The 72089-nt window shown below is 36.3% G+C and overlaps 1 protein-coding gene and 2 long non-coding RNA genes across 3 annotated transcripts; 2 read left to right on the top strand and 1 right to left on the bottom strand.

The window, feature by feature from the left end:
* The first annotated feature begins 36448 nt into the window (after positions 1-36448).
* LOC149151223 (uncharacterized) lies at positions 36449-37242 on the top strand. Its single transcript, XR_016262373.1, has 3 exons — positions 36449-36569; positions 36685-36743; positions 36862-37242. It is a non-coding gene; the product is annotated as an uncharacterized LOC149151223 (long non-coding RNA).
* Positions 37243-44045: 6803 nt separating this feature from the next.
* Positions 44046-44433, top strand: LOC149151222 (uncharacterized). Its single transcript, XR_016262369.1, has 3 exons — positions 44046-44111; positions 44227-44285; positions 44404-44433. It is a non-coding gene; the product is annotated as an uncharacterized LOC149151222 (long non-coding RNA).
* Positions 44434-58329: 13896 nt separating this feature from the next.
* On the bottom strand, positions 58330-61242 carry LOC149151221 (expansin-B3-like). The gene is made up of 5 exons (XM_089438274.1): positions 60889-61242; positions 60500-60612; positions 59718-59911; positions 59495-59624; positions 58330-59148 (listed from the first exon to the last, which is right to left on the bottom strand). Exons 1-5 carry the CDS (start codon positions 61058-61060, stop codon positions 58951-58953), a joined length of 807 nt encoding a protein of 268 aa, XP_089294400.1. The 5' UTR covers positions 61061-61242; the 3' UTR covers positions 58330-58950.
* Between the last annotated feature and the right edge of the window lie 10847 nt (positions 61243-72089).

Raw genomic sequence — 72089 nt, 5'->3', positions numbered from 1 at the left:
GCCTCCATGGAAAGGCTTTTCCATATTTGATGTGGAAAACTTTGGCAGAATTATTCCAAAGCAAGAGAGACCAGAGGAAGTTGGCACTCAAGGATAAATTCAGAAACATTAGGTGTGAGAATGGAGACAGTATGCCCCAGTATCTCACGAAGTTCACCCAATGCTAGGATGAGCTGGGAAGTGTGGGGGTAACTGTTGAGGATGAGGATATGGTGAGTCTAGCACTCATTGGCCTTCCTAAGAGTTGGCATAGCTACCAGGACTCGGTGAATGGAAGGGAGAAATTGCCAGGATGGGAGAGACTTTGGTCGGATCTTATGCAAGAGGAGATTAGACGGCGCACCAGAGATAGTTCTTCATCTATGCATGATGAGGAGAACTATGCCTTAGCAAGTAAGGCGAAGAAGGGGAAGGGGAAGGTTTCTCTTTCCGAATCCAATTCTTCCAATGATGGGAAGAAGGTTGACAAGTCGAAGGTGCGATTCTTTCGTTGTCATGATTTGGGCCATTATGCTACTAATTTCCCAAAGAAGAAGTCCAAGAAGGGATCCGGGGAAGGATCTGAAGGTGAGGTAACCTCACTTGCTTCACAGTTTGAGTTGGACTTCACACTCTTCGCATGCATGGTTTCATCTATGGTGGGAAGTGGTTGGTTTCTTGACAGTGGAGCTTCTTTCCACATGACTGGTGACAAAAGTTTGTTCAGTACTTTGGAGGAGAAAGATCTCCAGATACTCATAGGGATGGGTAATGATGAGAAGTATAGTGTCTTAGGTGTAGGAACGGTTATTTTTCAGAGGGGGCATGGAGCTCGCCTTACCTTGACCGATGTCAAGTATGTACCAGGACTGAAGAGAAACTTGGTGTCGATCACGATGCTGGAAGACAGAGGCTATGATGTAGTCTTCAATAAGGGAAAGGTTTTCCTTAGACACATCATCACTAGACAGGTGAAGCAGATTGGTTCACGAGTCAAGAACCTGTATGCTCTTGAGGTTCAAGATGCATGCAAAGCCTTGAGCAGCGAGGCAACTGATGGAGACTTGGTGGTTGAGAGGGAGCGTATATTACCTCTCAACATGCAGAACCAGAAGAAGTCTCAGACGATTGTGGAGGAGCCACGATTGGTGCAGCAGCTTCAGGAGGTTGTGGAGCAGCCACAATAAGGGAAGCTAAGAGGAGATCGAGTAGAGGCATCTACTCATGTAGAGACCTCCAGTAGGGGGAAAATTCGAGCCAGGTGGGCTGAGGGATCGCATGCATCCATACCTCCAGGTAGGAGGTGGGGTGATGTGGATTGATCGTCCCAAGGAGGAGGGGCAGGATCCTTGAGGTACCCAACCTCTTGGATGAGACCTTGCTACAGGAGCCCTGATGTGGAGTAGCAGGAACTGACTGATTGGGTAGAGATAGATGTGGATGGAGCGGCAAAGAGAGCGACAGTGTAGGGAATCCCAGGATAGCGCATAACATTCAGGCTGCAGCAATGCGAGAGGCACAAGTGTTTTGCACAGTGCTAGGTGGCACAGAGAGGTGTGCAATGGTGCGAGATGCATGGAGATGTTTCAGTAGCGCAGATGTTAGATAAGGAGCACTTGTCAGCAGCAGGTAGAGCTTCAGCATCAGAGTATGTTCCTAGCCCAACAGAGTGGTCAGTTGGGAGTGTTTTTTTTCCAAGTGTTGTTGGAGCAAAGTGGACCAGGCAGATGTGTTGCATGTAGAACATTCCAGAGTTACAGGATCAGGTTTGAGAGGAAGCCTTTATTGTTGAGAGGGAGTGTTGAAAAGTGTGCAACAAGAAATGCGTGTTGAGAATGCAACAAGATGATGGAGCTTAGTGGAAAGGAGTCGCCTTCACTAAGTGGTCCCGCAGGCAAGTTTTGGCGCAAAGTCTATTTTTAGACTATGTCTATTTTTAGACATATGGATCATGGTCTATGAGTTACAGTTTGCTGTTTATGGATGATTGGTCATGTTGGGAAAAATAGATGGACTTCTAGTTTTGAATCACAGCAGGAGTGATCAAAGTCTATTTTTAGACTGCTAGTCAAAAATAGAAAAGTCAAATATTATTGTCTCATAATAATATTTAGGCTATAAACTTTATCTTATCCTCCTGGAGCACTTCAGTTTGAGCTACAGATGTGGCACATGCAGCTATTAGAAGGAAATACACTTTCTTTATGAGTCAGTTGAGCTATTTCATGCAGGACATCAGTTAGAACTCATGTGGTTGAGTTCTATGGAGTTGGATGAGCAATTAATGGAGTTGTGTTCAGTTTGACTTAGTTGAACTAGTTGTATTTAGTCTAACTGATCAATAGACTAAGTGATGAGTTGTGTGAATTAGTTATTAATTAATTCACTAATTATTAACTCATAATGCAACTGAAGAACACATCAGTTAACTCAGTGCATGTACAGTTCAGTGGAGACAGGTGTTAGAGGATGAGATTGCTATCAGTTGTGACTATAGTTGTGCATGAGACTTTGCACAAGCAATGTATTGAGTATGCCCATGAGAATGCCCAGTAATATAGCTTGTGCTCACGTGATTTCCAGTTTGAGTGATTTTCTAAGGTAAATAGAACTTGGAACGAGTTTGGATTCAATCATTCTCTTGCATGATTGTGCAGTGGAGGCAGGCAAAGCAGCGGGGGATATTTGGAGATCAAATCTAAGCTAGTTTTGTGTGTAACAGGTGGAGATAGTGTTGGATACTTGTGAGGAGTATTGTACTATGTAATGTTACATGTTCTCAATCATTAATATACAGATAGTGTGGGGTTTTCAGCTGTAAGCTTTCCCCGGGTTACATACTGTGTTAATGTGTGCATGCTATTGATGTTTCATTGTTTTTGATGATGCTAAATTGATGATCAACGTAGAGGAGGTTATGTATTATGCATGTATTCCGCAATAGTGTATAATCGGGATAATCTCTGTGAATAAGTGTTTATTATTCAAAATTTCTACAGGTATAATTCAACCTAGCCAAAGTTCTTTCTCTGCTCCACTAGTATTGGTACACAAGAAGGATGGATCATGGCTTATGTGTCTGAATTATAGGGAGCTCAACAATCTCACTATTAAAGATAAATTTCCCATTCATGTCATATATGAATTTTTGGATGAATTACATGGAGAAATTTACTTCACCAAGCTAGATCTTTGTTCAGGATATCATCAAATTAGAATGAATATTGAAGACATTCTAAAAACAACATTCAGAACTCATGAAGGTTTTTATGAATTTTTTGTCATGCCTTTTGGCCTTACTAATGTACCTTCTGCATTTCAAGGTTTGATGAATTCCATTTTCAAACCCACCCTTAGAAAATTTGTGTCAGTATTTTTTTATGATATACTAATCCTCAACGACTATTAGAAGGATCATGTTCAACATGTTGATAGGGTACTCAAACTATTGAAGGAGAAAATTTTGTATGCCAAAACCTCCAAATGTTTCTTTGGGGTAGAAGAGCAGGAATATTTGGGTCATATTACATCTTATGAGGGTGTTAAGGTAGATCCTAAAAAAATAAAGCCATCAAGGAATTGAATGTTAGGAGACCAGCTCACAAAGAGATAGAAAAGATAGATCAACGCCTTAGAATTCAGACTCTTCGAGGGGGAAACCTCCTTTACATTACACAAATGAAAAATTCTTAAATGATACAAATGACTAAACCTCCCTTCTATATATAGGAGTCTAAGGGGTCACACTATAATCAAGCCGACATAACAGTAATAACATAAGGGCACAATAATAACAATAGTGGGTTTCTATGGGGCACACTAATAACAATATGGGGACAATAGGGGCACAATAATAATAATAAGGGATACAATGACAATAGTAATGGGGGAATCACTATTATTATAGGGACCTAACATGCCCCTCTCCTTCCGAAAAGCGTTGTCCTCAATGCTTGAGTAGTTCTGGATGCTTCTGTATAAAATTCTCATCCTCCCATGTGGAATATTTAGCGGATAAGTTCTTCCACTTGATGAGATACTCTGAAATTGATCGATTTCATAGCTGTCGAGTTCTTGTTTCTGTGGCTGCTTCCGGTTCCAATATGATTTTTCCTTCCTCATCAAGTTCTGGCAATATTATTTGAACTGGGAGCTTGTCACCTATAACCTTCTTTAAACATGAAACATGGAAAACTGGGTGCACTCGGGAAGCTACAGGAAGCTCTAATTTGTATGCCATAGTACCAATCTTTTGCAACACCTTGTACGGACCATAATACTTTGGTGATAATTTATTATCCTTCCTAGCTTGCTTGAGGGACATTTGTTTATATGGTTGTAGCCATAGGAATACCCAGTCACCTACATCAAAACTTCTTTCACTGCGATGTTGATCTGCCTGTTGTTTCATTCTATTATGTGCCAACGTGAGGTTATCCTTTAAGAGTTGGAGAACATGTTGTTGATGCTCGATGTGATGTTCCACTACTTGAAACTTAGAATTTTCTCTTAAATATAATGTGATGGATGGTGGGTGATATCCATAAAGTGCCATAAATGGGGTCATTTTTGTTGTAGTATGGAAGGAAGTGTTATACCACCATTCAGCCAGAGGCAATCATTTGACCCATTGTGTCTGTTTATCAGATACAAAGCAACGAAGATATCCTTCCAAACATTTGTGTATTATCTCAGTTTGCCCATCAAATTGAGGATGATAAGATGAGCTATGAGCAAACTGAGTATCGAGACAAGAAAATAATTGTGTCCAAAAATTTCCAGTGAAAATGGGATCTCTGTCGCTTACAATAACCCTTGGGTTTCCATGTAGCTTTTGAATTGTTTACATAAATGCAGTAGAAACTGTACTGGCTTTAAATGGATGCGATAATGCACAAAAGTGTGCATACTTGGTAAGTCTGTCAACGACCACCATGATGACACTCTCTCCTTTGGACTTGGGTAAACCTGTGATAAAATCCATTGAAACCTCCTGAGTGCCCCCCAAAGGGAGAAGTGTGCAATTCCATAAGAATATTTTGTTTGAGTTGGGAATTCTTACATAGGTATAAGCGATCTTTGTACCATAATGAATCATTTTTCCAACTAAATGTATCAGATGTACTGGGATCTTGTTGTAACTTTTGAATGAGTGCCCACACTTCTTCATCATTCTTTCATTCATCCCTTGCTTCATTTATCCAATCTGGTTGGATAATAGAAATGGCGCACAACAATGCTTCCACATCCTCATCCTTTCTTGAGAGTGCATCTACCACAACATTTTGTTTCCCTTTTTTGTAGACAATTTCAAAGGCATAACCCAACATCTTTGTGCCCCATTTTTGTTGCTCTTCAGAGGATAATCTTTGTTCTAAAAATTATTTAAGACTATCATGATCCGTTTTTACCTTGAAGTGTCTTCCCATTAGATAGGGTCGCCATTTTTTAAGTGCATGTAGTATTGCCAACATTTCCTTCTCATAAATAGCTTTGTGTAAATACTTTCCTTTGATTGGACGAATTTTGAAAGCAATGGGTCTTTCATCTTTCATTAAAACAACAACAATTCTATTTCTTGAAGCATCACATTCCACAATAAAGGTTTTTTTGAAGTTCGATGTAGCTAAGACCGGTGCTTGGCACATTGCCTCTTTAAGATGTTCGAAGGCGTTTGTTGCTTCTGGAGTCCATGAAAATGCATCTTTTGTCAATAATGTTGTTAGAGGCACTGCTATTCTCCCATAATTCTTAATAAACTTGCGATAATACCTTTTCAACCCGAGAAATCCTTGCAGATGCTTTATGGATGTGGGGATTTTCCATTCCTTAATGGCTTTAATTTTGCTAGGGTCTACCTTAACACCTTCATGAGATAGAATATGACCCAAATATTCCACCTCTTGTACTCCAAAGAAACATTTGGAGCTTTTTGCATATAACTATTTCTTCTCCAATAGCTTGAGCACCCTGTCAACATGTTCAACATGATCCTTCCAAGACTTGTTGTAGATTAATATATCATCAAAAAATACTAACACAAATTTTCTAAGGAAGGGTTTGAAAATGGAATTTATCAAACCTTGAAATGTAGAAGGTGCATTGGTAAGGCCAAAAGGCATGACCAGAAATTCATAATGACCCTCATGAGTTCTAAATGTTGTTTTCGGAATGTCTTCAGTCTTCATTCTGATTTTATGATATCTCGAATGAAGATCCAACTTGGTGAAGTAAATTGATCCATGCAATTCATCCAATAATTCATCAATGACAGGAATGGGAAATTTATCTTTAATAGTGAGCTTGTTGAGCTCCCTATAATCCGGACACATGTGCCATGATCCATCCTTCTTGTGCACCAATGCTATTAGAGCCGAGAAAGAACTTTGACCAGGTTGAATTATACCAGCCTCTGGCATTTCTGCAACGATATGTTCAATTTCACTCTTTTGAGCATAAGGATATCTGTATGGCCTGATGTTTGGAGTAACACTTCCTGGAATCAAATTAATAGCATGATCATGATCACAAATAGGTGGGAGGCCTTTGGGAGACTCAAATACCTTGGAATGAGTGTCCAAGGCTTTTTGGAGATCTGGAGAAATAGATGATTTCGATGTGTGAACCTCTAGCGAACATAATTGTGAAATCATGCCTCGTTGTTCCTTTATTTGTCATACCATTATAGCCGATTATCTTTCTCGGTTTCCCTGCAATACCCCTTAATTCAACTTCCTTTCCTTCCACACAAAATTTCATGAAAATTTCTTGAAAATTAGAAGTTATTGTACCCAAGGATTGTAGCCATTGGACTCCTAGTACAACATTAGCACCACCCATTGGAATGGAAAGCATTGGGCTATTCAATACATATTCTCCCATGGATAGCTTGATATTATGTCACTTTCCAGAGCAATTTATGGTTCCTCCACTTGCAACCATCACTTGACACTCTGGTGCTAGATATAGGAAGAAATTCAATTCCTTGGCTATCTTACAATGAATAAAATTATGGGTACTTCCCAAATAAATCAACATTATTACCTTTTTCTTCTTTATATGTCCTTCTACCTTGATAGTTTGAGGAGTGGTAATTCCATCCAATGCATTACAAGATATGGTCAGATTCATTTCTTCTTTATCTAGGGTTTTTTCCTGGAGTATATCCTCTTCTTTTGACATTTCTTGTTCCTTTTCTTCCTCCTCTTCACAATCTATGTAGAATAATTTCTTCTTTGCACACTTATGACCTTTAGTGTATTTTCTATCACAACTATAACAAAGCCCTTTTGCTCTTCTTTCTTCCAATTGTTGTGGTGTCAACCTTGTAGGTTGTGGAAGGCTAGGGGAAACAACACTTCCGTCTTTATAGTTGTGAGTGGTAGGCTTATTGGTTGCCATAATTTTGCTTTCCATTTTTCTTGCTAACCTGAATGCCTTCTCCAATGAATCAGGTTCCCAAAGGTGAACCTCATGTTGGATATTATCCTTTAAAGTCCCTATGAACACACCAATCCTATGCTCCTCTGGAATATCTTTTACCCTTATGTTCAATTTTTGGAAGTCCTCAATGTGCTCCATCATTGAACCCTTTTGTTTGAGATTTATCAATTGGCTAAAAAAGGTGTTACTTTTTATATCCTCATAATGTGCTATCATTTCTTCCGTAAAAATTGCCCAAGTGACAATTTGTTTACGAGAGAAAAGCCATCGATACCATACAAACTGATTTCGTTCCAAATATAAAGTTGCAATATGTACCTTTTGTATGTTTTGCACATTATGGAGATCGAAAAATTGCTCCATTTGTAGTATCCATGTTCCTGGATCCTTGCCATCAAACTTCCTCAAATCGATTTTTGGAACATGGTGGGTCTTCAATCCAACATTAGAGTCTATGAAATCATGATTAACATTTCTTTTATTCTCATCATGAGTTTCCTTTACTACCTTTTCACCATTAGTAACCATTTCTTGTAGAAACTTATTCAAATTTATCTTCAATTCTTCCATCTTAGCATCCATGCCATTCATTTTAGTGTCCATGCCATTCATCTTAGCTTCCACGCCATCCATATTAACTTGCATGCCATTCATATTAGCTTCCATGCCATCCATCTTAGCTTCCATGCCATCCATATTAACTTGCATTCCATTCATATTAGCTTCCACGCCATTCATCTTGGCTTTAGTTACCTTTTGTGAGGGTGAAATTTGTTGTACTTGGTCTTGTAATTTTGATATATCATGTTTCATTTCTTCTTCTTCTTCACGAGTCATGCTAGAGCTTTCAGTTTGCTTACTAGGTGTTTCCATTTTCTTTCTTCGTGGCATCAATTAATGCTAATAATTCTTCACTATTCCCTTTGAATTCCTTCAAACTAATTTTTCAAACCAATCTTATGCAAAATTTAAAAAAAAAACTACACACCTTTTTTTTCACTTTGTAAGAGCTTGATATTGGATCTATTGTATCTCTATAACTGTGGATCTCGAATATCTAAAATCGCATCCTACAGTAGCCCTTTGAGTCCTCTTTCTAACCCCGCAAGTCACTTGTTTGGAATGTAATTCAGGAGTCTGTAAAAACTCTAACTTCCGCAGATCATATCTCCAAAAATATAGCGAGACAAGATCTAAAATTCAGACTTGACATTCAGAACGATTTCTGCTCAAATGGGTTTTTTTTAGCTTCTGAGATATCACAGAAAAAATGTTATAGCAAAAATGCCACGATGGCCTGTTTGGAGCAATGAAACTGTAGAATCCAAAAGCTCTGATACCAAATGTTAGGAAACCAGCTCACAAAGAGATAGAAAAGATAGATCAATGCCTTAGAATTCAGCCTTTTCGAGGAGGAAACCTCCTTTACATTACACAAATGAACAATTCTTGGACGATACAAATGACTAAACCTCCCTTCTATATATAGGATTCTAAGGGGTCACAATATAATCAAGCCGACATAATAGTAATAACATAACAATAACAATAGTGGGTTTCTATGGGGCACACTAATAACAATATGGGGACAATAGGGGCACAATAATAACAATAAGGGATACAATGACAATAGTAATGGGGGAATCACTAGTATTATAGGGACCTAACATTGAAAATCCCCACAACCCTAACGTACCTTCAAGGATTTCTCGTGTTGATAGGTTATTATCGAAATTTTGTTAAGAATTATGGGAAAATAGCAACACCTCTAATCACATTACTGAATAAAGATTCATCTTTTTGGACTCTAGATTCAACTAAGTCCTTTGAACATCTTAAAGAGGAAATGTGCCAACCTCTTGTTTTAGCTACTCCAGACTTCACAAAAAACTTTATGGTGGAATGTGATGCCACAAGAAATGGAATTAGCGTTGTTTTAATGCAAGAAGGAATACCCATTGATTTTGAAAGTCATCCAATCAAAGGAAAATGTTTACATAAACATATTTATGAGAAAGAAATGTTGGAAATACTAAATGACATTAATCAATGGCACCCTTACCTAATGGGAAGACACTTCAAGTGAAAAATAGATCATGATAGTCTTAAATAATTTTTGGAATAAATATTATCTTCAGAAGAGAAACAAAAATGTGTCATTAAAATGTTGGGTTATGACTTTGAAATCATCTACAAAAAAGGGAAGAAAATTGTTGTTACAGATGCACTCTCAAGAAGGGATGAGGATATGGAAGCATTTCTCTATGCCATTTCTATTATCCAAACTGAATGGATAGCTAAAGAAAGGGAGGAATGGAAGAATGATGAAGAGGTGTGAACACTCATTCAAAAGTTGCAGAAATATACCAATATATTTGATACAATTATCTAGAAAAATGATTGATTATGGTACAACGATCGCTTATGTATATGTAAGAATTCCCAACTCAAACAAAATATTCTTTTGGAATTGCACACCTTTCTTTTAGGAGGGAACTCGGGATTTTTAAAAACTTACCACATGGTCAGGAGGGATTTTTTTTGGGATGGCCTTAAATCTGATATTTAGAAGTTTGTGGCAGAATGTTTGGTTTGCCATAAAAATAAAGTTGAGACAATTAAGACCCCAGGTCTATTACAACCTTTAGCCATTCCAAGTCAACGTTGGGAGGAGGTCTCAATGGACTTTACATAGGTTTACTGAAGTCTGAAGGAAAGAGTGTCATCATGGTGCTCGTTTATATACTTACCAAGTGTGCACACGTTTTTGTGTTATCTCGTCCTTTTAAAGTTGATACAATTGCTACTGCATTGATGGAAATAATTCAAAAGCCACATGGAAACCCAAATATTATTGTAAGTGATAGAGATTCCATTTTCACTGGAAATTTTTGGAGAATTATTTTCTTTTCTTGGTACTCAATTAACTCATAGATCATCTTATCATCCTCAATCTGATGGGAAAATTGATATAGTGAACACATGTTAGGAAGGATATCTTTGTTGCTTTGTATCTAATAAAAAATCACAATGGATTAAGTGGTTTCCTCTAGATGAATGGTGGTGTAACACTTCCTTCCATACTACAGCAAAAATGACCCCATTTATGGTTAAGAGAAAATTCTAAGGTTCAAGCATTATAATATCACATTAAGCATTAACAAAAAGTTCTCCAACTCTTAAAGGATAACCTCACTCTAGCACATAATCGAATGAAACAACAAACATATCAACATCACAGTGGAAGAAGTTTTGACGTAAGCAACTGGGTATTTTTACGACTACAACCATAGAAACAAATGTCTCTCAAGCAAGATAAGAAGGATAATAAATTATCACCCAAGTACTAAGGTCCTTACAAGGTGTTGCAAAATATTGGTACTATGGGATACAAATTGGAGTTCCTTGCATCTTTTCGAGTACACCCAGTTTTCCATGTTTCATAGTTAAAGAAGGTTATTGGTGACAAACTCCCGGTTCAAATAATATTTCCGGAACTTGAAAATGAAGGAAAAATCGTATTGGAGCCTAAAGTAGCCATGAAAAAAAGAAATTGACAACTATTGAGCAATTTCAGAGTATCTCATTAAGTGGAAGAGCTTACCCACTAAAGATTCTACATGAAAGGATGAGAATTTTATACAAAAACATCCAGAACTAATCAAGCGTTGAGGACAACACTTTTTTTAACGAGAGGGGCATGTTAGGTCCCTATAATACTAGTGTACCTCCCTTATTGTTATTGTTAGTGTAGTCCCCTTATTGTTATTGTTGTGCCTGTGTAGCCCCCATATTTTTATTGTTCTGCCCCATAAAATCCCACTATTGTTATTATTGTGCCCTTACATTATTATTTTTATGTAGGCTCTAAATATATTTTGACCCCGTAAAATCCTATATATACCAAGGAGGTCTTGTCATTTGAATCATCCAATAATTTTTCATTTATGTGATGTAAAGGAGGTTTCCCCCTCGAAGAGGCCAATTTTCAAGTCGTTGATCTATCTTTCCTTTTGTTTTGTGATCTAGTTGCATAACATATGTTCATATATTATAATGATTCTCACAATCCCACTTGAAAGATAACGATCTTCACACTAGGTTAACTATGGTGGTTTGAGGTTACATTCATGACCTTTTAGCCTTAGAAGCTACCAAAAACATCCAAAAGTTGGGTGCAGTGGTTTAAGGCATCATGTTCAACCCTATAATCCTATAATATTTTTACTTCACCGAAGGATTATGTTCACCACCTTGACCATATCAAGGCCTTGAGACTCATTCACGATGCTAAAAACATTTTAAAAGCGCTAACATCCTTTCTTAGAGGCCAACAATACACTCCATATGTTACGAGTTGTGCTTTAATGGATTGTTCATGGTTCTAGATGCCTCAAATATTTCATTGGGACCTAGGGAATTGCATTTCTTGCTAGATTATTTTTGGGACCCTGGGATAGGTACCTATTACTCAAAACCACCTAATGGAACTAAGATCTCCAATTGTAGAGCATAAAACATTCAAAAGGTCATGCGTGAATTCAAGGCATCCTTCTTGGACCTAGATGAATATAATATTTCTTTAGGGCCTAAGGTTCATGTTTCCTTCACTAAGCATGTATAGGGCTCCAAGACCCATACCTAGTGCTCAAAATGATAATCTTACCTATAGACCTAATTAGAGGGAAAAAATGCCATTGGGAGGTCATTTGTGATGGTTTAGGGTGGCATTCATGGTCTTAGAAGCCTAGAAAATCCCTTTAACTAATAACTCTTTATTTTGTTACCCTGATCATATACAAGCTCTAAAGCCCCATACTTAATATTTGAAACCTCATAATGATGACTATCCCCATATAAAGACTAAAGATACCCTAGAAATATCCTTTGTGATGATTCAACATGTCATTATTGGGGATAGATGACTAGAAGCTTTATTTTATACCTAATGCCTAAGTTTCCTCTCTCAATCACATATAAAGACCTAATACCCATACCTAGTGCTTAAAATATCCAAATGATGCCCATAACCTAAAGGTCAAATATCTCATTGATAGCTCGACTATGGTGGTTTGAGGTGTCATTCATGAACTATAAGCCTTGGAAAATACCTAAAACATACAAAGTTTAGTTGTAATGGTTTGAGGCATTGTATTTTTCACATGATTCCTACAAGCATTGTACTTTATATAAGATTTAGATTCCCACCTTTTATCATGAGACCCATAACTAATGCTCAAAACCTTGTGAGGGAATTAACATCCTTTCTTAGTGGCCAAGGACACACTATAAAGCTCATGTGTGGTGCTTTGAGGCATTTCTTATGGCTCTAAATTCCCCAAATATTTTCTTTAGGACCTAAGGCATGACCTTCTTCCCTAGATTGTTCCCAAGGCCCTGGGACACATACTTACTACTCAAAACCACCTAGTGGAAATGACATCCTTAATCATAGGCTAAGATAATTTCAATTGGCCATGTGTGGTTGTTAAAGGCATTATTCGTGGCCCTAGATGGTTAAAATATTCCTTTAGGGGCCGAGGTTCATGGTTTCACCCCTAACCTTATTTAAGGCCCCAAGACACATACTTAGTCATGTGTGGTGCTTCAAGACATCATTCTAAACCATATCAACCTACAAGATTCCTCTTAGGCCTAACTCTTAGGTTTTTTCACCTAACCATATATAGAGTCTAGACACTCATGCTTAATGTTCAAAATATTAGAAGCTAATTATCCCCATCTAAAAACCAAGGATACAAGGAAACATCCTTTATGGTGGTTTAAAATTTCATTGTTGGCCCTATATGCTTAGAGCTTCATTTTGGACCTAAGGTATAAAATTCCTCTCTTGATCATGCCTAAGTACACAAGACCCATACCCCATGCTCAAAATATCTTAATAATGCCCATATCCTCAGATGAAGGAAAAATATCCCCTCAAGAGTCCATATATGGTGGTTCAATGATCATTAAGTCATAGAAGCTACCTAAAACCTTGAGAAGTTGGGTGTGGTGGTTTGAGGCATGTTGTAGATCCTTAGAAGCTTTGTACTTTATCTAATACTTTTCTTTCCTTTGGAAAATAAAGGCCTTAAGACCCATAATCAATTCTAAAAACTTTGTGGGAGCATTAACATCCCTTCCTAAAGGCCAAGGATACCTTCCATAGATAATGTGTGGTGCGTCAATGCATTGTTCATGGATATGGATGCCTCAAATATTTCTTTAGGCCCTAAATGCCTCAAATATTTCTTTATGACTACAAGGCTTGACTTTCTTCCCTATATCCTTCTACTCAAAAACACCTGGTAGCACTAACATCCCTAATATAGGCCAAGGATACTTTTGAGAGGCTATGTGTGGTTGTTCAAGGAATCCTCTTGGTCCTATATGGATAGAATTTTCCTTTAGGGAATAAGGTTCATGTTTCTCAAAACCCATGCTGACATTATAAGACTTGGATACCTAAAAACTTTCCCTATGGCTTAAGTCTAAGGTTTCCTCCTCCAATTGTGTTCAAGGTATTATACACAAATCTAGTGCTAAAAACCTTTCAATAGAGTCAAAATCTCGTATTGAAGGCCTAAGGATCATGAATTGTGGTTCAAGTCCTTATTTATGTCCCTTTAACCTTAGAGGCTAACTTTAGGGCTTAAGGCCTATGTTCCCTCCCCTAACCATGGTTAAGGAAATGAGAGTCATACTAGAGCTCAAATCCTTCTAGTGGTTACCATATCCCAACTAAGAGGGAAATAATACTATGAAGATATTACATGTGGTGGTTCAAGGCATTATTCTTGAAGTTGGATGCCTATAAGCTCACTTTACTTCCTAAGGCTTTATTTTCCTCCCTTGACCATGTCTAATTCCCCAATACATATACTTGATGCTTAAAACCTTTTAATGGTGTCCATATTTCAATTGATGCCCATATTTCAACTCAATAGATAAATACATCATATAGAGTTCACCTAGGGTGGTATGAGGACTCATACATGGCTATTGAGCAATAGAGGCTACTTTTTAGGCCTAATGAGCAAGTTCCAACACTTGACCTTGATCCAAATCTTTTTGAGGAACCCTTGACCAATAACTTATGCTTGAAAAGTGTAATGGTACACATAACTCCCCTTGGAACCCAAATATGTAATTTTTTAAAATAATATTTTTTAACTAATTTTAATATATATTTGTCTTGATATATATTAGAATTTTAAAACACATAAATTAATCTAATAAAAATATTGTTTTTTCATTAAAATCTCTCACTCACCCAAGGCCGTGTAAATTCCAGGCCGTGTAAATTCCAACATATAATAACTTTCATTTTAAAAAATAATAATATTTTAAATTTTGAAAAGAAACACTCCACAAGAACAATGTGTTCTCTACACTTTCACAATTATTTTAAAGCAAATTCTATCATTTAGATATTAAACACCCATAACAAAAAAAAGATATGCATTATATTTTGCATAAAAATAATACTAGTCTTATAAAAACTCCAATTTCACAGGTATACACAAATCCTATAAATAAAATTATAAAACTAATCTAAATTACTACATTTCATTCTTTTATACCATTTCCAAATTAAAATTCCTACATTTCATCTTTTTACATTATCCAAATTCTTTTAAGTAAATTTAACCCCTCTCAAAATATTAAAACACATCAAAACTACATCTATTACCATATTTTTATTTTAGTAAATACCAAGTAAATAAACCTTTTATGACTCTTCTAAATAATATTTGTATTACTCTATAAAATATTATTTAAAAGATTCCTAAAATATATTTAAAATTATTAATATATGAAAGGCCTTATTATGAAAACAAAGCACTTACACATATTATCTTTCCCACCAAACTTATCTTACTAATTTCATTTTCTTCCACAAAACTTGTCTGGCTAATTTCATCATAACTTCTCCCACAAATTTCGCAACAAACTTGTCTTATTAGCTCTATTATTCTAAGAGTAATTCATGGGCCTTGACTATTGCATTACTACATATAAAGATATTCAAAAGTAATCCAGTTACATTTCAGAGTGAAAATGATAACACGACACCATTTTGTGTCGATTAATGGCCGAAATAATACCACTGACATCAATTTTTATCACTACTTGTCATATTTTTTGCACACTATAAATCATGTATTTTTAATAATTACAAATTATTAGTTAAACTTTATTTTTAATAAATGTTTGGACAGCACTACAGTGATTTATTTGGAATCCAATTACTTTCAATCTAATTAGTTAACGGATATTTAATTACTTTCCTAAAATTTAATTAAAGAATTTTTTAAAAAATGTGATTAGATAAAAAAAAATTATCATTTTGGAGTGCCAAATCTCAATCATTTCAAAACAAAAAATCTTTGTTTGAAGTAAGTGATTTCAAAAAGGCTCTTTATTATTGTCTTTCATGTGAATATCTGGTAACACATGTAACAATAAATATAGTAAGGCCTACCATTGATTTCAAGTTAAAACTTATATGGACCTGTGGCATGCCCAGGTAGAGGTGAGAAGGTGGTTGGGCCATGATGAAGTCTCAACAAAAACCTTTCATCAATTTTAATTATGTTTGAATATTTTTGAAAAATAGTATTTATAAAGTTAATTAATTTATTTAGTTTTTCATATTTTAATTTTATATAATAAAATAAATTTTACTTATGGATAGTTGGAAATGAAATTTATATTGATAAAGCATTTTGTAACACTTTAAATAATTATAAATGTAACAATTAAGATATATAAATTTTGAACTTCTATTTAAAAGAAAAACAAAAAATTTACTTTAATTAGATGAATATGTAAGCATCAAATTCAGTAACATCTAGCTTTGCAGGCACTAATTTATAGGAGACATTAATCTCTTTTTTTTTCATTATTGATAGGTTACCTTGTGCTCAGCATCGATCAGTATCATGAGCCTTTGACTCGGTGGTTTCCCTTGTGTTCGACATTAGCTTTCATTATCAGACATTGGGATTTGTGTCGTGCCTTGATTTCCATTTGACCCTATTGGTGGATTCCTCGCCTCTGTGTCAGCTTTCATTATTGGTTGGTTCAGAGGGTTTCTATCGTGCGCTAGCCACATATTGTGTACATCGGAAACGTGCTTCGGTGGGTTACTACATCTTTGTTCATCCGATTCCTTCCACATTATTAGCCTACAGGTTACACTCACACTAGATTGATGAAGGAGGTCTTAATGTCTTCCTTCTAGAGGATCTTTTCCCATCGACTTCAACTCATTGCTCTGGGAAAGGGATCTAGAGTCCATTTGCTAGTACCTTAGGGTTTGTAGTCATCAATGGCAAATTCCTTCGCTATCGACAGTGGGAAAACATCATTGTCTCCTGATTGATAGATTCTTTCAAGTGTTCAACTATAGCTCATTTATTCGCACTTGTTAGATTGTACTGGGTACCTTGACTCTCATCATCATTATCAATGAGTAGTCTCGCATTTGTTAACGGTATACATTAATGACTGATAATCAAATGATTTCTCACATGGTCGACTTCAGATCATTCATTCCCATTGTGTAGAAATGTACCACGGTGGTCGGTGAAGACCTCGGGTTTGCATCAACATGTCCTGGTTCACTTGTCAGTTGCTCATGTTTCTGCTAGTTGACACCATCCACATTATATGTTGCAGTTCCTTACAGCGACATCTTATATGCTGGCACCCGAGTTGCGGTGTAGTACCATTTATTCCATCATGTTCACTTGGTACTATTTGGATCAGTTTCTTGGCTTCAGTGATCAGCTTCATACTTCAGCATCATTGATCAGCTCTTTATATGTGATATTCAGACATGTACTTTCTTGATTATGATTAGATGATCCATTATGTATTTCCAGTTCCTTTATACTTGTATGCATATTGGATCCGCTTTTGTACTTGACATGCGGACATGCTTTACTATTTCTGAGCATGGGTATGCCCGCCTCAAACAGCAGTTTCTTTCTGATCTCTTTCGATGGCTTGGTAGGTTGAATTTTGGTGAACTCCTCCTCGGTCTCGACATGATTCCTTCCATAAAATTAATACATTTCAGCCATCATGTACCCTTTCTGACCTCATATATTATGGGGCATCTGTTATAGCACCATTTACCACTCTTGGTATATCTGATGCTCTGATTATGGCCTAGGGCAACCCTTCCTTCCAGACTTGGTCCAAAATCTAAAAACAATGTTTTATTCCCTATACGCTACTTTTCCCTGTGATAAAAGCGTGTACACATGGGTCAGCATATATCCAACCTGCGTACATATGTTAAAACACTTTAAAAAAATAAATTTCTTTAATTTCGGGCGGAGTTCACGAGTTTTACTTGTTACTCACCTCCTATTGCCCATGGCCCAACTGTTTCCCAACTGAAAAAACTAATTTGGAAAGGTATAAATAAACCTCCATGGGAAGGCCTTAAGGGAGAAAGGATGAGATATTGATACTATAGTGAGATTATCCCTGATCAAGTCTAAAGAATCCCTATGCCTCCTGCACTCCCCAAAGCTTCAAGAAACCCTTGTTTCCTTGATTATAGATATCCCCCATCTTGCTTGAGATATCCTTGTATTGGTGATGGAGGAAGATTGTTGAAGGCCGGGAAAGGACAAATCCGGAGGATGGTTCCGCTTGGAGCCGGAGAAGGACTCAAGTCATATTTCTCCACCTTATTTATAGCTTACTTCAATAAAAGGAATGTTGTTCTGTTTCCGATATGAAATGTGTTTATGCATCAAAATTATGTTGTAATTCATTTATGAATCTTATATTGATGTATAATTAGTCATTCATTTATATGATTTAAAGTTAACATCATGTATATGCTTTATGTTTCTACTGTCATGTATGTTCCATTTGAATAATTTTCAGGTTTCAAGAACATCGGGAGAAGCTGAGGGTTTTCACCCTGCGGGATCTACCCAAATGAAGGACATCCGGGTAAGGACACTCCTACACGATTTAGTAGAATAAGTATTTTTGATGATTGTTTGAGCATTTCTTGTTGAGGTTTGCCCTCTGCTCTATTGGGGTTCTCAACCCAAAGCCCTAGGGTGGTTTCACCCATAACAACTAGGGACACCAATCTCCACTTGTTTGCACGCACCAACCAACAAGATACACCAATCTCCCTAGCCTTTTCGGGGACCAACATGAAGGAGACACTACTATGTAGATTTTTACTTTAGATTCAACAACTTATGTGATATGCTAAAACACAAGACAAGAATCTATTCTACTCTTCAGCAGAAACCAAAATTTAAGATGAAAATAATAAGCAGAAAGAGGAAGAATATCAATCACATATAACACAATATTTCTTTGGGGAAAGCAATTGTTAAAAACCCCAACTATATATATTGCATTAACCAGAAGATCTGGGAAGAAAATACAATGTTTGTTCGTCCTGAACAATTCATGCACTAGTATAATCTAACTCTTTGCCTCACAAGCCAGCTCAAGCCAACATTTAGCCAATTCTGCTGCCTGCCAAGCCCCTACTTCCTTGCGCAATTCCTAGAGGAATCATCCCATATTTAATTGGGAAATCCACTCTCCATAACTGCGCAATCCAAATATAGGTCCTCAACTGATTGCATGCACCATCTGTACAACTCGGAAAATTATACAAATGATAGTACATTGTCCCTGAACTCTAATGTCAACTGGGTCTTCCTCTGAACTGACATGCATGAGTTATTTATGAGTGAATCTTTAGTTAACTGGTGTGGTACTGGTGATGCACTGGTTCACTACTCCACTACTAGATCTCTACTAGTTCCTCCAACAGTTAGAATTAGCTTAACTGACTATAACTTAGTTAGACTGAGTTATCTAATTACAACTCCAAAGAACTAGACATGGGCCCCTAAAATTTAGGAATCACTCTACATGACTCTAGATAGACTTCCAACTCGAATTTCCTAAGTCAATTAAGTCAATTCAACTTAATTAACTATTACAAGTTGCTATGAGAATAGAATTTCGATTTAATTCACAATTTAATTCAAGGACGAATTAAATTTGAATTTCTTGTTGCTATTTTTAACACTCCCTCTCGACAAGAAAGTGATAATAAGCTACCTCGATCCTATCTCTGTGAAACTTGAATTTTCATCTTGACAATGCCTTTGTCAAAATATCTGCATCCTGCTCCTCTGTGGGAATGTATTCCAAGAACATAATTCTCTTCTGCACACAATCTCGAAGATGATGATACCGAATATCAATATGCTTGGACCAATCATGAAAAAATGGATTTTCTGAGAGTTTGATACAACTCTGATTTTCACATTAAATCACAGTTGGATCCATCTGCTGACCAAACAAACCAACCCGATTCTTCCTCATCCAAATGGCCTCACAAGTTTCTTGACTAGAATCCATGTACTCTTCCTCTATTGAACTGAGTGCAACCGATCTCTATTTCCTGCTATACCAAGAAATAGTTGCCGACCCAATACTGAAGATCCCTCCTGATGTGCTCTTCCTGTCGGATGGACTCCCTGCCCAATCTGCATCGATGAAGCCTTGAAGTTTCACTCCCTCTGTCTGTCTATACCATAAACCATATTGAATAGTGCCTTTGAGGTATCTCAACACATGCTTGGTTTCCTTCCAATACAGCTTGGTTGGCTTAACCATCGCTTGACTAAGTTGGCTAACTACATAACACATGTCCAGTCATGTGTTCACCAAATACATGAGTGAACCCACAAGATGCCTTTAAATAGTAGCTTCCACTACTTCACCAGATGTAGTATCCTCCTTCCTCAAGTTACCTGCTAGAGGAGTCTCCATGTGGAGCTTTTTCAATATCTCATTGGCATACTTGCCCTGAGAGACAAAAAATTCCTCATCACCTTGTCATACTCCCATGCCCAGAAAGTAGTGCATGATCCCCAAGTCCTTCATTTCGAACTCTCTTACAAGATCCTCTTTGCAAGACTTGATCAGCTTATCATCACCTACCATAATCAAATCGTCGACATATAAAACAATGATAAAAAAATTACCTTCAACTACAATATGGTAAAGGTTCGCATCCACTTCACTTTTGGTGAAGCCCAACCCGATGAAGTAGCTATCGATCGTGGTGTACCAAGCACGTGGTGCTTGCTTCATCCCACACAACGCTCGTTTGAGTCGGAACACATGCGAGTCTTGGTCGAAGGTCTCAAAACCTTCAGGTTTCTCAATATACACCACTTCCTCAATCATGCCATTAAAGAATGTTGTCTTTACATCCATCTGATGTATCTTCCATCCCGTCTGCGTTGACAGTGCCAAAATGGATCTAATTGATGAGTATCTTGCAACAAGAGAAAAGGTCTCATCGTAATCAATCTCCTCCACCTGAGAAAAACCTCGGACCAAAAACATGGCCTTATGTTTCTCCATGCTACCATTTGCTACTTGCTTTACCTTGTAAAGCCATCAAGAACTCACCACTAACTTGTCTGTCGGTCTTGGGACCACATCCCAAACACTATTCCTAAAAATGGAGTCATACTCCTCAACCATGGCATCAACCCAAACTATTTGTTGCACTACCTCCTCAAAAGAAGATCGATTTGTCTCAACACATCCGCTCATGAGAGCCATGTATCTAGTGTACCTCTATGGTGAACTCCTCTGCCTGTGTTGTGATTTGGGTGCTCCCACATTCTCTCTCGCATCATGCAATAACATGTCAACCTCTCTAGTGTGAATTCTCCCATCTCTAGAAGATTATGCTTGAGTGGGTGTCTCCACTTCCCAATCCTCTACATGTGGCTACTCCACATCAATATTAGGTTCCTCCTTAGGAGCTAACAGCTCCTCAACCGCATGTAGTTGAAGCTCCCTCCCATAGGAACATCTCATGGCCTTCTCTTCATCAAATTGTACATCCATGCGAACCATTGTCATCTTGTTGGTCGACAGGTACACCAGATAGTTGTGAGGTGTATTAGTGTACCCCATAAATATCCCCAACTATGTTGTTGGCTCAAACTTCTTTCGTGCATATTTGGTTACATGGTAGTAGACCGATGAACCAAAAATCCTGAAGTGACCCACATTTTGTCTCTTCCCTAAGAAATTCTCCTCTGGTGTACTCATCCCAAGAATTCGATGAGGGCTTTTGTTCTGCAAATAAAAAAATGGGTTACATGCCTAGGCCCACAAGTGTAGTGGTAGGCACTGATCATGCAACATCACCCATGCTACCCCTACTATTCTTCTATTCTTCCTTTCATCCACCCCATTCTGTTGTGGGTTATGAGCTTCTGTCAACTCTCGTCAAATGCCTTCTGCCACACAAAAGTTTTTAAACTCATCCAACACATACTCTCCATTGTTATCACTCCTGAGAGATTTAACCTTCCTGCCAATAACTTTCTCGACCAATGCTTTAAATTCACAAAACTTTGCAAAAGTTTGATCTTTCTTATGCAAGAAGAAGATCTATCATTTTACGAGAAAAATCATTAACAAATATAAAATAATACATGTGCTTGGCTATGGATGCTCTCGATAATGGTCCACACACATATGAATGGACTCGATGAAGGATCGCATGTGTTTGACTTTCTTTGTCATGAAATGAAGCTTTGGTGTATCTTCCCAAAGTACACCCTTTGCATGTGTCAACTTTCTCTAATGTACATTTGGGAAGACCGGTAGAAATTTGTTGCATGATTTTCAAAGCGTCATGATGCAAGTGACCCAACCATCTATGCCACAACTCACCGATTTCTTGGCTCTGCACCTTCTCTGCTTTCATGCTCAAGGCATCACAATCTTCTACCTCCAACTTGTAGATATTATTCACCCAAACCCCTATCCTCTTTACCTGTCCTGTGGCTATGTGACAAAGGAATGCCTTTCCCTTACTAAAGATCACATCATAGCCTCTATCCTCCAAAATGGCAACAAATACCAAGTTCTTCTTCAAACCAGAAACATACATAACATCTCACAAAGTGAGGGGAGCACCTGATTCCCTTTGAAAGGTAAATGTACCAAGCCCGGTAGCACTATACCTCTCGTCATCACCAATCTCGATATGCATCTGGAGATTCTTATCCTCCACGTTAATGAAGAGCTCTTTGTTACCAGTCATGTGGAAAGAAGCTCCATTGTCTAGGTACCATACACTACCCATGATATATGACACCATACATGCAATGACGGTAAATTCCACTTAAAATTGTGAGGCAAGTGCCTCACCTCCTATTGCTCCTCCTGAGGGCTTCTTACTGACCTTCTTGAGCGGACACTTTGTGGCCAAATGTCTGAGATCATGACAATGAAAGCAGTTGACTTTCAACATGTCCTTCTTCTTGCCTCCATGACAAGAATCTGATTTGGAATGGGATACCTTCCCCTTCCCTTTCTTTGCCTTACCTGCTAAGGCACTATTTCCCTTATCATAAGTATTTGATGAGGATTCGTCTTTGGTATTCCTCTGAATCTCTTCCTATACCAAATCCAACCATAGTCATTCCCAATGTGGTAGCTTCTCCCTCCAATTGACAAAGTCTTGATAGTTGTGCTAACTCTTGGGAAGTCTTAGAAGAGTTAGGCTCACCATATCGTCCTCGGAAACAGTAATCCTGACACTTCCAAGCTCATCCCGACAATGGGTGAACTTGGTCAAGTACTTCAGAATAGAGTCACCCTTCTCCATCTTGATCTTTCTGAGTTTGTCCTTCCAATTTCCTATGGTCACTGCTATTTTGAAATAGGTCCATCAATGCCTTCCACATTGAGTATGGAGTATCCTTTCCATGGAGACTCGAGACAATGTGGTCTCGAACTCCCTCCAAGATAATCCTTCTCGCTTTTGCCACACACTTTCTCCATTCAACCAGATCTTTAGCATTTGATGTTGGAGGCTTAGGAATGTCATGATCTATGAATTCCTTGAGGCCATTGTCTTCCAGCACTGCCTCCATCATATCCTTCCAAGCTATGTAATTCGAGCTGCCCTCCAAGGCATACTCAAGTTACAACCCGTAGAAATACATATTGCTTCTCTAAATTATGAACTTGCAAAGTTGATTTTCCCCTACACACCAAACTCAAAATCTCCTCTTCTATATTGTCTTCAGCTCTGATACCATGTAGATTTTTACTGTAGATTTTTACTGTAGATTCAACAGCTTATGTGATATGCTAAAACAAAAGACAAGAATCTACTCTACTCTTCAACGGAAACCAAAATTGATCGATGAAAAAAATAAGCAGAAAGAGGAAGAATATCAATCGCACATAGCACAATATTTATACTGGGAAAGAAACTGCTAAAAACCTCGACTATCTATATTGCATTAATCAGAAGATCTGACTAGAAAATACAATGCTTGTTCATCCTGAACAATTCCTGCACTAGTACAATCTAACTCTTTGCCTCACAAGCCAGCTCAAGCCAACACTTAGACAATTTTGTTGTCTGCTAAGCCCCTACTTCCTTGCGCAATTCCTAGAGGAATCAACCCATAGTTAATTTGGAAATCCACTCTCCATAACTACGTAATCCAAACATAGGTCTTCAACTGATTGCATGCACCATCTGTACAACTCGGAAAATTATACAACTGATAGTACAGTATCCCTGAAGTCTAATCTCAACTGAGTCTTCTTCTAAACTGACATGCATGAGTTATTTATGAGTGAATCTTCAATTAACTGGTGTGGTACCGGTGATGCACTAGTGCACTACTCTACTACTCGACTTCTACTAGTTCCTCCAACAATTAGAACTAGTTTAACTGACTATAACTCAATTAGAATAAGTTATCTAATTACAACTCCAAAGAAATCAACCTGAGCCCCTACAATTTAGGGATCACTCTACATGACTCTAGATAGACTTCCAACTCAGATTTCCTAAGTTAATTTAACTTAATTAACTATTACAAGTTGCTATGAGAATAGAATTTCGATTTAATTCACAATGTAATTCAAGGACAAATTAAATTGTAATTTATTGTTGCTATTTTTAACATAATCCCCTATTTCATTTAGGAGCCAACTTGCACTGCCATTCAAATTCATTTTTCATACATTTTCAGATTCAGGTCCACAAGCACTTCAATTTAATTTCACTTAGGCAACAACATTTTAATTTCAAATTTGCTCTCTTTCTATGATATTTCTATACTTTAGCGAATCAGGGCACTTCATTCTTATCACTTCTTGCAGTGTATCTTCCTCTATTTATTTTTCACGAACTACTACAACTCAACCTGTCCACTATAGTCTTATGCACACATTACATAAGAACACACATCACTTATTGTATATTCATTGTTTTTTCTTTTTTAAAGAACAAATATATTTTTTCATTAAAACATGCTAGTATATAGGTAGACCCTGGTACATATTGAACCCATGAATCTTCTTCATTCTTCCAAAAACCCCACTTATGTTTGTTACATTTTACACATGTTCTAGAGACATCTATTCTAAACAACTTGTCCTTACACAATTTCCACTAAACATTTAGAATCACTATATACTTGCGAAACATATAAAATTATTCTAGATATGGACCTTGCTACATATTCCTTATTGCAAAGTTAAATTGGTATTTATCGGTTTCAAGCTTAGAGGAGATGAGGCCTACTCCATGTTGGTGCTCATGCTAACTCTATTTTCGTCCCCCACTTCAAGATTGTCTTGCATCTGCGTTATTCCTTCTGATACAATGTTTTGTTCCTCATATTCCAGACCATCTGTTTTCATAACCATCTTATCCATTCAAAGAGTCAGCATATAAATTGTCAATTGAAGCCTTTCCATCTTGGTTTCTAGAAGCCCCAATTTCTGAGTAATGAAGTCATGATGCACACATGTCTCTGATAGGATCATTTCCATTAATCTGATGGATAGAGATGTTGTGAAATCTAACACACCCTCTTGCTACTCCATTGTGTTATTCACCTCATTGGTATTTCCATTACTATCCATGATGAACACTCAACATGAATTCTTCCCTCTATTCTAAGAGGATTTGTTGCAATCCTTTGATTTTGGCTCCAAAGGGTCATTGTTTGGATCTATATATTTTTATGAGCCCACTCTCTTCCATTTATGACTTCTAACTACTCCTTTAATGTTGCGGAAATCCCCATATTGTGTTCGGACAAGGAAATCTAGTGCCATCATGGGAAGGGAGATTTCTAATACTAACTAAATTAACGATGAGAAGCACAAGTTTGTTGCAAGCATCTCAAATAGAGTAAAACTTAACTCACACGCTCTTCTTTCCTCCTGGAGTTTATATTTAGGCTTCCACCCTTCCATCCTCTCTCATTGCATGATGACCATCAATTTTATGAATATACGATTGTGTCTTTCAGTGATGAGAACCCACCTTTGTTACACAAAGAGGTTTAATAATAATGTAACCAGAATGGTAATTGCATTGTTCGGGTGAAATGATTGATGTTGCCACCATTTTCTATGTTGATATGTGATTAGCTCTACGATACCATGAAATCGAAATTTAGTTTTCATGGAATTGGTTTGGTTAAATAATCCCCATCATCAACTTTCATTACTACGTGTTCCAAGAGAACAATTTGATTGGCTAAAGAGTCTGCCACTATCTTAAGATTTATCTTAATATGAAATAACTCTACCTTCTCAAATTTTATTAAAAGATGCTTAATTTGATGTAGGAATGGGGTCAAATTTTGTCAATAAGTTCCTTCTACTTTGCTCACCTGATTTACTATAATCATTGAGTCACTGAGGACCATCAAATGACAAATTCCTTTGGTGAGAACCAATTCGAATCCTTTCCACAACGCTAAATATTAATCCTAGTTGTTAGGTGAGTCCCCTAAATCCATGGTAAATTGGATCTCCCTTTCTTCATCGAGGCAAAATATAATCCCTCCCACTTCCGCCACCGCTAGGTTTCCTTTCAATGCTCCATCAAAGAATAGTGAAGAGTGTCCCTTATTTGCCCTCTAAGTCTGAAATTCTTTAGGATCCATCTAAATTAAGTGACTTGACAATATAATTCCTACTTGACTCAGTTGTGATTCTTTATATGTAAAGGATTTTGTTCCTATTCCTTAGGGGTTGTTTAGATCTAGTTGATTCCTAGATTGGTATGTGGTTGAGATATTCTCTCAACCAATTGATTATGTGTCCAAGACAGTTTCCCTATCTTGAGACAACACTTCGTGTATATATGTAATCTAATCAATGTAATTTTGATGTGCATTATTCAATTTTAAATTGGTATCGGAGTAGGTTTGGGCCTGACTCCCTCACGAGAGGGCCTAGGTAAATCCTGTGAAGAATAAAGGTAAGATTGTTGGTGGATGAAGTTGCCTTATTCATTGAGGGTTGTTGAAGCCCATATCTTATAAAGAGGGTCGAAGGTATACAATGTTGGGAATTTCTGATGATTCCAAACAAAAAACTGAACAGAGAATAATGCTATGTTTTAATCACAGGATCTTAACACAGGGAAGCTAAAATTGTTTTCTAGGAAGAACAGAGTTTTTCTCTTGCACAAAGAAACTTGTATTCATTAAAACAACTGCTGTTACAAAACATTCTTCCTCCAACAGAGGGATTCTCCAAGACTGCTTCAGATGCAGTTAAAAAAAAAATTCTCTGTTTCACCTTGCAAATCTTCACGCTGTTGTGTAAAAAAAAATTCCTTACATATGCCCTGTTGTGTTCCTCACATTACATTTCAACTACAAAAGAAACATTCACACTATCGCTACTGCGCATTCCCATTACATATGTTCAACAATAAAAAACATTACATTACATTCGCTGCTGCGAATTTTCTTTCGTTTTCACTCAACGAAGAAGTTTCTTTACGATGATGCATTTTTACTTACATTACATATGCGATGAACACAAAAACATGACAATACATATTTTTACTTGTGCCATAAAACCAAAAAACTACACCCATGGATAAAAAACTAATAAAATTAAAAACTTACCTACATTTACCAACCCATAGTAAATTTCATTAAATGTTTTACTGGCGGTCAAAATGAAACTTTTACTCCACGTCAATTTCATGTTGCAGGCCTGTACGCAAACTTTGATTTCAATCGACGGTGGTCAGCCTTGCTTTCAATCGAACGGCTGACGGTAATATCGCAAGGACTTATTTACTGAAGTTTACGCTCCGGGAAAAAACACTTTTGCAAAACTGCCAGCCATGTGTGAAACGATGGATGTTATCGCTGCCCCTTCTGAGAATACCATTTCTTGGTGAAAAGCAGTGCGACAAGAGACGGGCGGTTTTCCAGAATTAATAACGCGGCAGTTAGAATTATAATTTCAACACTCCCCTCTAATTTCAAGTGCTAGGTTATCAGTCATACCCAGACATTTCCTCAAAAATTCAAAATTTTTATGTCCCAATGGTTTGGTCAAAATATCAGCAACCTGCTCCTGAGTCCTACAGTGTTGTAAAACAATTTCTCCATTGTTTACCAATTCCCTGATGTAATGAAACTTTGTGTCAATGTGTTTCGTTCTCTTATGAAACACAAAATTCTTGGATAATGCAATAGCTGAGCTATTGTCACAAAAAATCACAGTTCCTTTTGTTTGCTCTTGGCATAAACTTCTTAACGTCCTTCTCATCCAAACTGCTTGACATGCTGCTGTTGTAGCTGCCACATATTCTACCTCTGTTGTAGACAATGCTACAATAGGCTATTTTTTAGAAACCCATGAAATAGCTCCTAAACCCATGTGAAAAACATAACCGGATGTGATTTTCCGATCATCTACACTTCCAGCCCAATCACTATCAGTGTATCCAATTAAATCTGAACATTCTAAAGTAGTATATAAAATGCCAAACCTTTTAGTACCTTTAACATACCTCAGAATTCTTTTTGCTGCCTGCCAATGTGCTTCTTTTGGCCTCTCCATGAATCTGGAAATTAAACTAACAGCAAACGTTATATCCAGCCTAGTTGCAGTCAAATACATGAGGCTGCCAACTATGTTGTTGTACAAACTAGGATCAAAATCCTTGCTGCTGTCCTCTTTGCTGAGTTTTAATCCCATCACTGTGGGAGTGATTGCTGCTTTGCTCTCCTGCATATTAAATCTTTCCAACACTTTATTAACATATTTCGCTTGTGAGATAAAAATCCCATTTCCATTTTGTTCTACTTCTATTCCTAAAAAGTATCTCAACAAACCCATGTCAGTCATTTCAAATTCTTCTTTCATGATTGTTTTGAAATTTTCAATAAAATAATCATCATTACCTGTGAAAATAACATCATCAACATACAACACAACAATTAGTATTTTACTATCCTTTTTTTTGATGTAGAGGGTGGATTCTCCCTCAAACTTTTCAAATCCATTTTCTAGTAGATAGGAATCTATCCTACTGTACCACGCTCTTGATGCTTGCTTCAGCCCATAAAGAGCTTTCTTCAATCTGCACACTTTGTGCTCTTGGCATTTCTTTTCATAGCTTGGAGGTTGTTCAATGTAAACCTCTTCCATTAACACTCCATTTAGGAACGCTGACTTCACATCCATTTGGTAAACTTTCCACTTGTTTTGTACTGCTATAGACAGCACTGCTCTCACGGTTTCCATTCTAACAACCGGTGCGAAAGTTTCCTCATAGTCTCTCCCATGTTGCTGCTTATATCTTTTGACAACAAGTCTTGCCTTGTGTCTTTCTATTTTGCCTTCAGCGTTACTCTTGGTCTTGTAGACCCATTTAACTCCAATGAATTCCTTTCCTTTTGGTAGTTCAACTAAATCCCATGTCTTGTTTCTTTCTATGGCATTGATCTCCTCATCCATAGCTTCTATCCATTTCCTATCCTTAATTGCTTCTTCGAAATGAACAGGGTCATCAACATGACAATATAAAGCAAACAAAGAGTTCATATCTTCATTTTCTACCTCTTATTCATAAATGTCATTTAAATTTCTGAACTTCTTACCTCTTTCATTTGGTGTACAAGTGCTTGAAGAAGCACTTGAATTTCCTCCTTTTGATGTGCTTGGAGAAGCACTTTAATTTCTCCTCAAGGGTGTCCCTTGTTGTTCTTGTGTTGGTGCTGCTATTTGGGGATGTATTTCAGCCATCTCCTCATCATCTTCATCATATGACAAAGAGTTTTTAACATTCACTGTTTTCTCTATGCTTCCATCCCAAGCTTCCTCCTCAATGAACTGAACATCTCTACTCACAATGAGCTTCTTGGTGGATGGGTTATACAACCTGTAAGATTTGGATTCCTCACTGTATCCAATGAAAATACATTTCTCCCCTTTGTTGTCCAACTTCTTCCTTAGTTGATTTGGAATGTGTGCATAAGCCACACATCCAAAAACTTTCATGTGGGTGACTCCTTGCTTTGTCCCACTCCATGCTTCCTCCAGCACTCTATTCATGACTGCTTTTGTTGCGCTTCTATTCAAAATGTATGCTACACAATGTACAGCTTCAGCCCAATAATCATTTGGAAAATGCTTTGCCTTTAACATACTCCTCGCCATATCCATGATTGTCCTATTCTTCCTTTCGGCAACTCCATTTTGTTGCGATTGTACCTAGTGGTAAACTGCTTATGGATTCCATTTTCTCTACAAGAACGTAGAAATTCTTTGGAGACATACTCACCTCCTCTATCAGTTCTTAGAACTTTGATATGCAGCTCGCTTTGGTTTTCAACAAGTGCTTTGAAATTGCAAAATCTTTCAAACACTTCACTTTTGTTCTTCAGGAAATAAACCCAAGTTTTTCTAGTAAAATCATCAATAAATGTTAGTATGTAGTGGCTGCCTGCAAGTGATGGAGTTTGCATCGGTCCACATAAATCTGAGTGGACAATCTCTAAGGGTGCTTTTGCCCTTATGCTTTTCCCAGATGGAAAACTTTCTCTGTGTTGTTTCCCCAAGATACAACCTTCACAAAGGCTATCTGGTTTCTCTATCAATGGTAATCCTCTTACCATTCCTTTTCTGTTCAACAAGTTAAGACCTCCAAAGTTGAGATGTCCAAATCTCAAATGCCACAACCAATTTTCATCTTTTGGTTCGCTTTGGAAAGCCTCTTGTGTCACTATTGCAATTTCTTTATTTTTCAAATCTGCTTTCATCCTGAGAGGGAACATCCTGTTCCTTGTCATCTTCACTTCAGAAATACATTATTTGTTGGGTTTTTTATCCATGATGGTGCACACATCATCCACAAAGAAAACATTGTAACCCTTTTGAATAAGATGTCCAATACTTAAGAGGTTACATTTCATTCTAGGAACATAATAAACATCTGCTATGGTTTTCTTTTCACCTTTCTTTGTTAAGACATTTACTTCTCCTTTTCCCATAACAGAGACTTTATTATCAGTCCCTAGTGTGGCTTGTGATTTTACACTTTGATCTAACATAGAAAACAGGGCTATGTTTCCTGTCATATGGTTGCTGCAACCGGAGTCTAGAAACCATACATCTTCACTCTTTTCTTCAGCCATATTACAAGCTAAAAAAATATATATTTTGGCTGATATTTTCACTAGTGAAATTTGCACTAGTTCTATTAATCATATCATGCTGCTTCTTCCTACATTCATTTGCATAATGCCCATATTTTTTACAATAATGACATTGGATTTATCATACCTTTGTCTTTGAGCATGATGTTGTCCACTTTGTTGGCTGTTGCCTTGGCCTTGGTTCTGATTTGGATTGCTGCCTCTTCCTTGAGCATTTGCTGGACTGTTCCCTCCACCTCTGTTTTGGCTTCTGCCTCTTCCTCTCTTGTTTCCTCTGCCTTGACCTCTTTCTCTTCCAAAGGACATCTGGGTCTTAAAGGCATGCTCTAGGGATAAGTTTTCATTTTTACTCAATCTCTGCTCATGTGTTATCAGTGATGCATGTAGTTCATCAATTGAAAAGTTTGTGAGATCCTTTGTCTCTTCTATGGTGGTGACAATCACATCGAACCTTAAAGGTAGGATCCTCAATAGTTTCTCCACAATCCTCCTTTCTTCAAGAATCTCTCCATGAGACCTTATCTTAGTGACCAGACCAATTACATGTGTGAAGAATGAGTCAATATTATCTGACTCCTTCATGCAAAGATTCTCAAAATCTCTCCTCAGCAACTGTAGTTTTACTGTCTTCACTTTCTCCATGCCCTGATAGGTTGTCTTGAGAGTTTGCCATGCTTCTTTGGATGTCTTGGCTGTTGTTATCCTTGGAAACACACTCTCATGCACTGCTTGATACAAAAAGCAGAGGGCTTTAGAATCCTTCTTCTTATGCTCTTCAACAAATCTTTCTCTGCCTGAGTTAAACTGTTAAACTCATTTTCATCTGTTGATTCTTCAAAGCCATTTTCAACAAATTCCCATAAGTCTTGGGAAGCAAGCAGAGCTCTCATGGTTATTGCCCAATAGTCATAGTTTTTCCCATTAAATTGTGGGAGCTGAGTATTACAGATACCCATGCTAGTGCTGGCTCCAGCCATTCTTGCACTCTTAACTATGCTTCAAAATACTTGACTGTGTATTTAAAAATCACTGACTGTCTTCAACAGTAACACAAAAACTAGCTTGAGAAATACCTTGGATTCTTTCTTGACTGAGTCTTCACTCTGCTGGAGAAGCTGCTGCAGCAAGAAATCCTTCCTTCAGCTTCTTTGACACCTTCAAAGAGCCTGGACAAGCTCTGATACCATGTTGGGAATTTCTGATGATTCCAAACAAAAAACTGAACAGAGAATAATGCTCTGTTTTAATCACTGGATCTTAACACAAGGAAGCTAAAATTGTTTTCTAGGAAGAACAGAGTTTTTCTCTTGCACAAAGAAACTTGTATTCATTAAAACAACTGTTGTTACAAAACATTCTTCCTCCAACAGAGGGATTCTCCAAGACTGCTTCAGATGCAGTTAAAAAAAAATTACTCTGTTTCACCTTGCAAATCTTCACACTGCAAAAAAATTACTCTGTTTCACCTTGCAAATCTTCACACTGCTGTGTAAAAAAAAATTCCTTACATATGCCCTGTTGCGTTCCTCACATTACATTTCAACTACAAAAGAAACATTCACACTAGCGCTGCTGCGCATTCCCATTACATATGTTCAACAATAAAAAAACATTACATTACATTCGCTGCTGCGAATTTTCTTTCGTTTTCACTCAACGAAGAAGTTTCTTTACAATGCTGCGTTTTTACTTACATTACATATGCGATGAACACAAAAACATGACAATACATATGTTTTACTTGTGCCATAAAACCAAAAAACTACACCCGTGGATAAAAAACTAATAAAATTAAAAACTTACCTACATTTACCAACCCATAGTAAATTTCATTAAATGTTTCACAGGCGGTCAAAATGAAACTTTTACTCCACGTCAATTTCATGTTGCAGGCTTGTATGCAAACTTTGATTTCAATCGACGGTGGTCAGCCTTGCTTTCAATCGGACGGCTGACAGTAATATCGTAAGGACTTATTCGCTGAAGCTGCCAGCCACGTGTCAAACGATGGATGTTATTGCTGCCCCTCCGGAGAATACCGTTGCTTGGTCAAAAGCGGTGCGATAAGAGATTAGCGGTTTCATAACGCGACAGTTGGAATTATAATTTCAACATACAACGTTATTCATGTAGTTGGGTCTAGAATGTGGATCTGTTTGTTGTAGCTGTGTGCCCTGGAGCAGAGCCAACAATGCTTGCTCACTAGAGAGGCACAAGGTTGTTATAGATTTGAAGTTGTAGGTGGCTGTTGGAGGGCCGATCTGTTGGAGGGATGATCTGCTACGTTGACCAATTTTGCGCGTATGTGTGGAGACCCACTAAAAGCCATGAAGGAGAGGCAGATCTAGATCCAGTGTGGACGAGTTTTGAAGGCTGACTTTAAAGTGGCCAAAGATTGAAGACTCCTGCAAATAATTGTTTTTTATTAAGGATTTGTTGCTCTAGGTTGACTCGGTGTTGTGGCTGAACTAAAGGCGGCAGACTGTGTGGAGTCGAGGATGTGATTTGTATGTGGAGTGAGTCAGTGTTGCATCATGGAGCTACATGTGAGAGGCGTATTTCCAATTTTGTGACAAATTGATTCTCAGTGTTGGTAGTAGAGGTTCAAGCCTGTGCATGGGAAGCCTTGTTCTTTGACATCATTGTGCATTGAGAAGCTGAGAGTAAAGCTCAATGTAAGAGGAGTAAACCTCTTTTGCGTCTTGAATATCACATTGTAAACCTGAGTTGTGGAGCAATTGCTGTGTTGCGTATGGAGAAGGCCGCTTGGAGTCTGCTATGGTATTGTGGAGTGTTGTAGTTTGTGTTTTATTGTTTGATCGTGATTTCTTGCTGCATGTGGAGACGTGTCTGCTTGATAGATGGTGGAACTGGTTTTGTCAATAGAACTCCTTCAGAGACGATTTGTCTTGGCCTTGCTGCTGAGGCCGCAGATTAGGTTGGTAACAAAAATCCGAAACAGAACCTATAAAGGCGCTGAAGGGGTTGAAACTTGAGAGTGATGATAAGAAAAATAAGAAACTCTCTCCTGCTATTGTTTTGTTCCATCCATAATAATAAGTGTGATACTACTGGAGGAGGAGCGTGATACTACAATGAAGGAGTGTAAGGAGAGCCAACGGGAGATCCACTTGACAGGTAACGTGAGGAGAGCGAGTGAAGGAGATTCGCTTGGAACGCAGCATGAGGATAGCTAGCGAAGGAGATTCGCTCGACAACCAATGTGTTGAAGATGCGTGGTGGGAATCAGCGTGGCTAAGTGGAGATGGAGGAAACAAGGATTCCCCTTCTGACTGTTGGAGAAGCGGAGGAGCATCTCTGCACTCACAAACTCATCTTGGTGAGTGTGAATCGGAATGAGCACGGGCTTATAATCAGGAGAGTATTCTCTCACGCAATGCCTACTGAGGTGGAACACCTCATGTCTGCGTCCAGTGATGACTTCCAACGCTTTCGTCACTGAACTATGCTCGATGGGACATAATTATTTCAGTAAAGAGGCAGTGAAATGTGTTGTGGTATATAACATAACTAAGCGACAAAAATTTGATCATGCCCATTGGCTCGAGGAGCTGAGAGGCCATGCTGATAGTAATATTATTATTATGCTCATAGGTAAAAAATGTGATCTTAGTAACTTGCGTGTAGTTCTGATAAATGATGCAAAATAATTTTTTTCAGAGGAAGGTTTGTTTTTCTTAGAAACTTTTACACTCTAGGCAATTAATGTGGAGAGTGCATTTTTAACTATTTTGACATAAATCTACAGGATAATCAACAAAAAGTCCCTCATTGCAAATGATGATAAAGGATACGGAAATTCAACGTTGTCACTAGGCACCAAACTTAATGTTCCCGTGGAAGTCTCAAAGAACAAAAATTACTGTGGTTCAACATGATAACTTGTTGATTTGGTATATCCTTTCCTTCTAATGGTCTCGGGTATTCGTTATTGGTGAAAATATAAAGGAGTTGCGCATCTAGTGATGTGAAAATATTAAACACATGACCTTCAAGTAAGTGCAGGCCCTATGGTATGTTGTGTGTCAGTAAATCGGTGTTGGAAAAAAAAAGGGAGGTCCAACGTTGAAGGAAACATTTCGGTTTTTTTTTGGAGCAGAGCCCAGTGATAAGGAGCAGAGTCGTGCTGGAAACGCTTTCAACAATATACTTGCAGAATGTTGGATATTCTTCGCTCTATGGCATGCAATCCGTTGAGAATTGCTACAACTTCGAAAGAGGAGGATTCGTTCCACATAGATGGCTGTGGCTCACTGTGGAGAAAATGATAGATTTGTTGTTGTGACCGCTGTATGGAGATGCTAAAAAAGGAGAGTTGCGTTTGACCTGGGATGAGGTCGGAATTGGTCAGAGAAGGTGACTTGGATTGGTGGCGGAAGAGTCTACCAACTGTTGACTTGGCATTTGTTGTTGAAGCGTATGTGGAGGCCGAGCTTGGCATACTTCTGGAGGAGATTGCATACTAGACTGCGCGGAGACATAATAAATAAGTTGACTAATTGAAAAGGGTGCGATTGGTGGAAACATCATCGAATTCGGTATCAGCCATTTGAATCAACAAGTCTCACAGTGAGCATAGCCGGAGGGTTGAAGAGTTGGAGCTGGAAATTTTCAAGTCCTTTAAGGGCCTTCATAAATTCGAAGAGATGGAGTAATAAGGCCAGTAATGAGGATGTCGCTGAGATTGACAGAGGCTACTTTCTATGTGAAAATTCCATTTTTTTATATATATTATAGATGGATCAGTGCACAAATGAGATTTGAACAGTGAACTTGTTGCCATTGTGTGATGTGCTAGTGGTTCTGCTTGTCCATCATCTGTTGAACCTGTGGCTGATTGAAGACTGCGTATGGTGATCTAGTGTTGTGGGTGCATTTTCAAAATTTATCTTGGTCTCAGAGGGGTTGCGACTTCTGTGTTATTTTTTTTATGCATTTCGTGGGATGTATTGCACTGAAAAAGTGACTGGGGAGGTCCTAGCATGCAAATCCATTGCAAAGGACATATTGGTGACGTTTGTGTCACGTCCCCATGGGAATATACCATAAAAAGAAAATTTACTTATAATGCTAACCCTTTATATACATGCATATCAACCTTAATAATACCAAGTAATTATTTAATTCTTGATTACCGACATGTAACTGGGTTATATACGTGTGTTAATTCTTTGACAATTCATAACTCCCTTGATATTTATATACACGGCATTATGTTATCGTTGTATGGCTTGTCTGTCATGTTCAATGGTACCATACATCCACCCAAGCGCCAGGTGTGAGGGAACATTAATGGCTCATCTACCCTGGCCAGGTGGCTGGCATCATACTCGACACATGTGAAACTTTGGAGGGAACGCTGTTGATGCGCGCCAACTCCCATCCGAACGAACGGTGAGGATCTTCCGAGCTGATCTAAGGGCTCACAATGAATTCAGGGTTTAGTGGGTTTATTAAAATCTCGGGCCGCAAGACTCGGGTTCATTTGCACCTGTTCAGTTGGTGGTGCTCACTTCTGCTCCACGGATCCTTTCTGCTCTTAGTGCCGGCTCATTTCAGTCAACCCAGGTAATATCCGCCGAGTCTCAGCTATTACACATGGCTCATTATCTTTGATAGTATCGTTGTCACAGGTTATTGTTCTGGTTATATTAATCTAACCTCAAGTTTTTGGATTGTGCAGGCACCGGCTCCTTGGTCTCCATTCCGCGACAGGTATTCCAGGAATCCGGAACATACCAGGTATTTCCCTTACGTAGGTTTGTAGATTCACAGTGTATTTGAAATCTTAAGGATTTATATGCGGATTCGATCCTTCGACCTGGGGTTTCCTCCTGACAACTTTCACCTGTTGTCTCAGGTTTACCCTCTTTGGTCAAACCGGGTTAGGATAAGCGGTAGGCCTCCTCGTGCCGGAGCCGTGCCTAATCTGGTTATGCAATATTGATATATATGTATTTTGTTTCTCATTCAGTTTGTAAATCTTACTTTGGAAACTCACGGCAACCCTTGCCGGAACTTGGTTTAAGTCAAGACTGTTATTTAACTCTTCTATTGTTATATACCCGCAATGAGTTTTGTCGGATGTAATGCATATTTGCCGAGACCAGGATTTACCCTCGGTTCTCTGGTTATCTTACGAATTGTCTAGTGCCATACCCTGCGGGGTTCTCTGTTTCATGACATTGGATATACATATATAGGAATGAGTTGCTTCTTTGAACGCACAAAGCGTATTTGCATTTATCTTGGTTATATCGAGCATTCGTTTGTCTGTGTTTTATGTGATTCCACTCTTCAGATTTGTTATGGGGTTTTTATTTATTAAGCTACGGCCGTTTGTCTTTTAATAAACTGGCTTAACCCCTCGAGGGTTTGATAATACTCACAAGGGTTTGTGGCATTGAAACCCTCTGTTCACACAACCTCTCGTACCTGAGACGGAGGTTAAGTGACCGCTGTCACAGTGTTCTGGGCTTATAGAGCGCCTCTCAGGTTATTAATATGTTTCATTACAGACATAAATGTTTATATTCATCTATCCGAGGTTGCATATATTGTAGAATGAGACCCTAAGTACTGGGTTTCGATGAGTTACCTCTGAGAACGGATTTCCGTATAGCATGAGGCACACAATGTCTTCTGTGGTTTCGTGATTACACAGTTATTTAACATATATGTTGTTTTCCGTTCCTACAGTTATAGTGCGCATGGTTGTTTTTCCCCATCGAACCATTCATGCATTATCGCTGTGTTTTACTGTTATGCTGTTAAGAACTTTATAAGGTTTCTCATACGACTACAGATAGTCATGAAGCGATTCATGCAGCCAGTTATATCTTGGGTTTTCTCACATCTAATGTGTTTCGATTCTTATGGTTTATGCATTAACTGCTACAGCGTTCTCTTATCGGCTCTATCTGTAGATTGTATGTAATCTTACAGCTTCCAGATATCAACTCGGTCTGTAGCTTATGTACTGTTTACAGCTTTCATTCAGCTAACATACATTTGTATCATATTTATCATGCATTGATATAACATTTAGTTCACCATCGATGAGTTTAAACAGACAGCAATATAGACTCATAGAGCTATATGCAATACTTCCATTAACTAAGTAGTTAACTATCACTCAGAAAACTGAAGCTTCACTGTACTTTCTTTTATATACCAGTATACAGAATATAGAAAGCTAATCTGGTAACAACCCATACCTGTTCTGTCAGACACATGAATTTCAATGCTCCAGAATTTCACCTGCAACTTGTAGGTTTGCTCTTATCCACCCAACCATGAGATCCAGTGATACCTTGGATTCTCCCCCCGAGCTGTCTTGCAGGCCTGCAGCCCTCAACAAGACACTTGCACAGTTGTGCTAGGGTTATCTGGTCCTGACCAGACTTAACCCTCTATTTATTTTCTTTCCTTTTTCCGTTCTTGGAAAAGATTTCCCTCTCTTCCTCTGTCTGTCTCTATTATATATTCAGACGTCTCCCAACCAAGATACAGATCGAACACGTGACCTTTAATCATATTCTGTCTCACGCTCTTCCATCCCCCCAAGACCAGCATCCCCTCGTTCCATTTTACAGGAATCAAGAATCGGTTCAATAACTGATCCAAGAATCAGTTCAACAACTGATTCGTAAGTTTTTTTTTTAATTTAGAATTACTTTTTACTCAGGGTAGTTGCAAATAGGGATATGACATACTCCCCCCCTTAACAGGAACACCGTCCTCGGTGTTCATTTCTGGTTGGAACTTTAGATTGTATTCAAGGTATAATCATCTAATCCATACACAATGATGATCCTTCCTCTTTGGAATCCAAGATTTCATTCCAATTAATGACAATACCCGAAACAGTAATGATATGATCATAAGAAATATCATTAGTTATAAGCATCAATAATCATAAGCATTCGTAATTGCAAAATATGCTTGCCACCACCTGGCCCTTATTCATTCATAATAAACAATTCTGTGTCAACTTACCATAGCTTACCATCTTATGCTTTGAAAATCATGAATACTTTCATGTAAGCCTTTTAATAGAGGTTGGACAATTCTTCAACCTTCCATGGTAAATAGTTCCTGTAATATATGACTAACAAATTCAACCACATTAGTCACTATATTTTGAGTCAAATGAGATACTTTTGACTAGCAATCAATTGTGCAATGTTAGATGCTTTCTAAATCACAGTACTTTTACAAGTACTTAAAGAGCACTAACACTAATCATCAAATGATGAATCACTGCTCACGTGCACACTGAACGAATTCTCACTAAAGACATTCGTAAAGTACTTCGAGAAGTACCAAAAGAGCACCTAGCCCTCTAATCATCAAAACAGTCAATCACTGCATTAAGCAAGAATTGTCTTAGCTCCCGCTAAGATTAGTAATACACAAGGAATTAACATTTCCATTAACTCCTTATATAGAATTCATCATCAACTTATCATATAGCTGATTCGTTCATTTCTTTAGCTATGAGCACCATAATAGGCTAAAGAATTCCCCAATCCATGGGAACTGGTTTCCACAACCAAACCGAGTCATTTTCACATCCAGATAGTTTCTTTGATAGAGACCTTACCAGGTCTAACATGGAAGTCCACTGGCCAACCAGCTCAAGAATTCCAGGGAGAGTAAATCTGGGCAGACAAATACCATCAACCCCTCCGGGCAGGTAGCTGCCATCAACCCAAGGCATTCCAGCCTTTCACAATCCGGGCAGACAAGTACCATCAACCCCTCCAGGCAGGTAACTGTCATCAACCCAAGGCATTCAAGCCTTTTACAATCCGGGCAGACAAGTACCATCAACCCCTCCAGGCAGGTAACTGTCATCAACCCAAGGCATTCAAGCCTTTTACAATCCGGGCAGACAAGTACCATCAACCCCTCCAGGCAGGTAACTGTCATCAACCCAAGGCATTCAAGCCTTTTACAATCCGGGCAGACAAGTACCATCAACCCCTCCAGGCAGGTAACTGTCATCAACCCAAGTATCCGCGATTGTCTGGCATGTTAAATTTCTCTTTTATTACTCTTTCTCAAAGTAATTTACACAATGAACCATATAATCATTATCATTAACAAAATAAACATGCATGTACACCATGCATTTACACTTATCCCTCATCCTGGTCCACAACATCTAGTTCGATGGAACATATCTATCATACACGTTGTATGCATGCAAATTTCCAAATATCATAATTCATGCATATCATATAACCTCATTCTTTCTCATTTGTGATTGCAATTCACATTGCAGCAATTTACGTGATGAGTTTTCTTGTTGCCATTACGCTACCGCTACTTAATCCCATCAGCAACGTTAGTTATGGATATGCATCAGTTAACACGTATTCCATTTCCAGGAATGTGCATGCACACAATACTGTCATGTATAAAAGCATATGCAAACACTCATTAACGTATAAATGTCAACAACAGTTGAGTTAATAATCTAAACATTTCCAATTTTGCCATAGCCTGTTGTTCCAATTCAAATCATCATTAACGGAGTATTATCTTACGTTTACTATGGCTAGCTTTAGTCATGCATCGTTAGTGTAATTAAACATAATTTCTCTAACATACGAGAACATAACTCTTATGTCACGATGACTAATCTTTGTGCATACTATTGCTTATCATATAAGCCCTTCTTTAATGTATGCAACACTTACTCCCTTCACTAGAAGACCACCATCATTTCATACGACAAACCACATACCTCTTTCTTAAGGAAGTCATTTTAATCCTCATTTCTCTATCTTTCGATGTGAGGATTTCTCAAGATTCCCTTTCAAGAAATTATTAAAGATGTCTATCTTTCGGCATAAAAACCAAGATACAAAAACAAGGTTTACTTATCCTTTATGCATCAAATCAAGCAATCAACACAGCTCTTCCATCAAGACAATCTCTCCAAGAGAGTATTATTTTCAAGGAAACTATCATGACCACTTTCTCTAAGTACGCACAGTCTCATAATTCCAAAGTCAAAATAGCTACCAATATGCAACATGTGTTCTCCTAACACAATTACTTTACTTTAATGCACGTAGTTCTTTTCATGAAACAAGTAAGGATTTTGGTTCTTGTATGAACACTATTCTAATGTGTCTTTAAAGGACAGAACCTTTATTTCCATTTTCAAGAACTCTCTTAAAATCCTTTATCTTCATACATGAAGTATGCATACTCTTAGGATGAGACTATATTTATGTATATAGGTAATATACTCTTTCCTCAAGAAATTAGGGATAAATATCTATGTGCCTAGAAGCACATCCTTAGTTATCTTTTATCATGCATGTAATGCATAATCATTTCACTAGAACTTAGAGACTAACTAGAATCATAATGCAATTAGCATATATATATATATATATATATATATATATATATTTTCCAAGAAGCTTTTATCAAATAAAGATACATATTTTAATTCAAGAAAACTTGACCACCTTCCATGCTATGTCCTCGGGACATTTATATGCCTCATCCTCTTCTCTCAAGAAGATACTTTGGCTATATTTAGCAAGGATTTTATTCCAAGAAAAACAACGAGAGACAAACATTTCTCTCACAAGACTCTTATGCCTCATCCTCTTCTCTCAAGAAGATACTTTGGCTATATTTAGCAAGGATTTTATTCCAAGAAAAACAACGAGAGACAAACATTTCTCTCACAAGACTCACATGTAGTCCGACTAGGAGGAACTACCAATTCTTTTACTAAGAAGCATATAAAATAACCAATTCTTTTACTGCAGGTGTTATCATAAGAAAACATATAAACAGTCAATCTTTAACTGCATGCCTTATCCCATTTTCTTTACCAAGAAAATCTATAAAAGAACCATTCTTTTATTGCATGCATTCAAATACTTTCTCTACTAAGAAATCATATAAGACATTCATATGTGTTCTTCAAGAAAGTGGACAAGACACTTATCTTATCCCTGGATCAACATGCATAACTAACAAGTTAAACCACCCTTACCGAAAGCAATGGCTCTACTTTATGCGATTAGAAGCATAATCTCCTAAGTGTCACACACGCACCAGAGTTACCACTTGATGCTAGACGCAACAACTATCATAACAGTACTATGTGTCCATTTCAGAACAATGACTTCAAGGAAGCATTACGAAAATCATTAACATCAATACACTATAGTTATCATTTTCCAACTCCTTAAGCATGGTCAAGGGAATACTCACATGCACATCAAGCACTATCTAGTCATTTCCAGACTTAGAGTTTTCTGCAAGATTCTGATACCCAAGCTTGCTCTATCTGGTCATCACCAGGCTTAGCGATTTCTTTTCCCATCTCCGTCTGTCCCTACAGCACGGTCTTCTTCCTTCTCCTTGCTTCCTTTTCCTTTGGAAGCATCTATAGCTGGGGAAGGTAGTTAGAGTTTACTGACAATTGTATTAACACAGGTAGTCCATTTATGTATAATTATCACATGTAATTATACCATGAATAGGTCCTAGAAATGTTACCCACTGCACATGCCTCTACAATTTACTTCACACTGGAATGCAACATGCATAAGAAATCCATCATTCCCATAGTAGAGATAAATTCAACCATCCTTACATCGAGGTTCCAATGGTTTTTATCTCTCAACAAGTAATGATAAACACATACCATGCTAATGGATTTCACTTAATTAGAGGGTAATCATCATTAAAACTATTAGGACATAAGCATATACTATTCATCATGCATTCTCATGGTGAATAAAATTAAGAACTCTTCTTATGAACAACTAGACTATAGCACAGAGAGAGTAAAAATCTTCATACACACATTCCATGCATGTGACATCAATCAACCTTCACTTGTTTACGAATTGTAACAATCTTAGTCCAATTGAATTAATGCATATAAGTTCTATGGGTTAGTCATACAACACTAACCAATCTCAACTACCAATCGTCTTCATGCATCCATGACAAGACTGAATCAAAAGTTAGTTATGAAAATCAAGTCTCGCTGCTTGACTCATTGCATGTTTTCAATATCTAAAGGGGTTCTTCTAATGTTCTTTTTAAAACAATTTTTCATCCTATTCAAGGATGTTCCCCCTGGTTATATTCATGCATTGGCCTATTAAGTTTCGTTCATTGTAATTTCAATCTAGTTCAATATATGCATTGTTGTTATTGCCATATGTGCAAATCAAAAGTTGGTAGTTGATCGTCACTTCCTCACTGAGTGTTCAATATTGTTCTTAAGTGTAATGAGTACTCAATATTGTTCTTCGGTGTGACAAAAGTTTCATTGTCTTTTATCCTCATCAGGAATTTAACGTTATGAACGTAGTTATGCAACAACTTATCACCTACTTCTCAAAGAAGTTATAAACATGAATCACACCTGTCACGCCAAAAGTAGTGTACGACATAAATGAATATGCGAATGATTAAACTCATACCTGAGTTAATGGCGTACTTCAATATCCTTTCCGCTTACCAATTCCCAAAGGCGCCAGTACTGCAACCTTTAGCTCTGATACCAAATTGTCACGTCCCCATGGGAATATACCATAAAAAGAAAATTTACTTATAATGCTAACCCTTTATATACATGCATATCAACCTTAATAATACCAAGTAATTATTTAATTCTTGATTACCGACATGTAACTGGGTTATATACGTGTGTTAATTCTTTGACAATTCATAACTCCCTTGATATTTATATACACGGCATTATGTTATCGTTGTATGGCTTGTCTGTCATGTTCAATGGTACCATACATCCACCCAAGCGCCAGGTGTGAGGGAACATTAATGGCTCATCTACCCTGGCCAGGTGGCTGGCATCGTACTCGACCCATGTGAAACTTTGGAGGGAACGTTGTTGATGCGCGCCAACTCCCATCCGAACGAACGGTGAGGATCTTCCGAGCTGATCTAAGGGCTCACAATGAATTCAGGGTTTAGTGGGTTTATTAAAATCTCGGGCCGCAAGACTCGGGTTCATTTGCACCTGTTCAATTGGTGGTGCTCACTTCTGCTCCACGGATCCTTTCTGCTCTTAGTGCCGGCTCATTTCAGTCAACCCAGGTAATATCCGCCGAGTCTCAGCTATTACACATGGCTCATTATCTTTGATAGTATCGTTGTCACAGGTTATTGTTCTGGTTATATTAATCTAACCTCAAGTTTTTGGATTGTGCAGGCACCGGCTCCTTGGTCTCCATTCCGCGACAGGTATTCCAGGAATCCGGAACATACCAGGTATTTCCCTTACGTAGGTTTGTAGATTCACAGTGTATTTGAAATCTTAAGGATTTATATGCGGATTCGATCCTTCGACCTGGGGTTTCCTCCTGACAACTTTCACCTGTTGTCTCAGGTTTACCCTCTTTGGTCAAACCGGGTTAGGTGGAGCCGTGCCTAATCTGGTTATGCAATATTGATATATATGTATTTTGTTTCTCATTCAGTTTGTAAATCTTACTTTGGAAACTCACGGCAACCCTTGCCGGAACTTGGTTTAAGTCAAGACTGTTATTTAACTCTTCTGTTGTTATATACCCGCAATGAGTTTTGTCGGATGTAATGCATATTTGCCGAGACCAGGATTTACCCTCGGTTCTCTGGTTATCTTACGAATTGTCTAGTGCCATACCCTGCGGGGTTCTCTGTTTCATGACATTGGATATACATATATAGGAATGAGTTGCTTCTTTGAACGCACAAAGCGTATTTGCATTTATCTTGGTTATATCGAGCATTCGTTTGTCTGTGTTTTATGTGATTCCACTCTTCATATTTGTTATGGGGTTTTTATTTATTAAGCTACGGTCGTTTGTCTTTTAATAAACTGGCTTAACCCCTCGAGGGTTTGATAATACTCACAAGGGTTTGTGGCATTGAAACCCTCTGTTCACACAACCTCTCGTACCTGAGACGGAGGTTAAGTGACCGCTGTCACAGTGTTCTGGGCTTATAGAGCGCCTCTCAGGTTATTAATATGTTTCATTACAGACATAAATGTTTATATTCATCTATCCGAGGTTGCATATATTGTAGAATGAGACCCTAAGTACTGGGTTTCGATGAGTTACCTCTGAGAACGGATTTCCGTATAGCATGAGGCACACAATGTCTTCTGTGGTTTCGTGATTACACAGTTATTTAACATATATGTTGTTTTCTGTTCCTACAGTTATAGTGCGCATGGTTGTTTTTCCCCATCGAACCATTCATGCATTATCGCTGTGTTTTACTGTTATGCTGTTAAGAACTTTATAAGGTTTCTCATACGACTACAGATAGTCATGAAGCGATTCATGCAGCCAGTTATATCTTGGGTTTTCTCACAGCTAATGTGTTTCGATTCTTATGGTTTATGCATTAACTGCTACAGCGTTCTCTTATCGGCTCTATCTGTAGATTGTATGTAATCTTACAGCTTCCAGATATCAACTCGGTCTGTAGCTTATGTACTGTTTACAGCTTTCATTCAGCTAACATACATTTGTATCATAGTTATCATGCATTGATATAACATTTAGTTCACCATCGATGAGTTTAAACAGACAGCAATATAGACTCATAGAGCTGTATGCAATACTTCCATTAACTAAGTAGTTAACTATCACTCAGAAAACTGAAGCTTCACTGTACTTTCTTTTATATACCAGTATACAGAATATAGAAAGCTAATCTGGTAACAACCCATACCTGTTCTGTCAGACACATGAATTTCAATGCTCCAGAATTTCACCTGCAACTTGTAGGTTTGCTCTTATCCACCCAACCATGAGATCCAGTGATACCTTGGATTCTCCCCCCGAGCTGTCTTGCAGGCCTGCAGCCCTCAACAAGACACTTGCACAGTTGTGCTAGGGTTATCTGGTCCTGACCAGACTTAACCCTCTATTTATTTTCTTTCCTTTTTCCGTTCTTGGAAAAGATTTCCCTCTCTTCCTCTGTCTGTCTCTATTATATATTCAGACGTCTCCCAACCAAGATACAGATCAAACACGTGACCTTTAATCATATTCTGTCTCACGCTCTTCCGTCCCCCCCAAGACCAGCATCCCCTCGTTCCATTTTACAGGAATCAAGAATCGGTTCAATAACTGATCCAAGAATAAGTTCAACAACTGATTCGTAAGTTTTTTTTTTTAATTTAGAATTACTTTTTACTCAGGGTAGTTGCAAATAGGGATATGACAGTTTGAGGATGTTCGGAGTGTGAAATTGGAGATCGAGATCATGAGTAGCCCGTCTGGGCACCCTAATGTTGTGGCCCTGAAGGAAGTCTTTGAGGAGGAGGAATATGTGCATTTGGTTATGGATCTATGTGCTGGTGGGGAGCTTTTTGACCAGTTGCAGAAACAGGGGAGATATTTTGAGCCCGATGCCGCAATATTGTTCAAACATCTCATGGAAGTGATGAAATATTGTCATGATAATGGGGTCGTGCACAGAGATCTGAAGCCAGAAAATATTCTTCTTGCAACAAAGTATCCTTCGTCGTTGATTAAGCTTGCTGACTTTGGAATGGCCACCTACTTCACACGAGGGTAGAAACTCAAAGGAACTGTAGGCAGCCCCTTCTACATAGCTCCAGAGGTTTTGTTCGGAGGATACAATCAATCAACATATGTCTGGAGTGCTGGTGTAATTATTTACATTCTTCTCAGTGGGATTCCACCCTTTTGGGATAAGGCAAAGTCGAAGATCTTTTGATGCAGTCAGAGAAGCCAAGATGAAATTTCCAAAGGATAATTGGGTTCACGGTAACGTGGAAGATTGGTGGTGAGTAATCTTGAGCTCGAGTCAGCATGGAATATTGGTATGTGGAGCATAGTGTATCATTGTTGGAGCATAGTTTATCAGTGTTGCAGAGTGGATTGTAGCGTATTACCATTGGAGGTGGTGTTAGGGAATTTTTTGTTTTCGCATAATTGCCTTATTCTGTGCATTTTTCCCTCATTCTAGTTGTCGAATTTGGCCGCCAGTATTACTCTTTGGTCTTTGTTGAACCGAACTGGAGTAAACCGAATATATATGAGAGTTAGTTGTTGGTGCATGAGTCAAGACTAGGCAGCTGCATTGAACGTGTTCTTAGAGTTTCATCTTGCAATAATAGATAGATAGTGTTGAGCGCTTTGCTAGTCTCCAGAAATGGCTACAAGAAGACCATCTTGGAAGTGCGTTGAAAGAGGTGATTTGGTTCATATTTATGAGATAGCTTAATAGGTATGGCCATCCTATTAGAGTTATGACAAAATGTGGACATGAGGGTAAGAACTTTATTTTTGTTTTTGGAATCTTGAATGTATTGAGCCTTATTGAGCCTAACTAACTCAATATAGGTATAGTCATTTTGTTGGAATTTGTGACTCTAATGGATGACAGATAAAGTATGGAGATCCAATTCCAGTAAGCCAAAATTAAAAATGAAAATGCCAAAGACTCAAAACTATAAATCCTACGACGAGTGAAAACTATGATGGAAACATTCAAGTGAGAAAGCAGTGATGTGCTCCAGTACATGAATGGTGTCCAAGATGTGTGGCAAAAGATCCAAGCAATAAAGGATCAAAGTTGGTTGCAACACCGAAAGCATAGTAAAAGTTTGTTTGAGTCTGTAGAATAGACTCATGACCATGATAAAGTATGAGTCACACATTGTAATTATAGCAAATCTACATGTCATATATTGTTTTGTAATGGGTAGCTGTGGTCCTTGAAATGTTTTATGTACCTATTGCTAGACCCAGAGAATCATGCATACCCCTTTGTTATGTGTTCCCCCTATTAGAGAGTTTTTAATACCCTAGAAAAGTGTTTTATGCGAGATGGATACACTTGGGTGGATTGTATTGATTGTAGACTCCATGAGGTGAAATTTTATATTTGGGGGGAGTTCATCGAGAGGTTGGATGAACCATGTACGTGAAGGACTTCCTAGTAGACTGGTGGTTGCAACGGTTTGGCACCCATGCATTTTGGTAGATGGTTGTTCCTTTATATGGACATCGACAATTTGATGATGTCCGCCTAAAAAATGTACAAGGTGTAATTGGTAGATTGGACCGGATGTAGATCTTTGCTGATTTAGATTGAGACAAGTAGTCATTAAGGGGGTGACTTGAAAATATAATTCCTACTTGTCTCAGTTGTGATTCTTTCTATGTAAAGGAGTTTGTTCCTATTCCTTAGGGGTTGTTTAGATCTAGTTGATTCCTAGATTGGTGTGTGGTTGAGATATTCTCTCAACCAATTGATTATGTGTCCAAGACAATTTCCCTATCTTGAGATAACACTTCATGTATATATGTAATCTGAACAATTGAAGTTTGATGTGCATTATTCAATTTTAAGTAGGTGTAGGTTTCCAATGGATCTTTTAGGTTTGAAGCTGATAGCAAGATATATTGGGTGATCTAATTTCAACCATTCCTTCTCAGCGGAAGGGAGATCATCTAACTCGTTTTTATCATTACCCTTGGAGGTGATGGTTTCAAAAAGCATCGACGTTGCTTTAGACACCAATGAAATTACATTGGCCGAACACCCTTGAAAATGGCTTGATTTAGGGCAATCCATATTGTCCAACATAAGTACTTCAGGAGCACCATCCAACTTCTCATAAAAATTGAGATTGATTTTATTTTCCATGGTGACTTTTGCTTCCAAGTGTCAAACATTTATTCCTAATTCCCTGGGATGCTAGAGATCGAACAATATTTGATCAAGTGTTGATTTCCATACCTGCAGGGAAAAAAGCAATGTCGAAAGAGATGCAAAATATCCTATTCTTCTTCCTGTCATAGGACGCATAGAGAAGGCCCAATAATATTTTGTTTCTTCAAATTTTCTGTTTTTAACACTTTCCCATGAATCATCTCCCAACATAAGAGGTTTAGTTTTGGCATCCCGTCTTTGTTCCATATTCTTCCCCAAATCCGATTTGCAAGTGGACATGGGAACTATTGTGTCAACAAACTATATCCTTCCCAAACTGAATATGAATTGGATTTACTACCTATCCAAGTACGTTGGTCCAACCTCATTGTTACTACAGGGGCACTTCGTTTTATAGCTCTTATTAGTGATTCCCAAGTATGCTGTAGATTGGAAGGAATATTAGGACAATAAAAACCAATCCATTTTCCTTGTTGATCCAAGCAAGAGATGTCAACAAGCCTTCTATATCCTGTATTGTTCATCCAGTGTGCCATTTCTTTGAATTGATCATTTTCTTGAGTTAATTTAACTAATGGAGTTATGTCTTTCCACAGGTGCATCCGCGCTCCATTTCCAGATTATCAGCCAAGATTATTAATTATGATAGGGTCAACTTCCTTACACAATTTCCAGATCCTGGATCCTTGCTCTAGCCATTCTTGTTGATCTAGTCTTAGTAGTCGACTTTTATGGAAATATTTATGTATAAATGCTAGCTTCCACCACTCCTTGGAGTCTGATAACAATCACCATACTATTTTGGCACCTGGGGTAAGATTCATCATCTTAGGCTCCTTAATGATTAAATCTCCAATAGCTTTGGGTAGACAGACTATGTTTAAGTTTACAAGATGAAATCAATTTTCATTGTTTCTTGTGCCTTGCCATAGGAATTTTCTTAAAAGACCATTAATTTTAAGAATAATATTCTTTGGTGCAACCAATCATGATCCCAAATTTATTGGAAGAGAGCATAATATAGATTTTATTAGAACCGTCTTCCCTGCCACTCCCCATGAATGGATTCACTTCTTAATCTTTTGGAAAACTTCCTCCCAGTCTTCTGATCTGGATATTCCCAAGGAGATTGGAATACCAAGATATTTGAAGGCCTTCCAATCAGGGACCAATGGAAACTCGAGATTCCTCAAAATCTCAAACAATATTGTTTCATCACAATTCCAACCATAAATATGACATTTCTTTTTGTTAACCAATCTTCCTGATAAAGCAAGGTAGCTTTCCAAAATTTTCTTGAAGCGAACTACAACAATCCTCGAGCCTACTCCTAGTAATAGGGTATTATATGTGAATTGGGAGTGATTCATTCTTTTGATATTCCTTGCTATAGTAAGCCCCACCAATTTTCCTTTGATCCTTGCATCTTCCAAATTTCTACTTAAGCTCTTGACCATGATGATATAAAGAAGATGAGACAACAGAAAACCCTACTAATTAGAGGAAATTTCAGCCTAAAAGTGGCCTCCTAAAGAAAAATAAATAAAAAAATAGTTAAAATAATAAAATAAGAGTAATGAATTTTGGAGGGAAAAGAATAAAACTACTTTTTTAATTATATTTGTGGCTTATCTCCTTATAAGTTTACTCAAATTTCAAGTGTAGACACTCGTTGGATGCGGAATTAAATTCTGCATCCAACAAATACCCATTATGCATACTTTTGAGAAGACCCACATTGATAAAAATTGTAGACACGTTAAAAAAGCGTGTCTACATTTGAAACTTGAGTAAACTTATAAGGCGATAAGCCAAAAATACAATTAAAAAAAGGCAGTTTTTATTCTTTTCCCTCCAAAATGTTTACATGTACCTCTTTTTAAATTTAAAGTTTTTTGATTAGTTTACATATTATGACATGGAAATTACGTGAAAATTTCATGGGCACTTTTAGGCTAAAATTTCCTCTAATGGACCTTAATCTTTCAAAAGCTCTATAGAAGGGAGTTGGTCAACCATTAACCAACGATGCTATCCATGGAAAAGCTACGCAAGCTTTAATCCAACGAATTAAATCTTTATGGAACCCCAATTTATTAAGCATTAAAAAAGGGAATGAATGCCTTACATGATCAAAGGCATTAACCTTGTCTAATTTAATTACCATTCCTAGTTCTCCTGCCTCCTTGCTTGAATGGATCGCTTGCTGCACAAGAATGATATTGCCCAAAATTTGGTTGTGTTGCATAAATCCTTCGTGGTTTTCCGAAATAATTTGGAGTATTTTGTTTAGCCTAGATGCTATGACTTTTGTCAGAATTGTATATGTTGAATTACACAATGAAATCAGGCGAAATTTGGAGAAGTTCCTAGGATTTGTTTCTTTTGGAATGAGAGCAAGGAAAGATGATTTTGTGGCTCCACTTATCTTCTCTTTCCATGTCGTACTGTTCAGTATGTGTAGAAAATATTTTTTATCAAAACCCAAAAGGTCATGTAAAAACTTATTGTAAAACCATGAGGCCCAAGGCCTTGTTTGGATCTAAACTCCAAACTGCATCCAAAACCTCCTCTTCATCTATTTCTCTTATTAATGACAAATTCCCTAATTTTATTACTATAATGGGAACACACTGGGGAAACTCTTGTTCTTGAGCCATCTCAATCATTCGTTCTTCACTCTAGAGCGATTGAAAATGTTGAAATTCTTATTGTTTTATTTCTTCAAAGGATGTGATCTCCCCCCTGCCTTTGGGGACTATCTATTTTACCGTGTTCCTTAGCTCTCTGGATTTGACCTGTTTTTGGAAAAAATATGAGTTTAGATCACTGGCCTGAAGCCATACACTTCACTATTTCAAATGCCATATTTCCTCCTTGTGTCAGCTAACTATAAAAAATTATTTTGTTAGTTTCCTTTCTCTATCAAAATGCCACGGTTCCACTGCACTTACTTCAATCATGCTCTGGTGTTTCTCCATATGCTTTACCAGATCCTTGTGCTTTTGCCTAGGAGGTTGGTATTTCTCTTTTAACCATGTTCTTAACCCTTGCTTGATTGACCTTAATTTTGTTTTCCATACATATGTTGGTGACCCTGTCACTGGAGTTTTCCATGTTTGCATGATTAGGTCCATTACTCCTTCCTCATTTAACCATACTGGCCTATATCTGAAAGAAATTGGCCCCATATGTTTCAAGCTCTATATAGACAAAGATATCGGGTGATGATCTGATTCACATTGAGCTTTAATCTCGGAGAAACAATTAAGCCCCTTTAGTAACCAATTTTTACACAAAAGAAACCTATCTAGACATGCCATAATGAATTCAGAACCACATCTTTGATTTGACCAGGTGAATTTACCAACCTTAGGAGGAACATCCATTAGGTCCCAACCATTAATCATGTCTTCCATCTGCTCTTCGAAGGGATCTTGGATAGGGCATCCTCCTCGTTTTTCCTTAGATCTGAGAATGGTGTTAAAATTGCCCCCCATAATATAGTTGTTATGCCAGGAGTTAGATTTGATAATATTTAGTGAATCCAAAAACTCTAATTTTTCACCATGCAGAACTGGACCATAATTTCTTATAACAGGGATGTGCTCCTTTGTATCTTTTCTTTCTAAAATTACTGCTAACCAGAACTGTGATTTCATACTGCCTATCAATTGGAAATGTAAATCAGGCGAATACATACTGAATCCTCCAAAGGCTCCTCGATAATCTTGTATTATGCCAACACTTTGTTTTAAAAATGTTTGTCTTACCTTATTCACATGTTTTTTTTTAGCTTTGTCTCTTGAAACAAAAGAATCCATCATTTCTCCTTCTTTGATATATCCCTAACGACCTAGGATTTTAAAGGTTTTCTAGACCCCTTATATTCCATGACAAAATTATCATTTAACTAGAGGGTTTTGAGAGGAACTGCCTACCTTTTCTGGAATTTATGATCCTTTAGGGCCTTTTAATTTTAGGATTTCTGAAATTACTAGTTGATTTCCCATTTTCTTGTTTTGTTCCACTTCTCTCTCTCAGACTACTTTTTTGGGAGGGCATCTTGTCTTTTTTTTAGTATTTTCAGTCTCATGACTGCTACCATCGTAAGCCCATTTTATATTTTGTGACATATTCCTAGTGAGTAAACCTGATGATGGTGAATCCCCTTCCACATTCCCAGATCGAGGAGTAGCGAGAGCCAATGGAGTTGTTTCCTATGTCGGCACTGCTTGTGATGGTTCTACTTCATGTATCTACTGTCCTTCTTCCTCATTTATTTCTCCTAGTTCGGTCTCTTATAAAATTTCTTCATCATTTGAACTCTTGTATCTTAGTCTAGATTGGGTGGCTCTTGACCATTTTTAAAGGAATTTTGTAGAGCATTGAAAGGATTTGATGAATTGGAAGCTCCATTCTTGTTTTGCCCAGGATGTTGCCTATTCCTAGTGTTTTTGTTTTTATTCTCTCCTCTTTTTTGTGTCTTCCATTGTCCCCCTTAATTAGTTGTTGGTGCAGATTCCTTGCTAGGAGCCTTCTTTCAATCCCTTACAAAGTGGTCGTATTCATGACAAGAGCAGCAGTTGAATGGAATTTTCTCATAGTCAAGGGTTTGAAAATGGGTCCAACCTTCCAGAGTAAGGTTAATTTATGAAGGAAATCCCTTCTCCAAATTTACTTCTACACGTATCTTTGTGCACGTGAACTGAGAACCCTTAGGTTCTTCTCAATCTAGTTATCGCCCTACATCGTTTTCAATGGTTTTGAAACGATCATCACTCCAACATGACAGAGGAAGCTAGGGAATTTTTACCCACATAGGAAGCACTGTAAGGATATCTTCATCTAGGTTAAAATTTAGTGTCCAATGATTCAGATACATACCTCTGGATCCAAAAAAATATGACCCATTTCTAAAGATTACGTCCTAATCCTCCTTTAATTCAAATAAAAAAGAAAAGAAGGCACTACCACATGCATATAACCTGATGTCTCCTTTCCTCTTCAATCTCCAGGTTTAGTCAATCCACGTATCCATAGAATGAGGATATGACAACATCCATGTAAATTTCTCGATGAGAGCTCTTTTATCAAAGGCGAAAGTCGTTCTCTTCGACCCTATGAGAAGGGCCACTGAGGGTATTGAGTCTGCCTTTTTGACAAACTTGGTCTGTGAATCTTTACTTCTAGGTCACTTTAAGAGAGCAGCCAATGTTTCTTGAAATGCGTTGACATCATCAACAGGTGGAGGAGGGGGAGGAGCCCCCTCTAAGGATGCCATCATAGGCTGAAATAAGATCTAAGGGATCAGATAGGGTTTAGCATAGCAACGTTGCATATAGAGAATAATTTTAATCCATATTCACTATTGCTTCACATGCATTTTCTATGTTTTCAGACCACACATCTTCTTTGATCTCTACCCCAAAAAATTAGTTTCATGCCCTCTTCATTGGCTCTACATTGGCTCAACACTAGCATGAATCTTGTACAATGCCACTACTTTTAATAGAACTCCACATGACCTTTAACCATATGTTTATATTTAAATCTTGTGTGAGAGCTTAAGTCCCATTTACTTGGTACCGTACCCTATAACCAGCTCTATGACTATTTGCTTTCCCACTGGAGTGCTTGACACATACCAATTGTCAGATGGAAATGGGTTTTACACACAACACTCATGAACAAAGACTGAAGTCCCATGCTCGATGCTTCACTTGTCGGTGAATTTCCAGTGCATCTACATGACAATCAATTTCTCATCATACAAAATTAGTTCACACTATACTACTATCGCATCCATAAAGTTTTTTCTTCCTGGTACTCGAGTGCCTAGTATAGGGCTCTGTCTTACCACATTACACCAGACCGCTCTAATGTATATTGGGCATTGGGTAGTGGTGGGTCTTTGCCAAACCCACAACACACTTAGGGTGAGACTTATATCTAGACATGGGACCCACTTCTTTACATCTTGGGCTTCCAACGAGCTAAATCCACCAATGCATTAACACAAAAAAGAATTGTTGGGTAAGATCATGACACATATAGTGAGGCATGCCACATCATGTCAGTGGGGACAAATCAGAACCTACCATGTGGTGCCCTATGCCACCTCATCAATACCATGTTGTACTCTAGCAAGTCGTATAGGCCCGATCTTATCCTTTTACATTAAAATCGCACTTCGGTACCCAGTGCCCCGGTAATCCCGGGAGGGGACCTCCACTGCTACATCATGCTAGAATGAACCAATAATGAGTTATCATTTGTGCCCCTTGCCAACTTAGTTGCCACGTTAGTCACTGCCACATCATGTCAGCTATCGAGTGATGTTGGGAGAGGTTTGTTACTCATGTATCTGTTGCTTGATACTTGATGCCCTTATATGGGACCCACATGCCACATCATCTACCACTGTTGCATCCACGTCATTCTTTGCACCCAATCAGAGCTTGTCACATGTCCAAGTGCTGATGTTTTCTTACCACGTGTCACCCGCCAACTATCCATTGAACAAATCAAAAGTGCCATTTTCTCCTACCATGTGTCACCCACCAACTGTCCATTTGATTGGCCAAAAGTGCCATTTCCGCATGCCACATGTCACACCCTAAGGTTGCCACATCATCACTTGAGCCACGTCATTGCCACTCTGTCATCCACATAGAGGTGCCATGTCATACTGGTACCATGACATATCGACCTGGGGGATATGGTACCTTGGTATAATTAAACTTCCTTAATCCTCTTCTATAGCCACCTAATTAGGTTTAATTAATGTTAATCATGGATTAGTGGTTGTGATTAACATAGGTCGGCTTCATGGTAAAATGTGATTTCCTAGTTACATAAAAATTGGCCCTTTTTAAATTTTCACATACTATACCAAGTTATGCACCTTTCTACATGTCCCCAACCTAGTGGGCATGTTCATATCGGCTAATGCCTATGGGCTTTTCTACTGGGCTGGGCTCATGTCGGCCCCTATTTCCCGAGGAAGCCTCCCAACCCTTGACCTCAAATTGGCCCTCGCTTCCTGAGGAAGTCTATCGGCACTCGACCTCATATTGATCCCCGCCCCTGGGGAAGTCTAACAGACCGAGCCTCATACCGGTCTCTTTATTGGCCTAAGGATCTGAAGAAGAAATGCCTTTAAAGATAAACTACTTAAATATGCAACTTCATCCCTGACATCAAGCTAGACAACTTACACTTAAACAAGCAATGAAAACATACACTCAACACTATAACAATAACATCAATAACAAGATACACTTAGTAAATCTTCCAACACTTAATAATAAATAAAATAAAATAATATTTATATTAATATATTTCAAATATATAATAATAAATAGTACATATCTTTGCTTTAGAATAATATATATATAAACTTTTATATATATATATATATATATATATATATATATATATATATATATATATATAGATATATAAACTTATATATATATATATACCTCACCAAATTATAATAAGGCTTTAGTATGTTATTTAGGTTTTATAAATGATTATATATATTTTTTTTTGTTGAATTTAAGCTTGTGTGATCTATATCAAGTTTTTGAGCAGATTTTTCAGCAGAAATCACATTATAATATTTTTGTCGACGCGTTTCGAACCACAAGTGTGGTTCATCACCAAGACAAGTTGAAGAATCAGATCATGGTTGCATGTTAAATAGGGAGAGAAAATCTTCCAACAGCTATATTTGACTAGGAAACGGCTATATTGGACTAGGCAATTTGATTGAGAAACGGCTAAATTTGACTGGCCAACCTGACTAACTAGACTGAGGGAAAGGAAAAGTTATTTTTGTTATAATTATTACCAAAAATTATTGTTATATATATTACCAACATTTGAATAAAGGTAAAGTTTGTATTTAAAAATTAAGAGAATGAATAAATTAGTTATTACTAGGCCTTTTCTCCAATTATAATCATATAAATAAATGGTTAGTTAATTATTATGAAATTTAGTTTTTTGTTATATTTATTACCTAAAAATTTACTAATATGGAATACTAATTAAATATATAAAAAAAATCCTTAAATCATTAATATAATAATATGTAAATATATACTTTCCAAATTGAATATAAATATATAAATAATTAGTTACTATGCAAGTTAGTTTCTTGTAATATTATTACCATAACAAAAAATACAAGACCCTAACCTATTAATTGACTTATCTAAAACAAAAATCAATGATATAATATTTTTGATTAAATATATTTTTCACTCATTATTATATAATTTGTAGAAATATTTGAATTGAAAAATACATTATAAATAATAAATATTTTTATAAATATTAAAGATTAAATTTTAGAGAATGAGTATAAATTTTAATTTTAATTTTTTTAATATTATTAATTTATTCAATTTTATCTCATTAAAATATAATAAAAGCCCTTTTGAAAAATTCACTACATTGTTTAAGCCCAATAAATGGTATTCTTTTTATCAACAAATAAATATAAACAATTAGGAAAAAATAATAAAATATTTTTAATTTTAAAAAATATATTAACATTCATTATTTATTTCTTTTATAAACATCACTCAATATAATATAAATAATGATTTAGATGTAAGTTTTTGGGATTAATCACATTGTTAGAATTTGTGGTTCATTCTCTGGACAAAATGAGAAATCCATCAATCATAAGGAATAAATAGTAAAGATGCATCATTATCCAGAATTAACTGTTAAAAATTACTTATTGGTAAATTAATTAATAGTTAAAAAGAATAATTATTTAGAAATGAGTAGTAAAAAGATATTTTATTAAAATATTCTATATTTAGTTAATAACTATCACTATAAATATTTCTTTTATAAACATCACTCAATACAATATAAATAATAACTATTACTAATTTCAAAATTATAAATCAAATAAATAATACCAAACTTATTTACACTTTTAAATTATTCTCTATTCTTTAAGCTTTAAAACAGATCACTTATCCACTAGTCCAAACAATACACTTATTATTTATTTCCCTTTATTTCCACTTAAAACAAAAGACTTATTGGATAGTCCAATCAATGAGCCTCATCTTTATTTATTTTTCTTTCCACTTAAAACAGACTACCTACCTACCTACCAATTAAATCAATCAAGTCTTTTTCAATTTCCTTAATCTTTTATTTTATAACCCTTATATATATTTAAAAAAAAATTCCAAAAATTAAAACCAATTTCATAAATTAACCATTTAATTTTTAATTAATATTAATATTTTTAGTAAATATTATTATAAAAACATATTTTTTAATCAAAAATAATTATTAATATCTTTTTAATAAATAATACAAATTCTCTTTATAAAAATACCGTATCCCACAATAAAGTTTCCACCACGAAACTAAGTTGTTTTTTTCGAATACGCCGATAGCAAAGCAACAAAGACTTCATTTAACTCTGTATCATATATTAAAGTTAAAAATATCATGAGATATGACACATAGCCATGGAAAATGAAGATGCCTTCATTTAACTCTGTACCATATATCAAGGTAAAAAAAAAGGCATGAAATATGACATATAGCCATGGCAAATAGAAAATGAAGATGATTTCATAAAACACTGTACCATATATTAAAATTAAAAAATATCACGAAATATGATATTGCCATGGAAAATAGAAAATGGAGATGATACAAAACCTTTAAATATTTTCAAACCCTAAAACATAGAGAGCGACCCTGAAACCCTAATAATTTGTGTTTAGGTTTAACACAAACGAGATGATACAAAGCCTTTAAATACTTTCAAACCCTAAAACATAGAGAGGGACCCTAAAACCCTAATAATTTGTGTTAAGGTTTTAACACAAACGTACAACGTAGAGAGGGACTAGCCACTTTGTGGCCTATCCTCTTGACTCTCCATAAAATTTCTTAGCGATTATTTTCTGTCAAAATTACTTTTTCAACCTGGCAAAAGAAACCCAAATTACTGCTCTACTGTTCTCTAGCCCAACACTCTCTGACATATGTTTACACAATAGCAGAGGATTCGTACACACCGGAGACTTTAAAGACATTGACCAACAGTTTATATCCATTAATATTCGCTACGGATTTCCAACTGCAGGAAGTTGGCAGTGGCACCGAGCAGCATTGAAATTAGTTTTCACACACTCTCTGACTAGCTGGGGCAGGAAGAGAGCTTCAACTGCAACATTAAATTTCAGCGGTCAAAGTTGAGGCGCGACCTGTAACTGGCGGTGGGGTACCAGTTCTGAGGAATGATATTTCTGGCAGACAATGTTCGATTGCTGGAAAGTGTGGTGACCCGCAGAGAGAATGGCGCCTTCATTGGCCCTCCTAACAGACACCAGTTGGCGCCCCATGAATGCTGCATTGCCATCCACTCATCTGAATCCGCCTGTATTATTCAATTCATACACAAGTCCGACTGTATTAGGAGATATTTGGAGATTTTCACAGTGATTCATGAGGATGGACACTCCATTTATTATCAAAAATTAAAAAATTTCTAATTTCTAATTTTATTATCAAATTTTAGGTGATGATGGGTGAAGTGTTTTCTCTAAGAAAAACCTATCATTAAAAACTAAAAATTTTATAGCTTCTAGTCTTATTATCAAACTTCGAGTAATTAATGGTGAATGAAGTGTCCGCCCTAAAAAATACTAAAACACAATTCTCAGCAAAATATTATCTGCTTACAGCACCAAGAAATCAGTAACAAAATGAAATTGGTAGAACACCTCTCTTAAATGGATGGCTCCCACATCCCCATCTCCGTCTTCATACTCGATTAGAATGGAGAACCAGTACGCTGTAGAACCTTCGTTCACATGGAAAGTTACGTTCTTCCTGGGAAACTCGCAGAGTGTGCTGTAATACCACACGCCATTCAAATCTTAGTTTGGGCAAACAAAATAAAAACTTGAAACCTGCAAGAGGGTTCTCACTTAGGTGCTGTAATACCGTCTATATAGAACTGGGATCTCTCCACTGTTGAGAATCGTCGTGGTTTTGTCAGCAATCGCCATTCGCCCAAAAACAGACCCACTCAGATCAAAATGCGTTTTACCAAATGCACAGGGTCCTCCCGGGCACTCGTCAGTCACCACAAAGGTCACTGCTCTTTGCGCACACATCCTCTCGTCCGTGCATTTCACCTGTTAGTGATGAATACAGAAATTCCATGTTTCTCCGTTACATCTGGGATTGAAGTTTATCTCACTAACATACTCTGTTTTCACTATTTTTTTTTTGTATAGAAAGAGTTTCATCTGATTGGAAAAAAAAAAAATCCAATACAATAATGCAAATAAAAAGTTACACTCCAATTTGCAACAATGCATCAAATTGATTGCTGAAATTAACTCTATTGCAAGATAATAATGCAGATAAAAGGTTACATTCTAATTTGCAACAATGCATCAAATTGATTGCTGAACTTAACTCTATTGCAGGATTGGGGAATATTTTAGAATATGAACCATAAGAACAAAGTCAAAACTCATTAATATACATTCTATTTATTAAGATCCTAAATATTTCCTGTATCTGCAAAAGATAACCAAATTGATATTTTCTTTTTTCTCTTCTTTCTTGAACACTTGTTGTCTGTTAAAAAAAATTCATACATTGACCTTGATGATTGTAACAATCAAATCTTTCTCTGCATTAAAATTTACAACTCAAACTTTGATCTGACCACATTTAGTAGATTAGAATGAACCAGCTTAGATGTTCATTCTAACCTTGTAGCATGCTCCACAGCCTTCTCCACCTTTGAACAAAACTGGACTTACAGCACCCACCCGTTTTCTGTATGGCTTCACATCCACAAGGTTGCCATATCCACATGCACCACCTACAATATTTGCAATTCACAACGTTAGTGGTTGATGAAATTCTACAGTACTCATCAAATTCTGGGGATTAGTGACACCTTCCTTCTCACACACAAGCAACAATACACTACTTAAAGTTTAAACTTTGCTATGTTCACTGCCAACTATTATGATGAATGCAGAATGGTGAATGCTGGTATTCATATTTGAAGACACAAGTGCTGGAAAATGAAGTGCTGGATATTACAATATCTAATGACTAAATAAGTTACAGGGGATTAGATTGTGTACAGTACCATCACTTCCATCTCCATCTGGACTACCATACCAGGTAGCAGTAGCAGGGTGCCATTCCAGCTCTTGTTCTTCCAGAGCCCAACTCACCTTCACACACAAAAACACACTCACAGCTCCTATAACAAGCCAGGCACTGGACTTGCACGGAGACATACACCTGAATCTCTTCATCTTTTTCTCCAGAGAAAGTGATGATCAGAAACTGGTTGAAGACCAAAAGGAGGAATGCAGATTTATTGAAGAACCCAGCAACCAGAGACTGGCCAGCAACCAGAGACTGGCCCAGTGGGGAACAATTGATAAATGATTGATGTCCAATCGAAATCAACTGTCAACCGCTTTAACGTTTATTGCAATATCCAATCCAACGATCTCAATTCTGTAATAAGTTCAGTGGATCATGGGGCATAACTGGGCGACGGACGACCCGTGGGCCTATGCGATTTTCTTGGTTAAGATAGAGACACACCCCCAATTTCTTGTTAAAGAGGAATCTGCCGCAGACAGGACGGTCCGTAAATAAAGTAAGATGACTACTTTTTCATTTTGGCGCGCAGCCTGCATCAAAACGGGGCTAAATAGGAATAATTAATTTGCGTGTGAACGAGGGCGAGCCCAGGGCCCAGGGGGACTGAATATGGAATGGAGCCCCGCAATTGATATCGATCATGTGATTCTCGAGACAGCTGAAATTATATATTTTTTTGCCCCCGGGAACCGTATCCAACGGAATTAAAGCCACTAATGGCGTTGGGATCACAAAAAACCAGAAAAAGAGCGAATAAATTGTTAAATTACACCAAATATTGCGGGAACACGTTGAGAGAGGTCTGAATCGATCCTAAGCCGCTTTTAGCTTATGGAATATAAAAATATAAGGTAAAACAATATATGTGGGGCTATCGGTTCATTAATGGGTCGGGCATTTGTTTTTAGCTTATAGAATGTAAATATATAAGACAAAGGGAAATCCTCTTTATATCATAACGAGGCCAACATGGAGATGGTGAATTGGATCTCTGATTTATATCATAACGAGGCCAACATGGAGATGGTGAATTGGATCTCTGATTTATTTGGTATTGAGACAAGTTTGTTTAAGGAGGGTTTCAAATATTTAAGTTTTCATCTCAAAGCTAAGGGTTATTACAAGTATGACTGGCAATGGTTGACAGAAAGATATTATAGAAAGATATCTGCATGTGAACATCGGAGTCTATTTTTGGCAGGGAGAGTCATTCTCTCTCAATTTGTTTTAATGCAGATAGCCATTTATTGGGCCCATTTATTCTTCCTCCCAGCAAGCACTATTCACAAGTTGACCAAGGTTACAGCAAATTTTATTTGGGGTGGAAAATCTGAACAGTCAAAGTTCCATCTCTCCAAAATGAATAGAATTTCATTGCCTAAGCACCTTGGGGGATGGAGCTTAATGGATTTGAGGGCTTTTGGAAAGGCTCTGGAGAGGGATCTTTGGGGATGGTCCATGGAGTACAATTGTTAAACTAAAATATATGAAAGGCAAAAATCTGGAACATTGGTACAGAACTGGAACAATTGGAGTTAGACATGGATCGACCATTTGGCATAGTTTTCGGAAGGTTGAGAAATACTTTTTAAAGAACCTAAGGTGGAGGATCCACACTGGAAACAGTATCTTAATTGGTCTTGATTCTATTGCCTGCTGCCGCGTTTCCACTTCATTTTCTGAAATCCTCTTATTTTACCTTCACAGAAATGGTATCTTTACATGGGATAAACTTATCTCTGAATGGCGCGGTCTTGTTCCTTTATGGAAGGATGCCACTGATCTTTGTCTGCCAGGCGATCTGAGCTCTTCATGGAAAGCTGTCAAAGATGCGGAAGGATGCCACTGATCTTTGTCTGCCAGGCGATCTGAGCTCTTCATGGAAAGCTGTCAAAGATGCTCTGGAGGGTAGCGGGATTCAACGTGATGGATCGCCTGATCACTTAACTTGGTCCATGTCAAATGCACAGGTGACTACCAGAGTCAAAGATATTTACATTGACTTTATTTCTTCAGGGGCACCGTATCATAGTTCTATATTTCCAATGGCTCTTTGGAAATCGGGGTGCCCCCCTAAGATGATATTCTTCGCATGGTTGGTGTTTAACAACAAGAACCTCACGTGGGACACTCTGAGGAAACGAGGTTGGCATGGCCCAAGCAGGGGTTCGATGTGTGAATCAGAAGAAGAGTCAAATCTCCACATGTTCTTCCAATGCAACTCCTCTCAACAAATCTAGTATGAACTGACCATTATTTTTGGTTTTCCTCATGTTGTTTTTTTCTATCCATGCAGCTTTCGAATGGTGGTGCCAACGGTGAATGTGGTATGAAAATGATTTTCCCCGTTATATTTTTGTGCATCTTTTCCATATCCCTGAACGTGCTGTAAATGTGTTATATTTTTGTGCATCTTTTCTATATCCCTGAACCTGCTATAAATGTGTTTGTATATGTTATATGCTCCTGCTTCTCCATGATGTAGATATGTGTTTCTTCTGTATATGGGGCTTTTTCGAACATTTGTTTTCTGCTATGTATATGTCCTGGATCGTGGCTTCTCTTGCCACTTTTTTGTATCCTATGCTAATTTTTATATTGTCTTAATATAATACATGATGTTTTTTTTCTCTGAAAAAAAAAATATAAGACAAATAACATAACTAGAGTTATCGGTTTATTAAGGACTGAGAATGTATTTGATTAAATTAGATAGGCGACATATATTGCTTTGCCCATTAATGAAACGATAGCTTCACATATATGGTTCACCAATATATAATGACTTTTTCTGTCTACTATATTCATATTCATTATCAAGTACGTTTATGGATGGAGTCAAATAACAATAGTTATAGTGGTAGTTACAATAGTTATAGTGGTAGTTAAAGGTAGTTAGTAGGTTTAATTCTTTTTTCGTAGAATATCTTGATATTTAGGTGAATAGTAGCATAGTAGCAAGTGAATTTTATTATTCACCTTTTTTATTATCAGACACATGTTAGGTTTTATTATTGGAAAATATGTTATTCATAAACTTGAAAGGATAAAAAAAATTAAATATCTTGATATAAAAATGAATAATAAAATAATAAACCCATTATAATTTGATCCTAAATCTGGCCCAAAATTACCATTTCATCAATCATCAATTATATATATATCACGACCAATATCACGACCATGGAATGCAGTAAATTCATAAATTGTAGGAGGAGGAGATTAATATTAGGAAATGAACAGTAGATTTCAACCGCCAGGGCCATGACAATCCAATGCAATCGAGCAGCATTGTCACATGCCTGAGAGTGGATTTCAACGGTATAACTAATGGTAAGTACGACATGATAATGGCACGGGCAGCCGGTAGAAGATCCAGAGAAATATTGACAACATCCGCACATGTGTTGGGACGAAGAATCCAATTATACTTTAATGCGGGAGAACACGAGGAAAACAGTGAAGAAGATAGTGGAATCTGACTTTGATTTCAGTGTGGGATCATATGGCTTATTTTGACAAGATGGGTATCAAACCCTCTGGATAATGAAATTCTATTGCAAAACTTAGAAATTATTCAACACAGCAATAATTCCATGGAGATTTTTCTCTGCCACTCAATTGCGGCTTTGAATTAGGTATTTAAAATTGGCTATATTATCTTTTTTTCTTAAAATGGGGGCTAGTCCCTGAAAAAGCATGTATTGAGCCCAAAACACATTATATACCTCCATCACATCAATCATATATACCTCCATCACATCAATCATATGATATCACTATACAATCACAATGTTTACATATTGCTGCCTTGCAGCGTCACTATAATGGGATATATTATCTTGTGGACTCTCAATAAGAAATGGACTTTGTCTGGTTTCAACATTCTTGGCGAACCAGCAAAAATATGCCTTATTTTGACAAGATGGGTATCCAACCCTTTGGATAATGAAATTCTATTGCAAAACTTAGAAATTATTCAACACAGAAATGATTCCATGGAGATTTTTCTCTGCCACTCCATTGTGGCTTTGAATTAGGTATTCAAAATTGGCAATATTATCTTGTGGAATCTCAATAAGAAATGGACTTTGTCTGGTTTCAATATTGTTGGCGAACCAGCAAATTTCTAGTAAGTGCTTCTAGTAAAAATATGCAAAGCTAATCGAATACTGGATTACAAGTAAGTAACTTCAATGTATGGGTAAACCTTTCCTCAAAGCCTTCGAAGTCGAACAATTCAATTTAGGTGGTTTTATTTCATAATAAAATGTATATTTATAGGAGTCATATTTTTAAGATTGTTGTGACTTGAGCTTAGTTGTTAAATTTGAGTTCTTCAATATAAATGATGTGTATACAACCACTTGAATATAAACAGTATGTATACAGCCATATTAACTTATTTCGAAGAGGCAGGAATGAGTATGGTCTAGGTAATGAATATGGTTGAGAAGATTTGAAAGAGGTAGGAATGATTATTTTCTCGGTAATGAATATGGCTGAGAAAAAACAAGAATGAAAAAGTTAAGGGTTTTTTTTGGTTGGTTATTATGAATAGTATGTTATTGGAAAATACCTACTTTCAATTTTTTTGGGTTTGTTTATGGGTTTGTTAGTTTAAGTTTATAAAAATTATAATTTATAATTTAATATAGTATAACAATATAAATAAATATGTATTTTTTATTGAAAAAATAATAATGTGAAAATATGAAAATGTATGATTTTTAATTATATATTTTAATTGTTATAATATATTATAAATAATAAACTTGATTTTTTTATTAATTTTATATAAAAAATTATGATGATGATGATAATTTTTTTCATATGTATATTTTTAATTATTAAAATCATTAAAATATAAATTATGATACTTAATTATCAAAATCACAAATATCTATTTTTTTTATTTACTAAAATCATTAAAATATGAAATTATGATGTTTAGTTATTAAAGTCGTTAAAATTTTAAAATTATGATATTAAATTTCAATTTAAGGAAAAATATATATTTTTTCTATAACTATTTATTTCACTTTATAGTAAATATACAAGTAATAACTTTTTCACTTGTATATCTTTTACCCTCTTAAAAATTAAACATGCAAAGTTTAAGGGGAAAATGCATGTGTTTAACCATTAAATATATTCAAAGTATATAATTTCAAGATATAATATATATAGCTTTATCACTTGTACTTCTTCAAATTGAATATACAAATTTTAAAGAGAAAATACATGTTCTTAACCATTAAATCCATTTAAAGTACAATTCCAAAGTCTGATATATAATGTAATATATAATTTCTCAAAAAAATAATGCAATCTATCAAAATATAAGGTATATCTATTTTAAAATATAATATATGTAAGTAGAAATTAATAAAAAAAAAATTGCAAATAATAACATTTAAAAAAAATTATATATTGGAAATATTATCTATTAAAAATATATATACTTAAATTTATAAAAAAAATATATTTTATATAAAATTAGATGTTTAATATTATATCTAAAAATATTGTTAAAATCAAATATATTGATATAAAATTTGAAAAATGCATTAAGCTAAACTTTTACATCTAAAACCAATATAATTAACATAACAAATTTTACAACTAAAACGAATATCATTAATATAACAAATTTAAAATAAAAATAACCAAATAAATTTGTGATGTGCCCAAAATGAAAACACTGTTTATGAGATTCTATTTAACATAACAAGTGTTGCATGGCAATATAGTCCCTCCCAATCAACATAAAAATTATATTTTGGGAAAAAATGCATAAACAATTATAACCTATATTGGTCAATGCTAAATTAATAGTGATCAATAGACAAATGGAATCCTATAGCCTTGCTTTGGTAAGGACTAAAGAATTTAGATGTGAACTGTATAAAATAATTGATCACTGAGGCACAAGGACTTGCATAAATTTTGCATTGGTCAATGTAAGTTTTCCATTTATGAAATCTGTAGTTTTAAGGGAAAAAATTGGTTTGTTGAAATTCTTTCATTGCTCAAGTAATGAATTGAAACTCTAAATTTGTGTGCAAGAACCAAATAATGAATGCAACTACTACTATAAATTTTGCAATAGTGAGTTTCATAAAGTATCAATATATAATATAAAGTATACAAGTACCAATAATGTGAACTACAAACCACTGAATTAAACTATGCATAACACAAGCTTTTATGGGTAGCCATTAACTTTACTTGGTTTTCAAATACATCTGACACAAGTATTGACTCTACAGGGCATCTAACTATCAACCCAAAGTATCAATAACTTTATGACTACAATTTTAATCCATCTTATTATTAATGTATCTTATTAAGATTAATGTACAAGTTTATTAGCTAATGTACCTCATTAGTTTAATGGGTTTACTAATTAATATATCTTATTATTAATGTATTTGTAAATTATCATTAATATATCTACATAAATAAACATTCATGATTCTATCAATATTACCCACAAGCATTACTAATATCATTAAACTATTAACTTGAAATGAAACTAACAACACATTGAGATGGAATTTAATCACAGTAAACTATTAACTTGCAATGAAACAAACAAAACATAAAATGAATTTAAGCTTGCGTATATATTTTATATACTCAAATTTGTTGGAGTCCAAGAATTTATAGATCACCAAGAATTTGTTTTAGTCCAAAAAGTTATAGATCGCCAAGAATTTGTTACAATTCAAGAATTTACATCATAGGTCACAAGTTTGTAAACTTCACATACCTTATTCACTTCAAAGATTCCACTAACAAAACCAAATATGCCTTATGAACTTTCATAAAAGGGTAGAAAAACTCCAAATCTCAAGCCCACAACAAGCCCACATATTCAATATTAAAGCCTCCTTTGTGTCTTCTTGATGTTAATATCAATTAATTCACTGTGAAATCAAAATAAAATGCAACCTAGTTGTTGAGGTTTGACCTCTGCAATAGAATGTTAATATGAATTAAAATTGAATGTCGGGAATTGAATGTGGAATTTGGACTCTCACCAGTATAAAATGAAATCAAATGTGGAATTTGAAAGCTTGGAAACATAAAATAAAATCTAATGTCGAATTTGAAAAACAGGCTAGATACGAATTGAAATTTGGAAGCGCCCACATAAATTGAAATGCTTGTAAATGTAATGTTAAACAATAAAAAATTTCTATGAGAAATTCTGCAACAAATCCAAATACAAGTTATTATTCATTTTACTTTGTATAAATATAAGCTTTGAATGGATTTAGAAAACAGAATGATCTACTTGCACAGTAATGTGGCCATAATCTTCGAAGTAAAAGCTATATATTCCTTCATAATGGTCTTTGTTCTTTGCAGGAAAATGTTGGATGAAAATACATATCCCAGTTGTTATACCTATATGTTTTTGCAAATTTCCATTGTACAACTCCCTCCTCATAGAGAGAAAGCTATTTAGTTAGCATATGACTAGAAAGCTCCAACCTGCAAGATCTGTCTGCTCAGATTGGGATTTATAGGAAGACCGAGAAAAACTTGGTTTTCAACTAAAAAATAACAGTGATTGCATAAGATGATACTAAACAAACGAAGTTTGGAGATCGGTCGACTCCAAACACCCAATTGCCTGAAACTCATTGGTTTTTAGCTTTAAAAATCAAGGAAAACATGGGTATGAAATGATAAGCATTTACCTAGTAGGAACAAAAGCATCAACAGATTTCAACTAACTAAAATTCCAAAGCACACAAAGGAAACATTAATTTGTCATACCTTGTTCCAAAAGTGAAATTAGGGCTGGACTCACCTTCATCTTCACTCACAAGAAAGGAAGCGGTATTGGATTTCAGTATGAAAATGAGCTCATAAGCGAAATGATCTATTACTCTACTTACTTGTTCAGAGATATATGGTCACAATGTGTATCCATAGGCTTCAAACCATGACACCAACCACCACCAACTACTTTGATTAAAACACTAAAACCTTGTTTATTTTGCACAAAAAATCAACTACTCCTATTGAAACTTTCACATATGCTCAAACAACATGGTGATTTGCTTTAATAAGTATATTAATGTCTACATGCCTATGTTGACTATAACTGACTATGCTTGACTACAATTGACTATTGTACATATAACTTCAAAAACATTATCTGTGTTGATTATGGTTGACTTTTGTTAACTATGCTTGATTAATGTGCATATAATTTCTAAAACATGATGCCCGAATTGATTATTGTTAACTATGATTGATTTTTATTTGCTATGGTTAACTTCTATTTACTCAATATAGTTGAATTTTGTTACTTATGATTGATTATATTAAAAGTTATATTTTGTTGGCTATTGTTGATTAGTGTAAATATAATTTCTAAACCCTGATCTCATGTTGACTTTTGTTGAATATGATTGACTAATCTACATTTGATTTCACAAAGATGATACCCATGTTGACTATAATTGACTTTGCTTTGCATTTGTTGACTTTTGTTTAGTGTGGCTGACTATGTTTGATTGATGTACATATAATCTTCAAAACATGATGCCCATGTTGATTATAATTGACTATGGTTTACTTTTGTTGAATATGGATGATTATGATTGACTTTTATTCAACTTTTGTTGATTATAGTTGATTTTTCTTAACTATGGTTGAATTTCATTGACTATGGTTGATTATGATTTATAAATGTACATATAGTTTCCAAAACATGGCTATGGTTCTAAATTTCCAAAACATGATGCTTGCTTTGACTCCATTCATTATGGTTGACTAAATTTTGTTTGAGGAACAATTTAATACAATTTTTTGTATAGTGAAACCTAGACGATGACTTCCCCTTTATGACTAAATATTGAACACATTCATGCTATTTAAGTTTCATCAACCTTCTAGTTAATGTATGCAACGAGGAAGCATTGGTTCAAGGAATAAACATTGGTTATAGTATAACATATCTACCTAAATTGTCAATCTTCTTAATAATATATTGAAACATTTCAAAAAAAACTAATACAAATACTATATTGATTTTCAATATAGTAATTGTATTAAATACTTCAATAAAATTTAATAAACAAATTTTAATAAGTTAAAAATAAACAATAATTATATTAGATTATTTGAAAATATAAAATAATAAGAGGATTTGATATTTTAATTAAAATGAATATTTATCAAAATTATATTTTTTTATTCAATTTTATTATTATTATTATTATTTTCCTAATATCTAAATTTTCAATCTTTTCTTAGTAAAGCATTGGAACATTTGTCAAGTTCCACTAGCACAACTGGTTGAGGATGAGCCTCCTTAGCAAGGTGACATAGGATCAAACCTCATGAGGGTGATTGTGCCTGTGCTAGAGGGAAGAGACATGCTAAGACATGCTAAAAAAAATCCAGTGAGCTTAGGGTTAGTGTGGCCCAAGTTAGTTGTGATCCCTGGGTAAGGTTTCTCAAGCCACAGGTCAAGCCATGCTAAAAAAATCTAATCAGCTCAGCTTAGGGTCGGTGTGGCCCAAGTTGGGTGCAATCCCTGGGTAAGGTCAAGCCAAGCTAAAAAAATCTAATCAACTCAGCTTAGGGTCGGTGTGGCCCAAGTTGGGTGCAATCCCTGGGTAAGGTTTCTCAAGCCACTGGTCAAGCCATGCTAAAAAAATCAAGTCAACTCAGCTTAGGTTTCGTGTTGCCCAGGTTGGGTAAGATCCCTGGGTGAGGTTTCTCAAGCCACGGGTTAAGACATGCTAAAATAATCCAGTGAGCTTAGGGTTGGTGTGGCTCAGGTTGGGTGCGATCCCTAGATAAGATTTCTCAGGCCACAGGTCAAGCCATGCTAAAAAAATCCAGTTAGCGCAGTGTAGGGTTGGTGTGGCCCAAGTTGGGTGCGATCCCTGGGCGAGGTTTCTCAAGCCATGCTAAAAAATGGTTTCTCAAGCCACCGATCAAGCCATGCTAAAAAAATGGTTTCTCAAGCCATGATAAAAAAATCCAATTAGCTCAGCTTAGGGTTCATGTGGCCCAAGAGTGAGGTTTCTCAAGCCACCGATTAAGACATGCTAAAAAAATCCAGTGAGCTTAGGGTTGGTGTAGCTCAGGTTGGGTGCGATTCCTAGGTAAAGTTTCTCAAACCACAGGTCAAGCCATGCTAAAAAGATCCAATCAGCTCAGCTTAAGGTTGGTGTGGCCCAGGTTGGGTGCCACCCCTAGGTGAAGTTTCTCAATTGAAACATTTCAAAATAAAGAATACAATTACTATTTCAATATAGTTCTTGTATTAAATATATTAAGTATTTCAATAAAGTTTAATAAATATTTTTTTGACCTAATAAAATTAAATTCATATGAAAGAAAAAATATAAGAAAAAAATTATAATTAATTTCAATAATAACTTTAAATAAATTATATATAAAATTGAATCTTCTTTATTTAAAGATTAATTAAAAATATTTCCCGTCACTAACTTATAAATCTTACCTATATTGTATATCAAATATTCATAATTAAATATAACAAATATTTGGTTGTACATATAATTAATTGCCAAAAACAAATACCCAAATAGATAATAGTTTGATTATTGTTCTCTAATTTCTATTAAATATAATTAAATACTTCAATAAAGTTTAATAAATATTTTTTTACCCAATAATATAATTACTATTTTAATATAGTAGTTGCATTAAATATATTAAACACTTCAATAAAGTTTAATAAATATTTTTGTTGACCTAATAAAATTAAATTAATATGAATGGAAAAAAATATAAGAGAAATTATAATTAATTTCAATAATAATTTTAAATAAATTATATATAAGATGGAATCTTTTATATTTAAAGATTAATTAAAAATTTTACATCTCACTAACTTATAAATCTCATCTATATTATACTTTAAATATTCATAATTAAATATAGCAAATATTTGGTTGTACGTATAATTTCCAAAAACAAATACCCAATAGATAATAGTTGATTATAGTTCTCTGATTTCTAAAACATAATGTTCATGTTGACTATTAACTATGGTTTATTTTTGTTAAATATACTAAATTTGAAAAATAATTTAGTACAATATTAACTATGGTTTATTTTTGTTAAATATACTAAATTTGAAAAATAATTTAGTAAAATATTTTGTATGGT

This window comes from Pinus tabuliformis, chromosome 9 (genome assembly GCF_031772625.1).
Source record: "Pinus tabuliformis cultivar Carrire ecotype Pingquan chromosome 9, CPIR1, whole genome shotgun sequence".
Taxonomy (NCBI): Eukaryota; Viridiplantae; Streptophyta; class Pinopsida; order Pinales; family Pinaceae; genus Pinus; species Pinus tabuliformis.
The sequence above is the reverse complement of the archived record's forward strand: the minus strand, read 5'-3'. Positions and strand labels throughout refer to the sequence as shown.

Excerpts from the sequence above, each read along its gene's own strand:
- LOC149151221 (XM_089438274.1), bottom strand. The coding sequence starts at position 61,060 with ATGAAGAGATTCAGGTGTATGTCTCCGTGCAAGTCCAGTGCCTGGCTT. Across the intron at positions 59,912-60,499 it reads GCTGTGGAGCATGCTACAAG|GTGAAATGCACGGACGAGAG; the intron begins GTTAGAATGAAC and ends CATCACTAACAG. Across the intron at positions 59,625-59,717 it reads ATCCCAGTTCTATATAGACG|CACACTCTGCGAGTTTCCCA; the intron begins GTATTACAGCAC and ends GTGGTATTACAG.